The sequence below is a fragment of the Schistocerca piceifrons genome, chromosome 3 (assembly GCF_021461385.2).
Source record: "Schistocerca piceifrons isolate TAMUIC-IGC-003096 chromosome 3, iqSchPice1.1, whole genome shotgun sequence".
In the NCBI taxonomy this organism is placed as follows: Eukaryota; Metazoa; Arthropoda; class Insecta; order Orthoptera; family Acrididae; genus Schistocerca; species Schistocerca piceifrons.
Genome location: NC_060140.1, coordinates 430,189,155 through 430,261,243, shown reverse-complemented (window position 1 = coordinate 430,261,243; position 72,089 = coordinate 430,189,155).

The window sequence follows — 72,089 nt, the reverse complement described above, 5'->3', positions numbered from 1 at the left end:
TGATTTTTGTTTCATTTTTTTAAAAATATTAAACTTATGTAAGAGGATAGCTACATGAGAAATAAGACTTATTGTTTCATAAGAGAAATTGGTAAGAGACTTCGTTTCTTTAGTAAAACAAAACAAACAAGAAACACCGATTAAGACATTGGACGGTTAAACTGTTGGTCCATGTTCGGTTCTTGGTAGCGACTTTTTTTTCATTCGATATTTCTTTTGCCGGCCGGAGTGACCGAGCGGTTAAAGGCGCTACAGTCTGGAACCGCACGACAGCTACGGTCGCAGGTTCGAATCCTGCCTCGGGCATGGATGTGTGTGATGTCCTTAGGTTAGTTAGGTTTAAGTAGTTCTAAGTTCTAGGGGACTTATAACCACAGCAGTTGAGTCCCATAGTGCTCAGAGCCATTTGAACCATTTGATATTTCTTTTCGGTGCACCTGATAATATTCTCATAATCAGAACGATTTTTTTTTACTTTCTGTTTAACGTCAGGAGGGGTGATTATTAATTCTATAAGTATATATAATATAGTGACAGTTATTTTTATCGTCACATATAGTACAAAAAAGCACTTGAAGTGTGTTGTTGCGTGATCCTCACAGATCGTCTATCCGTGAACGTTCGTGCATTCAGTTGAGTGAAACATATTATTAGAAACAGGGAAAACATAAATTCTACGGTATTCACAAGAGTGAGAAGGCGACGCGATTCCACCTATTTAATTTAACCTCATCTTAGAAAGGATCGATAGAGAATAAAATAATAAATAAAGAAGTAACAAGTTGTAAGCGTTGAACCTTCTAAATCGGGATATCACGGGTTCGATTCCGGCCAGACGTAGAGATTTTATTCGCCCAGGGACTGGTCTGGCGTCCTCCAGATATAGTGAAATGAAAACACTAGCAATTAAGTTAAAGTAATCGAAAAATTTTCGCTGTTAGAAAATATATAAGAATGTTGATAATTACAAACACTGTGTCATTTACTTATTTTCAGTGGCATATAATCAAACACAGGCCAAGTTTATTGCAGATACAATTGGTCACATAACAATCTGTAGAGGCTGCGAGTTCATCTATGGAAATTTACCCATTAGTTTTCGCAGGTACTTGGTTGAATAATAAACCAAACTGTACACGGCATTTATAAATAATCTTTCAACAGAATACTCACTAACAATGGTACAGGTCAGGTTCCTAGCTATAAATGAGTAATGCCTGCTATTTTTAATGACTCCTTTCCATTGATACTCTATGCGATAACTGTTTACATAAGTGACTGTGTTCTTGACCAAGGAGAAAATTAAATAAGCTTTTAATTTCTCGTAAATTGCAGAGCAATGACTAATAACGTGTTGGTCACTCATATGCCTACACCGGTAAGAGTGGAGACAGAAGGGAAACAATCTGCAAATCACGTGAAACATTAAAAGATCGAGATTAAAGCAGAAATAAGATAAACCGGCTCTGTCTCGCCTCCGAACTTCGAAGATACGTATGATATAGAAACTGTATGAATATTTCGCAAAATTAATAGTCGATTGATATATGGTAATATACTGGTTGTTTGTGTTGTCCTAATCATTTCATCTGAGTCTCATCATAAAGACTCGTGAGTCGCCGATGTGGCGTCAATTGAAAAGACTTGCACCAGGCAGCCTAACAACCCCAGACGGGATCCCCAGTCTTTAGTGCCATACGGTAATTTTTTTAAAATAATATTCATCTTCTAAAGTTATTTTAATGAGTGTAGCTGTGAACAGCAGTTCTACCAAAGTCCTGACTACACTGGCTGTCACTAAAGCGTGCTTTTGAGGGTAACATCGATATATGCCTCACTGAAGACAGTACTGTTCTTCAATATGAATTACTAGGCTGTACTTGTCTCACATTCATCTAGAAATATGCTTAGTAGCGTAGCGAAATGAATAGTATTTTTTTTAGGTGCAACCTTAATTATTTTCGTACTCTCAAGATGTATAATCGCTAATACATAATACAGATAGTTCCAACTGACGAAACCCACGAAAGACATGAGAGATAATAACATATTTGACATCTTAAATAAATAACTAAGCGTTCATGCAGGTACTATACGAGTGATTACGATTATCGTAAAAACTGTCCTTAAATTTACATATTAATGTTTGAAACCACTTAAATTTTTAAAATTATGATTCATCAATAAATTCTGTTTCGAAAGTTCGAGGAGAGCTTAGGATATGTATGAATTTCATGGCACAGCTTTTATATATATATAGAACATTGATTGCATAAATAAGTGTGAGAATAACTAGAAATGTTTGCAGAAGAGTGAATTTCACTTACTAATAAGCACACCTCCTGTTTATGCTTAACAGTAAAAATAATTACCATTCTACTGTTGTTTAGAATCCTGAAAGCCCCAAATTTGTTTGTGGAATTTAGACTACGTCGTATTGTAAAGCGTACAACCAACGTTTCCACCTCTATTACAAGCTTCTTTCAACACAGTTTGTAATACCTACAAGTTCCAGCATTACCATTACAGAATGAGTTGATAGAATATCCAGCACTTGAAGAGTTATATTTGATATTAAAAAATCGATTTCAAAAATTTTCCCTTATATGACAGCTTCCACAATATTTCCTACTTAATGAGATGCAGCAAAGAACTTTCTCATTGCTTTCTCTTCATCACATTTTGCTATAAGCACTAATTCTGGAACGCAGAAACAAAGCATGATGTCAGAATCGGATAGCAGTGGTTTAAGATCAGTAATAACAAAAATATCACTAACTACCGAAATATTAGTGCCGTTACTCTAAGTGCAGCTCTCCCACTCAACTTAGTGCGTAGATTTTTGATAAAAAGTAGCTGTTGGTGAACCATATGAGCAATTAATTTCGGCTGTTCTTTAGTTATCAAGCTATATGGTTGTCTTGCAATCCTAGGAAAGTATTGTGATTAGCAATTTATCACACGCGTTTTATTCCCACCTTCCGTGTGGTTTCCAAGGAAGGCGTCTCTTTTTCCTGATTTAGACATAAATATAGTCAATTTGAATTACCTTAAATCTGAAACAATGAAGCACCGTTTATCTTCAGATTGTAGACTAAGACCATTTTCAATTTACTGATTTTATGCTGATTCACCTAAAAAAGGAGTCTGAAATTTTTGTTCCCACCTCACGTCATATGAGGGTGCGTTACGCACTCAGGAACATTGTCTAACATGATCTGTGTGGTGGTCCTGGTTTCACAGTGTGGGGAGACGTAACATTCCATGGGTGTACTGATCCCTCAGTTCTTTGAACACTGTACACTCGCAGGTAAAAATCATTGTGACACTGCATACCTTTCTAATTTGTGTCCTCTGAGGGGTACATTCGGCCCTGACTTCGTTTTCGTGGATAATAATGCCTTATCCCATTGAAAAACGCAGGAGGTGCAGCTCTTGGAACTAGAGTATATTCGGTGACTAACCTACCTTTTCCCCTGACATTAGTCCCATTGAGCACGTGTGGGATGCGTTGTAGAGACGTATTACAGCACATCCACATGCACCAACTACCATTCAGCGGTAGCCAACCGCGCTGGTCGAGGAAGGAACGCCGCCCTACTACAAGAACTCATTACTAGTCCTCTGCCGGCCGCGGTGATCTAGCGGTTCCAGGCGCTCAGTCCGGAACCGCGCGACTGCTACGGTCGCAGGTTCGAATCCTACCTCGGGCATGGACATGTGTAAGGTCCTTAGGTTAGTTAGGTTTAAGTAGTTCTAAGTTCTATGGGACTGATGACCACAGATGTTAAGTGCTCAGAGCCATTTGAACCATTTGAACCAGTCCTCTAGCAGTATGAGAGCGCGTCCCAGAGCGTGCACTGTCGTCCGTGGTGCTCACACATCCTGTTAAGAACCATGTCCCGCCTTTTGTTACGTCCAAAAGAATCATCGTAAATCACCCAAACTTCATTGTAATTATTATATTTGAATAAAAGTGTCATTTCTGTTCACCTCACTGCATATTTCTTTCAGTTACTTTCTGTACTATACTGAAGCAGTTCTTTAAGAATGAGCCCAGTTCCATAGAGCTACACTATGTGATGAAAGGTATCCGGACACCTGGCTGAAAATGACTTACAAGGTCGTGGCACCCTCCATCGGTAATGCTGGAATTCAGTATGGTGTTGGCCCACTGTGTTGTTGACAGCTTCCACTCTCGCAGGCATACGGTCAATCACGTGCTGGAAGGTTGCTTGGGGGATGGCAGCCCAATCTTCACGGGGTGCTGCACTGAGGAGCCCTTGCACAAATTCGGCGTTCCAAAACATCCAAAAGGTGTTCTATAGGACTCAGATGAAGACTCTGTGCAGGACCGCCATTTACAGGGATGTTATTGTTGTGTACCCACTCCGCCACAGGCCGTGCATTATCAACAGGTGCTCGATCGAGTTGAAAGATGCTATCGCCATCCCCGAATTGCTTTTCAACAGTGGGAATCAAGAATGTACTTAAAACATCAATGTAGGCCTGTGATGTGATAATTCCACGCAAAACAACAAGGGGTGCAAGCCACCTCCATGAAATACACGACCACACCATAACACCACCGCCTCCGAATTTCACTGTTGGCACTACACACGCTGGCAGATGACGTTCACCGGGCATTAGCCATACTCAAACCCTTCCATCGGATCGTCACACTGTGTACCGTGATTCGTCATTCAACACAACGTTTTTCCATTGTTCGATCGTCAAATGTTTACACTACATACACCAAGCGAGGCGTCGTTTGGCATTTACCGGCGTGATTGTGTAGCTAACGAGCAGCCGCTCGACGATGAAATCCAAGTGTTCTTACCTCCCACCTAACTGTCATAGTACCTGCTCTGATTCCTGATGCATCCTGTGTGATGGTCTGGATAGATGTCTGCCTACTACACATTACGACTCTCTTCAAGGGTCGGCGGTCTTTGTCAGTCAACGGACGAGGTAAGGCTGTACGCTTTTGTGCTGTACCTGTCCCTTGACATTTCCACTTCACTATCACATCGGAAATAGTGGACCTAGGGATGCTTAGCAGTGTGGAAATCTCGTATACAGACGTATGACACAAATGACACCCAATCAACTGACCACGTTCGAAGTCCGTGAGTTCCATGGAGCACCCCATTCTGCTCTCTTACGATGTCTAATGACTAGAGAGGTGTTTCAATAAGAGCGTGCAAAGATTTAACAGGACGTACAGGACGCTCCACTGAACAATTTGAGGTAGGGAACCTGGGGTGGGAGATGCCAGCTTCAGGAGATAATAGGAATAAAATCACAGTACTTTTTTATTTACATTCGTTACAGTTAACCGCAAATACTGTCATTGACACAATGAACGTACCTTTGTACTGCATCTTCCAAATGTGTTGAAACTGAATCAGCCTCAATGCAAGCATGACATCTGTGAACAAGATTCTAGCGCACCCTTACAAATATCCCAGTTGTGTTTCGAATCACGTCAAAGACAGGTACAGTTCTGGCAACTAATTCCATCTTCGTATCCACTGGGGTCTCCTATACAAGTTACGTTAGATACCCCCTCGGGAAATAATCTAGAGGATTTAGGTCAGGTGACATTGCAGGCCATGCAATAGCACCTCCCAATTCAGCGACCAGGAAAAATTTCCAAGTAATTAGGCTCGTCCTCCTCGTTTTCTTGCAGGAAAGAAAGAATCTACATGTAACTAACAGCATAGTACCTGTAAACTCGTACGCACGTTAGTTACAAAGAAATTGATAAACAGTAACGCTAGAGAAAGGGATAGACAAGTTTACATCCATATCTCCTTAAGCTATCTACTCCAACACCCACACCTCAAGTTGTTCAGTGGAGCATTCTCTATGCCCTGTTATATTTTTGCACTCTCTTACGGAAACACCCACTATAACTCCATGACACTGATTTCACTGCATGTATGGGCTCCGTTTAAATCCAATGAAATGCATCTGATGGAAGCCAACCCCTCCCTGTGGTGCCACATAACTAGAATTTGGTGACTTTTCTAATATTTGAGTCAGTACACTGCCATCTAGTGTCACAGAAGAAACTAGAGACCGCAGAAAATGTCACTACGCTTCAGAGAGTGCTGCCACACTGGTTACCTGCCACCCTCCGTCGGTACCATGGCCATTGGCCCATTGCTGTCGTAGATTAGCTTCTGAATGGATGAAACTGCTTATAGGATTATATTATGGTTAGATTTTAGCTTGTAGTTATCTGCCCTATTCTTATGTACTTGTGTATATTTTATCTAAATTGTTACCCTTATAACACTACATTTGTATATGCCATTTGCGGCTTGCCTCTTGATGGTTGGTTAATACTTTGAAATTAAATACTTAATGAGGGATAGCTGCTCTATCAAAAGACAAAATGTGTAGAAAATACTTGTACGATCAGTATGTGATTTTGCTGTAGTGTGTGGTAAATATACTACTTTACCAGGTGTCACAAAAAATGCTAAGAATTCCGAAACACACGTCTAACTTTTTTACTTGAGTTGAAACGTCCCACCAATACACAGAAATCTCAACTAGCAAACACGACTTCCACATCGCTGGCAACGGGTTATACACAATGCTGGTGGCTACTTTGAAGGTCAGTAAACCATTGAAGTATCTATTTTGTACGAGCTGTAAATAAATAGTTGCCACTATTAAACTTCCAACCCTCGTATATGGATAGTCCCTCAGGCATGCAGTGTAAAGTATTCTGTACTAAAAATAGCTTCTAGTTCTCTATAACTTTTCGATAATCTTTGTATCCATGCTCTTTGTGTCTCATAAATTAGAAAATGGATGTATTTAAAAACTTAAAAGCGTTCGTAGTGAGCAAATTACAACTCCTTTTATGGACAGTTCTGCGCGGATGCTGTGAAGGGTAGTGCTGTTCCAAGCAAGTGCTTAGTACTCCTGGCCTACTTTAGCCACGCAGTCGTTAAATGACAGTCAGTGAGACTTTGTTAGGTAATAAAAGATATTTCTGAAGAATGTTTTATGTATACGGTTATGGTACAAATGTAGCAACCCCAAGTGAAGACTCATCGCTGTTCTCTTTCTCTGGTACTGTATTTGTTGATTAAAAATAGCCATTTTTTCGATTTGTTTCTTTGTTTTCCTTCACGGATACATGTTTCTTCAACTACTTCCATGATATTGCTCACAACTCGATATCAGTGCCGTTGCGGAAACGGTCGCTATAGCCACTTTAGTCGTCATTTTCACCTCATTGACATTATCCTTTTCTTGTTTCTTTCCAGGTACGTTTTCACCCAGTTCCATATAAGTTCCACAGAACTGTTATGATAGTGGAACTAAGGACGTCTAATCACACATTGTACCTTCGTCATAGACAGTTCGCTGACCTGGTGGCTTGGGCTTATTGCCTTGTACAGCTTTACAAGTTCCATTAATTCCGTCTTACTGACGCGAGATCCAATTTTCTCCTATGGAATATTTCTCTGTACCAGGAGAAAAATATTCACTTTACTCCACTGCACTGTCCGAGGTTTGTCTACAACGGAGAGCCGTGGAGGTTTGTTCGTAACTGTCGTTAAATTCAGGGGCAGGTTTTGTAGCATTCCGAAAAATTTTGGCATTCGTTTCCTAATAATAGGCACTTTCCTTTCTGGAAAGAGAGAGCAATAAACTGTTTGCAATGATGTCACGACTGAGACAGCGTGAAGGGCGATTATCCTGCTATGTTTTCCCATTGGCGCATTTATTGTCCTTTGGCTGTGCGGTCCTTGCAACTGACAGCTTCTACATCTACATCTACATTTATACTCCGCAAGCCACCCAACGGTGTGTGGCGGAGGGCACTTTACGTGCCACTGTCATTCCCTCCCTTTCCTGTTCCGTGGTTCACGGGAAGAACGACTGCCGGAAAGCCTCCGTGCGCGCTCGAATCTCTCTAATTTTACATTCGTGATCTCCTCGAGAGATATAAGTAGGGGGAAGCAATATATTCGATACCTCATCCTGAAACGCACCCTCTCGAAACCTGGCGAGCAAGCTACACCGCGATGCAGAGCGCCTCTCTTGCAGAGTCTGCCACTTGAGTTTGCTAAACATCTCCGTAACGCTATCACGGTTACCAAATAACCCTGTGACGAAACGCGCCGCTCTTCTTTGGATCTTCTCTATTTCCTCCGTCAACCCGATCTGGTATGGATCCCACACTGATGAGCAATACTCAAGTATAGGTCGAATGAGTGTTTTGTAAGCCACCTCCTTTGTTGATGGACTACATTTTTTCTAAGGACTCTCCCAATGAATCTCAACCTGGTACCCGCCTTACCAACAATTAATTTTATATGATCATTCCACTTCATTCCATACTCCCAGATATTTTACAGAAGTAACTGCTACCAGTGGTTGTTCCGCTATCATAAACTCATACAATAAAGGATCCTTCTTTCTATGTATTCGCAATACATTACATTTGTCTATGTTAAGGGTCAGTTCCCACTCCCTGCACCAAGTGCCTATCAGCTGCAGATCTTCCTGCATTTCGCAACAATTTTCTAATGCTGCAACTTCTCTGTATACTACAGCATCATCTGCGAAAAGCCGCATGGAACTTCCGACACTATCTACTAGGTCATTTATATATATTGTGAAAAGCAATGGTCCCTTAACACTCCCCTGTGGCACGCCAGAGGTTACTTTAACGTCTGTAGACGTCTCTCCATTGATAACAACACGCTGTGTTCTGTTTGCTAAAAACTCTTCAATCCAGCCACACAGCTGGTCTGATATTCCTAGGCTCTTACTTTGTTTATCAGGCGACAGTGTGGAACTGTATCGAACGCCTTCCGGAAGTCAAGGAAAATAGTATCTACCTGGGAGCCTATATCTAATATTTTCTGGGTCTTATGAACAAATAAAGCGAGTTAGGTCTCACACGATCGCTGTTTCCGGAATCCATGTTGATTCCTACAGAGTAGATTCTGGGTTTCCAGAAACGACATGATACGCGACCTAAAAATATGTTCTAAAATTCTACAACAGATCGACGTCAGAGATATAGGTCTATAGTTTTGCACATCTGCTCGACGACCCTTCTTGAAGACTGGGACTACCTGTGCTCTTTTCCAATCATTTGGAACCTTCCCTTCCTCTAGAGACGTGCGGTACACGGCTGTTAAAAGGGGGGCAAGTTCTTTCGCGTACTCTGTTCTTTCCGAAGAACCATACGATGTCGTTGAATGAAATGCTCATCACGGCGCACAGATACCATGACAGAATGCCAGTTCTCTCTAGGAAAAATTGTGCACACATTCGTCGCCATGTATGTGGGCTGGAATTCCCCTTCCAACCCACGATACCTTCGAAGACTGTGAAGGCGTCGGCAGACGACAAGCTATAAGCCAAACCTAATCTTGAGACATCTCACACCGCTACTGAAACAATGATAGTACAAAAACGTTAGTCTAAGGCAACAGCAGGAGAGCTCAGAACACTACATTGCTCTAAGCACTCTCATTGTGGTCTTCGACGACTGTTTTTATGCAACTTTTCACACTACAATATCATGTGCAAGCTTCTTATCTCCGAATAACTGCTTCACCCTACACCCATTTGAACCTGTTTACTCTACTGGTCTCTTGCTGTCCATCTACAACTGTCCTCACACTTACCCCCAACAGTAAAATGGAGATCCCAAGACGTCTCACAGTGTTTCCTGCCAAGCGATCCCTTCTTTTAGTCAATTTATGTCATAAATTTCTTTCCTCCCCAATGTCGTTTCAGTATTTCTTCTTTAGTTATGTGATCTACCCATATAATGTTCAGCGTTTCCCTGGGTTATGTTCTGTGCTTGCCTGAATGACCTATCGTCCACATTTCACCTACATGCAAAGCTACACTCCATACACATACTATCAGAAAAGCTTTCTAAAATTTACGCTTCCCTTGCCAATGACAGGCTACGTTTTATACTCGTATCGTCTCTAGGTCGGCCATTATCAGTTACCAGAGTAGCAAAAATAGTCTTGTACTTTTAGTGTCTTAGACCCTAATCTAATTCCTTCAGCATATCCTGATTTAATTCGAATGGATTCCATTACCATTACACTCCATGATGGCCGGCCGAAGTGGCCGTGCGGTTAAAGGCGCTTCAGTCTCGAACCGCAAGACCGCTACGGTCGCAGGTTCGAATCCTGCCTCGGACATGGATGTTTGTCCTTAGGTTAGTTAGGTTTAACTAGTTCTAAGTTCTAGGGGACTAATGACCTCAGCAGTTGAGTCCCATAGTGCTCAGAGCCATTTGAACCATTTGAACACTCCATGATGAAAGTAATGGAACACAGAAGTAACGGAACACAGGGGTTACTGTTTACTAACAGGGCGGCAACATGGTGCACTATACCGGTTTACCTGTCGGTGACACAGGAAGGGAGGCAGGTTTGTCACTGGTGTCACCTGTGCAACGGTGTCACATCCCATCCGAGAAGACTATCAGAAGTCGCAGGTTTTTTCAAACGAAACTACATGGTTCCAGAGACTTTCTCAAGTCTCAAATATCTATGATCTAAAACTTTGAACATAGTTGGTAAAGTTCAGTGACCGTGGCAGAATTATATTGGAACAAATAAGCCCTCGGTCACAAATATTAAGTCAAAATTGACCTGGTTTCCACGCTACTATGATCGTCGTCTTCAGAATTAGACTAACTGTTCTAATACATATTAGGTATATAGCACATTAATAAAATTAAAGTTTGTACTGACTCGAAAAGATGCAGTACCTACAAGTCACATATTAAAAAAGAACTGAGCCGGAAAGGCGACGTCATGAACAGTTGTGAGATGGCGAGCCGCTAAGGGCTGCTCGTACTGTGAACAAGGGTTGCAACAAGGCTTGTCTAATTCTGAGGACGACGCTCATTGTACCGTCGAAACCAGGTCAATTATGACTTAATATTTGTGTCCGAGAGGCTATTTGTTCCAATTTAATCTATGATGTATATAACATACAGACCGCCCGAAGCAACGAATAAAATGATTTAGCAAGGTCGGGATTCGAACCCAGGTTTCCTGTCGACTAGGCAGATGCGCTAACTACTACACCATCATGCTGGCACAGAGGCTTTGCGCAACTGCACGCTTTATCCTAGTACACCTTCCCCCTCTATCCTTAAACGCACAATGGCAATACGTTATATTTCTTATGGCGCGGAGGGAGGGGGGTGGAGGCGGGTGGGGGGTTGGGCGAGAGAGCTTGTTGACCACCATGACCTTCACCACCCACATGGATCTGCGCCTGTCCTGAAACGACACGGCTGCCGTTCCGCTGTGTATGTGCGAGGCTCGCCGTGGAAAGTTTCCAGGTCCGCATAGCCAGCTGGAGCGATGTCGCAAAGTGTCTGCATGTAGCGGTGCGCCCCGCCATGAGCAAACAGGCAGGGCGTCCTCTGGGGACCCACCCCGCTGGGCAAGCGTTGCCATCCGGGGTCGCACGGTGCCGTGTGGCGAGACGGCCACGGCCTCCAGCACTGTGCCTCCATCAGCTGGCTACCGGGACACACTAAAGACATTAATATGGGGTGTATCCACCGTTCGTCTTTACGACAGCCATAGTTGGAGACGGTCCCAATGTGGTCTCTAATTGTTTGTGGAGGAAAGGCAAGCCATTCTGGAGCTATGTCGGCATTCTGACTCATCTTAAACGTATTACATTGCGTTCAGGTCGAGACTCTGGGCAAGACAGTCCGTTTAACGAATGTTATTGTCCACAAACGGTTACCTCACATATGCCTCTTCATGACAGGGTGCACTGTCATACTGACACTGTTGTGGACTGGCGCGCATCCACTTTGAGGAAACTCTCGCAGCAGCAGAGGAAGTCTGCTGAAGGTGCAGTGGTAAGATGGATGCATTGTTTTTAGGAAAGCACACACACGCAATGACATTAACACAATTGGTGACGCTGGTTGAACAGTTGTGGAATGCACGTTTAGTCAAATGTTCAAATGTGTGTGAAATCTTATGGGACTTAACTGCTAAGGTCATCAGTCCCTAAGCTTACACATTACTTAGCCTAAATTATCCTAAGGACAAACACACACACTCATATCCAAGGGAGGACTCGAATCTCCGCCGGTACCAGCCGCACAGTCCATGCCTGCAGCGCCTCAGACCGCTCGCCTAATCCCGCGCGGCAACGTTTAGTCTGTCTGTCCTGCGTTGACTACAGTTCTATAAATACAAAGTACATAATGTTCTCTGGACTAATGTTGGAAGAAAACTAATCGTCGTTTTGATATACTATTCGAAAAACAATTCCAAACTAACGCTACTTAGTTAACTCTCTAGGTAGGCGGTCTCTGTACATACATGGTAAATTCTTGTCACTGTTCCGTTTCCACTGAAAATTAACCACTTTCTATCTATCGGCCACTGTTTCTATCTCACTCGACGACTTGAACACTTGAAGTCATGACGAACGTTCTGTAGGAACTCACTAGTAAGACTCGGACTGACATACAACTTCCAACAGACGACCGCTGAACGTGTACGGTTCCCGGACTGACTTACAACTGATGACTTGTCGGACTGACTTACAACTTACAAGTGATCATTTCTGCTCATGCTTAATCCCGCGTCTCTCTTCGTGATGACGCTGCCGTTCCAGGTGATGTGATTCTCGTGGGGCAGCGTGACTAGTTTGCACGCAGCGACGTTGCTGCTGCGGGCAGACGTCCGCTGTAATTCTGGTACCAAACCCCGCAGGTTTATATGAAATTCAAACTCACGGATTTTGACTTGCTTTACGCTGGCACGCGACAAACACCCGCCTAAGGGTTGCATATCATCGTGTTACATAAGAAATTCTTATTTGTAAGTAAATTATAACATCATTTGACGGTAATACCAAATGCAATTCATACTTTTACGTTTTTTCTGTGAAGCGTGCTAAATATCGATGCTTATGTAGGTTGTTCCCGTTACCATCACATTCACAAATTACCTTTTTTAGAGATAACATTACATGGCAGTTCCTCCACACCGAAGTGTGGAAGATTATTGGGATGAAGATGTTAAAATTTTTTAAGTATGTATCTGACTTTATTGTTCTATTCTTGAAGATGCTTTAGCTTTTGTCATTTCTTTCACTACCAGGCAGTTAGAAAATAGCCGAGGAGGAGAAATCAGCTAATAGCGGAAAAGTGTGAATAGAGTATTTACTTCACAAATAAAAGTAGCCTACGCAAGACAATGACTTCCTTAAAGACATTTGCAGCGGTTATGGACCCATACAAGCAAAAGACTATTTATGCACTACCTATCGAATTACTGAGTAGCAGAGAACAAAAGTTAAAATGATCCAGCTGACAGAGAACATTCGTTTTAATAATATCTGTTTGAAGGACAAAATTGTTCCTAACTAAATCGTGGTTAAGATAAATACCATGCAAAAGACCTTTAACTCTCGGCCACCCAGCACTGCTGTCAATGCTACTGGCATCTGGAAAAACAAAATCCTTATTGAACGGTCACCTTGTAACACGGATCTGCAATAAATACAGACATCTTCCAGTTGCGCGTCACTTTTAATCGTTCCTGACAATCACGCCTTCCATTCCGCCTGTATCCCACTCGCACCGTCCTGTGTAGTATTTTGAGCTATTTACCAATTAATATCGCCTACATTATCTCGCTTTACACAAACAACACAGAGAATTCGGAAATGCACCAGAAAAGGAATGTCATTACGCAAGCTGAAATGCCACGGAACTATTCTCTCAACTAATTTACACAGGAAAGCGCCCGTTCAGTTCTCACAACGAACAGAAACATTGCAGCTAGGATCAAAGACATCCTCTCTCAAGGCGACTTTCTTGCCTGCTGCAGGGGCAGAGTGAGTTAATACAATATTGTTCAGCTAGCTGCAAAGCTAAATGAACAATTAGCGTTTGAGAAACGTCTGGCACTTGGAAATGAAATACCCTGAAGCAAATTCTCTCCTACGTATACATCTCGCAAACTGCTCTAAATTACGTAAATTGTGGGCGTGTTTACGTAGGAGTACAATTATGCTGTACAGAGACGTACCGAGTTGTTTCAGTAGAGTCTTATTAGGATTTCTTGGGCGAAAGTTTCTTAAGTTCCTCATCACTCATTACATCAAATTTAAGAACTTCTCCTGTTTCATGCACGGTCATGGCACGGAATATGGCTGCTTATACATCTCTGTCATTTGTTTGAACTCATCTTCAGAAACTCTACACGTACGGCGTTTGCTACGTTGCTACTTTGAAGGTCAGTTAAACTTTCAAACGCGTATCTATTTTGTACAAGCTGTAGATAAATAGTTGCCACTATTAAAGTGACACAAGATCGACTGCAATAAACATTCCAGGGAGGTAAATGCGTTCACGTATTCTTCTGAACTACAGTTTTTTGAGTTAATGCTAAAGTGATGTACGAAGATCTAATATAGACAAATTAACGTCGTCATTATTATACTAAAACCACTTACGTTTATTTTCATGATTAAAATGCTAAGCATCGGTTGCACATTGAAAGTGAAGGTGATATCAATCTATATTGGGAGGGGGTGTGTTTAGGATAAAAGAGCCACAACTTGTCACCCTCTCGACACCACATCATCCTATCCCAGAACCCAATTGCCAAACCGTGGCTGGGAAGGAGCAGATGGAGTCGGTGACAACTTTTCACCCCCTTCAAATCTGAACCGTGGACCAGCGCCTGATGGATCTGATCGTGGAAAAGGAAGCTTCGATAAGATTCATTGGCAACAGTAGAAGTAACTTTAGGCATTCTCCAGGCAAGAGTATTGAGATCCTCTCCCTCCTCTTTCTCCTTTTTTTTCTACTTTCTGCATGTCTTGGGCATTTATGCATTATGCCCTCTCCGTCCAGATTATTAATCTTTTTACCTTTACCTCGATCTTCACAACAATCTTCCACCCATGGCTAATAATTCATTCGTAAGTTGGTATTGTGTCGTCTTTGATTCTTGTGACATGGTCCTTCCAGTTCTTTAATCTGCTCATTTAAGGCTTTCATATTTTTAGGCTTTCTCTTCCAGTTCTCTGATGTCAGCATTCCTTCTCCTGTCGCACAGTGTCAACCAAGATTCCTTTCCTAGGAATCACATCTCCAATGTATTGGAACTGAGAATATGTTCAAATAATTCTAGAGCAAGCCCAAGTTAGGGATACTGGTCTTTAATTTTGAGGATCCGTTCTTTTGCTCTTTTTATACACAAGTCGGTTGGGACTTCGCGCTGAGCGAAAGATTCGCGATAAATGAGGTGATCCGACAGGATGCCTACGTATATGTCACCTGTCAAAGCCGTATCTAGACGTATCAGGGGCCCCATATTACTCCAGCTACACACGCCCCACTCCATTACAGTGCCTCCACCAGCTTGAACAGTCCTCTGATGACATACAGCGTCCATGGATTCATGACGTTCTTTCCATACCAGTACACGTCCATCCGCTCGATATAATTTGAAACGAGACTCGTCCGACCAGGCAATATGTTTCCAGTCATCAATAGTCCAATGTCGGTGTTGACAGACCCAGGCGTAAAACTTCGTGTCGCGCATTCATCGAAAAATGGTTCGCACGCTGACACTTGTTGATGACCTAGCATTGAAATCTGCTGCAATTTACGGAAACACTTCTGTCACGTTGAACGGTTCTCTTCAGTCGTCGTTGATCCCTTTCTTGCAGGATATTTCTCCGGGTGCAGCGATATCGGATATTTGATGTTTTATCGTATACCGATATCCACGGTACACTCGCGAATTGGTCGTACGGGAAAATGCCCACTTCATCGCTATCTCGGGGATGCTGTGTCCCATCGTTCGTGCGCCGACTATAACACTACTTTCAAACTCACTTAAATCTTGATAACCAGTCATGGTAGCAGCAGCAACCGATAAAAAAACTGCGTCAGACACTTGTTGTCTTATTTATGCGTTGCCGACCGCAGCACCGTCTTCTGTCTGTTTACATATCTCTGTATTTGAATACGCATGCCTTTACCAGATTCTTTGGCGCTTCAGTGTATATAGCAGCTAAACTGCTATGAGATTGGATAGTAGGAAAACGAAGAGGAGGAAGAATAGCAAAATAATCTTGATTGAGGGAAAGCAGTTGAAGAGATTCTCTCGGCTGATCTTCTCTCTTTCTCAGGCGTTCTTCATTTTGACTGCAATGCCCGTTCATTTCTGCGATCTGAGTATCCATTCCTTCGGAACACTACTCATTCGTGTCGAAGTTCTTGGGTGATGCTCTGCTAATCTGAAAGTGTTCGAGCTCTATCCACCAGACTGTTTAGCACCGAATTTTTTGTCTGACGGATTATGATGGCTCGAGCAGTGGAGACTCAGGTTAGTGTGTGTAGAATGGAACAGGCCGCCCAACTTAACATCCCCATCCGACGGACGGAGCAATCTCAGAACTGTCACATTCCCTCACTTCATGGGACGCAGCACAGTTTGGAATTTAATTCGGGACACTGGCGCAAAGACTGGATATCACGAACTTTACGCCTATACCTCTCCTCCTCTTATTGGCCGTATACGAGATACGAAGTTTCTCCGCCACTACAATTCAAACGAGATTACCTCCAAGTCAAGCACCACCGCATAGGCGTGTTTTGTCACCTCAGCGTATTTTTCCCTCATGACTGACATAACCCGCCTCCGTGGGAAAGCGATACGCACACACAGATATGGGGGTAGTATGGCTTACACAAGGTATAAAAGGACAGCACATTGTCTTTGCTGTCACATGTACTCAAGTGATTCATGACAAAAAGTTTCCGACATGATCATGGCAGCCCGACGGGAATTAACAGATTTTCAGTGAAGAATGGCAGTTGGAGCTAGAAGCATGGGAAATTGCATTTCGGAAATCGTTAGGGAATTCTGTATTCCGAGATCCACAGTGTCAAGTGTGTGACGAAAATACCAAATCTCAGATATCACCTCTCACCACGGACAAAGCTCTGGCCAACGGCCTTCACTTAACGACCGAGACCAGCGTTTCTGTAGAGTTGTCACTGCCAACAGACGAGCAGCACTATGTGAACTAACCGCAGAGATCAATGTGGGACGTACGAAGGACGTATCCGTTAGGACAGTGCGGCGAAATTTGCCGTTAATGGGCAATTGCAGCAGACGACGGACTCGAATGCCTTTACTAGCAGCATGACATCACCTGCTGCACTTCTCCTGGGCACGTAACCATATGGGTAACCATATCGAAAAACCTTGGCCAGGTTAGATCAATTTCTGTTGATAAGAGCTGATGGTGGGGTTAGAATGTGGCGCAGACCCCACGTAGCTTTGGATTTAAGTCATCAGTAAGGCACTGTGCAAGCCGGTGATGGCTCTATAACAATATGGAATGGACTGGATCCTCTGGTCCCATTGAACCGATCATTGACTGTAAATTGTTGTATTCGGCTACTTGGAGAACATTTACAGCCATTCAAGGCCATCATGTTCCCATAGATGGAGTTTTTGTGGACGACAATGCGCCATGTCACCGCGTCAAAATTGTTCGCGATTAGTTTGAAGAAAATTCCGGACAGTTCGAGTGAATGATTTGGCCGCCCGCTTCGCCGGACATGAATCCCATTGGACATTTATGGACATAATCGAGAGGTCACTTCGTACACAAAATCCTGCAGGGGCGACACTTTCGGAATAATGGACGGCTGTGGAGGCAACGTGCCTCAGTATTTCTGCAGGGGACTATCAACGATTTTTGTAGTGCATGCCACGTCGAGTCGCTGCACCACTCCTGGAAAAAGGAGGTTCGACACGATACTGAGAAGTTTCCCATAACTTTTGTCACCTCAGTTTACTTGCTTGCCTGCTACTACTATTTGCCGAAAATCACATTTCTGTCTCTTGAACCGATAAGAAAATGGTAGGGGTGTGATGATGTAACCTTCTCACGCTGTGTGTAAAACTACTTGCAACGGAAGTATTTCGCTTCAGAAACATCCCAATCATTAAGTAAAGTCAGAACAATTGTATAATTAATTTAGGATCACCTTTGGGTTCATCATCATAGAACCGCTACGCTTGATCACTGTTCCTATGAAACATTGAAGTGCTCTCAATTGTTCGCTGGGCGACAGTAAAATAGTGTAAAATTCCCTCCTTAAATGGCTGTAGTATTGCAGATACGATATTCGCCATAAAATGGTTTAATACCTTTGACGATATCCAGTCTGGGAGTTGTCTGAGAGTTGAGAGGACCGAATGGTTGTCGGAAATGCGTACCCTCCGGAAGTGTTAGAGCTAGAGCATCTTGGGAGCGCGGCTGTGGCTTACGGCCGGCTATTGCAGGCTGCAGGGACGTCGCGGACACGCGGGACAGCTCAGCGCGCGTATTGTTCGACGCAGCTTTTGTAGCCGCGAATCCAGGCTGCAGCTTTTCACGGCCGGAGGCATTGTGCTCGCTCACCGACGTGTGTGAAGTACCGCTAACAAAGCTTTTACTTAATGGAAGATTGCAGAGCGCAGATCAACAAAACCTCGGGAATGCTTCTTTTCAGAAAGGAAGAGGAAGATAACTGCGAGGACTTTGAGATTCATCGCGTTACATGAACGTTTATGAAAATTGCTAATGTGAAGACGCAATGAGTGAGATATATCTTAACTCGTACCATGTGTGTAACAGCGCTCTATCAACAAGTGACAGCTATGAGGTGGCGTTGATGTAGCCGTACGTCCGACTTGTGGGAGCTGAGGGTCCACTTTAACATCAAGCTGATTCCAATTAAGAGGTGTCAAATGAAGTACAAATGTCGAAGTATGAACAAAGGAATCGTCAACCTTGCACTGAATCTCAAGTGGTAGAAAATTTCGACTATTACCAAATGACAGTTTCAAATACAATTGTAACGGTTAACGATAAAGGATATATGGATAGGTCACATAAATTTTTTGTATTTTGTGGTTGTTGACGGCTTTGTCTGGATAGGACCAGTTAGTGGATTAGATACACCTTGTTAGGCATAATACGATTTTTCGTCTGTATCTAATTATTCTGCAGAACGTTGCATACATAATTATGAAGCTTCAATGACATCATATGATCCACGGATACTATGTGTAATGTCGATGCGCATAGTTAGTTTCTGACATTCACTCAAGTTAGATAATAGTTCTAATTTGATATTTGTTTTATGACAGTAATAGATATATGGATGATTTCAGACATATATGTTGTTCACCCTGAATAGTACCTTTTGGTATCTGTCCATATATTCTTTACATGTTATCACACAGGTGGTTTTCTACATTTGGTCTTTGACAAGTTCTGGACGCTTAACTCAGGCATATGACGTGGGTATGCCCCACTATGGCCTACACCTCAGCAGTTTGTAACTTTGATGCGACGTATTGATATATTCATATTGTCATTTTGACAGTTTTACCTATACTGACACTTAGATTTCATTGATGCTGTAGTTTTGCAAGGGATACTTGTTGTTGTTCAACGTTAACATTATCTTGGTTTTATACATTCTGTGTCTGATATGACAGAATGATATGACATAGGTGGTTTTCTAAATTTGGTCTTTTGACACGTTCTTGGTCATTCATTTTATGCACATGACATAAATGTGACCTTACACGGTTTTCACCTCAGCATTGTATAATTTCGATGTCACATATTGATACATCTGTGCTGACATCTTGATATCTTTGCGTATATCGGCACTCAGACATTGCTGATGCTGTGCTTTTGCTATTACTGTTTGCACACAGATGCATATTTCCTTGGTTCACTTATTTCTGATGTTATTGTAGTTTCTTTCAAACATCTGTCAATTTCTACAACTATTAATTTAGTTTGGGAGGTTACTTCAAGATTTGGCAGTTAAGTGTATCGTGTAACTAAATAGTTTTTAATCATTTCATATGTAATTAATGATTTCATTAATAATTCGTACATTTGTACTCTGTATAGAGTTGAAATTCTTTATGGTGTACTATATATAATTGTGTTTCAGATATGTGACAGTGGATGTATCTGTTGGTTTTTATCAAGTTATTCCTATAAATTCAACTACGTATAGCAATGTTGCTGACTTTTATTCTGTTTTTAATCTGTCTTCTTATTTGCATACTTGGTGAGTTGATGATGCTCTCGTTACTGTTTATGCATACAGGCCTGAAGCTGGTGTACCGAGTCACCAAACCTGGTGGCAATATAATAAAATAACATCCAAACGACGGCAGTAGGTGTTTCATATTCCTAAGAAAATTGTAAATTTTCTTCTATATTGTAAATCTGGATGTTTTTAACTTTTCACCATATTGAGCGCAGAGGATATTTACTCAAATTCTTGGTACACGCTACGGTGGCAACTCTCGGTACTCAGGCAACTATTTTTAAGTGATTCACGTGTGAAAATTGACCTTTTTAGTAAGTAATCTCTTTTTAGGATGACAAAGCTTTCATTTCTTCATGCACATTAGGGGCTGGTTCACTTTGAGGTGGGTACCTTCCAGTATTTGGACATTTTGCAAAATTATGTAAGTAATAACGTTTTTTCGCTTCGATTACAATCTCACATATATGTTTCATAACGAATTTATGCTGTTTATCCATGAACCATCGATCATTCACTACCTCACTTAGACTGAATCATCGCCGTTGACAAATATTAATCCGTCCCGGTGGTCACACAAAGCTATTCTGCGATGTTCTTTCGGTGATATTTACTCGTAATTCAAATTGTCAATACTTATTCGCTCTAACGTATCCTATTTCTTTTTTCACGTACACAGTATAATACACATCGCAGTGCTGGAATTTCTTTTGTAATTCAAACACTTACTCTGCCTGTAAACTACAAACAGATAATCTGTCTAGTACTGTCAATACCAGCAAAAGGTCCCACAATCGAGTTCCGGTCTGGCACACAGTTTCAATCTACCAGGAAGTTTGAGATCAGTGCAGGCTCCGCTGCAGAGTCATAATTCATTCTAGAAAACATGTGCATTTTACAACAGAATAATGTACTCTGAATACTGTACAGAGAACAGAATACTTTATTCTGGAAGGGAGAAAAGGTGTATACTGCCTCGTTTCATGTTATAGAAAAGGTCTTTTCAGCAACTTCTGTCCCACTGAAGAATTTTAAAATATAAATTTGTAGACTAGAGTATCAATGAATGTCTTTTTCCTTTCTTCTCTGTGGTCTGACCTGTGAATCGTCAGCACACAGTGAGCACAAATTTTATAACTTCCAAATGATTCTAGGAAAACGTAAGTATTATAAGAATGTATGTGATTTGTGTGGTGTGTGTGTGTGTGTGTGTGTGTGTGTGTGTGTGTGTGTGTGTTTGTGTGTGTGTGTGTGCGCGCGCGCGTGCGTGCACACATGACTATTGCTGCTAAATCACCGGACCGACTTCAATCAAACTTGGTATACGTATCCCTCACTGTCAGGCAATAATTGCTATTGCGATAAGAACCACCGGCCTATCACAAATCAGGGTATATGGTGTCATCAACACCTGCTGCATCACGCATGACGCTTAAATGTTTTGCTTCTTTGCTACTAACTCCATTCACAACGTATATAGATATATGGAAGTGAATGTACCTACACTAATACATCATTGTACGACACACAGTTCAAGAGATATGGCTTCACAAACTCTGAGATGCGTGAAAAAAAATGCCGCAAGAAGTTTTAATACATTTCTTCTTTACTTCTAAGAGGCTCCTACAGTCGAGGCCACTTAAGGAAAACACTGACACCTAGCAGCGCGGCTAAAGATTTCAACTGCGAAGCGCAAATGCCTGTAGGTGATAACAATAGCCGTCTATATACCTATGATAAGGGGTTGCTATATGTAGAGACGTTTACAAATTCGCATTGAACACATGTGAAACAGTTGTACTAATACATTTGTACATTATGCTTAGGAATGTTTCATAACTCCTAAGACTGTTTCATAATTTCTACGACTGTTTCATAATTTAAAACATATTTTGTCGAATACATGGGAATGAAATACTTCTGCTATTACATTAAAGAAGCAGTTCATTAATTGTTTCCGTTTCTAATAGAAAGCTCGAAAAATGAATACCCACCAATGTCCGGTTTGTCAGCTAGTAATAGCGAAAGATTGGAACTCAGACATAACATAGGAATCAAAAATAAGTTTTCAGCTACCCTTACCATATAAGACACACAGGCAGACCATTTGATGTAAAATTTAGGGAACGTTAGTGACCATAAACAGGATCTCACTTGGTATGCATTTGTCTGAGAGTGGACAAAAACTGGGGAGTACACATATAGTGTCCACAGCGTGGCAAAGGACCGCACTTTGTATCTCCTGGAGACGTTAGAGATATAGAAATGTAATAAGAATCAGCCCGACAGAGCGCTTAATGAGCAGGTAGATTTTGCACCTATACCTAAACAATCTTTGACAGTAAAACATCACATTAATCAGGAACGGTGCTACACCCCATCTAATCACTCTTTTTTGCCAGATACTGTCAACCATACCTTGTGTTATTAATAGAACCGAAGGAGGACTTACACATGAAGTGCGTAGAGACTTCGTTTGCACAAGTGGGCGAAGAAGATAGAAAAAGTTCTTGAAACTACGACGTTCTGACATAACGTTTGTGTGGTGTAGGCTGTCGGGGAAAAGGTTTCGTGCTATGGTAACGACAAATGACGTGGGCAGGGCATAAAGGTACGAATTACATGTGTCAATGGAACAAGTAATAACGCGGCAGCACAAGCTAAGCGTTGGGTGAAACACGTCCTCTAAAACTGCGTCTCCAGCCTCCGGATCTCTGTGACGTCCACCGTAGGAGCGGTGGGTCGGGGGGCGAAGGGAAGGGGTTACGTTGTCTCTTTTCACGGGGCTGCAGCCGGTGGCCCGTCCTGAAGGGCCGTGGCTTCAATAGGGCGCGTAATAGCCGCTGTCGCCGCGCACCGCCATACTAATGAGAATATCCCACCGAGATACGGATCTGGCTACAAAGTTTCTAGCAGGAGCGCGCCGTCGACAAAAACCTTCACAACCACACGCTCGCCCTAACTAAGAAGCAGTCTCTTGTACCTTATAAATAGACCTGGTCTCGAGATTATCTCATTTCCATCTGAAACGTTTACCTGGAATTTTTCATCTTGGGTGCGTGTTGTAATGACTGGTTTAGATCTGAGTGTTACGTTCCTAGTCAACAGACAATAGACGACCTCATTTTATCATTTTTAATTACACATTGTCTTCGTCTGGAAAGGAATACCGTACCTTAAATGTCTCTTCAGCTGTACAGTATGACATGAGAAAGAAATAATAATGTGTGCCTTAATGAGAGCAAAAAAAAAAAGGTTCAAATGGCTCTGAGCACTATGGGACCTAACATCTGAGGTCATCAGTCCCCTAGAACTTAGAACTACTTAAACCTAACTAACCTAAGGACATGACACACATCAATGCCCGAGACAGGATTCGAACCTGCTACCTTAGCGGTCGCGCGGTTTAATGTTAACAGTTATCATGTATACATATGCTGTAAACTGACTCATATCAAATCATTAAGATAAAAGAATCGTGGAACATTTAACCAACTAACTAACTTTACAATTCGTCTCCGTATCTGTGGCTGTGCTCGACTAGGAAGATCCCTAATCGTAATAGCCGGCCGGAGTGGCCGTGCGGTTCTAGGCGCTACAGTCTGGCGTCGAGCGACCGCTACGGTCGCAGGTTCGAATCCTGCCTCGGCCATGGATGTGTGTGATGTCCTTAGGTTAGTTAGGTTCAATTAGTTCTAAGTTCTAGGCGACTGATGACCTCAGAAGTTAAGTCGCATAGTGCTTAGAGCCATTTGAACCTAATCGTAATACAGGGGGGAGGAAATTTTCGGCAACAGGATTCGGCCGGTAAGCAGGAAAGAGGTGTTCTGCAGGTGTCTTGAATTAAATTCTATATCTCTCCGGAGTGCCTCATGGAGTGAAATTATTTGACAGAGCTGGTAGTGATTCGCCCGTCCGATAGCGATGGCCGTGTCAGCGGTGTAGGCTACGTGCCCGCAACGGGTTTAACCTCCTCCCTTCTCTTATCACTGTGCAACACAAACATGACACTGCATTATTAAACACCCATTACCGTCACCTACGCTGAACAGATACTCACACAGGGTGAGGTAAGGAGACCTCGAGTGTGGAGGGAAAAACTGTTCGCGATCAGCCGGAGACTCCCAGCCGGCAAAACCCTTCTTTATTTGCTTTATTTAATTTTTATTTATTTATTTTTGTGAGTCATCAGTCTTCTTGCTGGTTTGATGCAGTTCGACACGAATTCCTCTCTTGTGCTAACCTCTTCATCTCAAAGAAGCACTTACACGTACACAGCAACTTGATATATATATATATATATATATATATATATATATATATATATATATATATATATATATATATATCCGTCTTCCCCTACATTTTGGCTTCCTGCACCTCCCTCTAGTACAATGGAAGTTAATTTCTAACGTCTTGTTGCATGTCCTATCATTCTGTGTCTTATTTTTGACAGTGTCTTCCAATACGTTCGTTTTTGTGCATTTCTGCGGAGAACTTCATTCCTTACCACACAATCTAATTTTTAACATATTTCAACAACATCACATCTCAATCGCTTTGATTCTCTTCTTTTCTGAATCTCCCACAGCCCAACATTTATTTCCGTAGAACACTGTGTTCTAAATGAAAATTGTCAGTAATTTATGTCTAAACTTAAAATCAATGCTTGATATTCGTTGACTTCTTTTGGTCAGAAATAACATCTTTGCCTGTGGTAATCTGGTTTTTATGCCCTTACGCTATCCGTCACGTATTATTTTGCTTCCAAGGCAGTAGAATTCTTTTGCACACTTCGTGGTCACGAGTTTGTTGTTACGTTTTTGTTAATCTCACTTCTGCTACTCTTTTTTATCGACTTTTACTATCAATCCATAGAGTGTACTTATTAGGAAGCACATTCCATTCACCAGGATCTGGCACTTTTCATCACTTTCGTGGGAGATATTAGTGTCATAAGTGCATGATATCATTGTTATCCTTTCAAAATGAATTTTACTTCCACTTCTGAACCTTTTTATATTTCCGTCATTGATTCTTCGATTTATAGATTGAGCAATTGTGGTGAAAGACTGCATGCCTGTCTTACAGTGTTCTCAATACGAGCAATTCGGTCTTGCTCTTCCTTTGTTATTGTTATTTCTGGGCTCTTTAACGTATTCTATATTACCAGCTTTTCCCTACAGCTTACTAGTAATATTCTTACAATTTGGAACATCTTGTACAATTGTACGTCGCCGAACGTTTTTTCTAGGACAACAAATCCTGTTAACGTGTTTTTCTACTATTATTTTGTCAAAGTCAACGTTAGGGCTGCTTCGAAGGAACTCTTACTCTTTATTGCCGCTAACCTGAGGAGAATATACACAGGACCACAATAATCTGAATTTGAATGTGCTGCTAGTGGCAACGATTGCCTATGCTATTCTTTGCATGCACTTTACAATTTATGGGTATTTTCCTTACGTTCGTCGTATCTAACGAGTTCTCATTCATATGTCGGACGTCCCCAGTTCTTGATGGAAAATTGATGCCAAGTTCAGTAATACGTATTTTCTGTTTCCGCTTTCCTGACACGGAACATGCACAATTTGTTTCCTGTTAACTTTTTTTTTTTTGGAGGGGGGGCGGTGGTTGGGGAAGGGGAGGTAGAAATATGTCACTCGACTTAACCGTAATCGTTTCAACAATCCTGACATCACAAATCCATTAGCTGTTGGTAACGGTATAGATAATGGTTGAAGGTGAATGTTTTGTAGCGTATGGACTAATAGGAAAAAAGAAACAATCTTCTTAAACACATTGCCGAGGAAATCAAAGCGAAACGCACGAAACCCGGTTGTAAATCGAATTCTGCATCATTCTGTTTCTGAAGCACAAAAGGGAACATCGCGCTTGGATTGGAAAGTTTGATTTCTCTTTTAAAACGTCAACGTTTAGAGATTCAGACCTGGATTAACGAAAAGGTGTCAACAGAGTAATAGATATCATGGCCGAGTACTTTACGGCGTCACTTCATTCGATACATTTTTTATTAGGATATACCAATCATTAAAAAAGTATATGTGAGTGATTTAAGATGGTGATGGCCTCAAATCCGGAAAAATCGATGTGAAATAAATATTAGGTTAACACAGACAATTTTTTGTGTTTTTCACTTTTATCACTCATTAATATGCCCACATATTGTGAATTACAATCAGGGTTAATTCATATTTTTTGTTGTAGTGGGGGGCGCAAATTCACTAAAAAATAAAGCATATTAATGAAATGTAATTCTGTATGCTATTCGCCATGAAAACACAGTGCATTTCTTTACACAGTGATTATCAAACCATTTAAAAAACTGTATGATATTCCATACAGGTAAGAAAATTAACGTACAAAATCATTGAGATACTCTTACAGAAAAATACAGATTTTTTCCTGAAAATACTAACGTAGTGTCATTAATACGTCGAACTAAAGTTCACCAGTGAATTCGAAATTGAAAACTGAAATCAACAAACAGAAGCAGCATTTATCCAGGGGGAACTGGTACTTTGTGTTATTGTATGACTGTCGTTGAAAGATTACTCTCTCGGCAACAAATGAGGTGTAAAGATACCGGCAGCGTCTTTAAGGATTCGGATTTGACCCTAGGATCTCGGTTCTGGCATGGACGTCACTGTACACTCAAGATAAGCACTATCGTTACGTGAATGGAACTCTTTCCTGCAGCATAAGCCACTGTGGTGACGAGCTGATGAGGTACTATCCGATGAGGCTCATCTCGCGATGATGTACGTATGTCCGTTCCTACCACTGCTGAGTATTTACCCCTGATGTACGGTATTTGCCATGAACGGCATTCTCCAGTCGATGATTTATCGTCCTCCAATGGCCTAAACTGGAAAGAAAAAAAGACCAGTGAGCTGCCCTTCTCCTTACACGGCTCCTCACGTAAGCACGGCATCCACAAAATTTGCTGCTACTGTAACACGCAAACAAAAGGTGTGAGGTTGCTATGTACATAGTGACTGTCAGTCTCTTCAGTTTTCGGTCCACTTCGTATACAAGTGGGGTGCAGCTTATCGCGATCACTCAGACCTTCAGCAAGCTCAAATCACTGACACAAGGACGTGGGAATATCATACCACACTAACCTTTGTTATTTCTGAAATCATGGTAGAACGAGTGATGACGAGATAGATCAAAGCAATAGAGTCGCGAGAAGAATAGGATCGTTCTAGGAGAACTACACAACGAAAAGCTAACTAGACTGCTCCATTTGTTTGACAAATACACGAATGATAGAAACTGAAATCCGGAAAGAGGTTGCATTTATTGCCCACACGAATTGTCAGAAACTGATTACTGCGAGCTGGGTTCAGATCCAGGGCTTCAGTACACCATTTACCTCTGACGCAACACCATAAACAATTGGGATATTATATAGCACTCTCTGGTTTTCAGCCCTCAGTCTCACTGCTGTTTGTGGCGGTCATTATTGACGATGACGTGTCCGTTACTTGACCTTCTGGAAGGCTACGACAAGCAGCGGCCCTCGAGGCACTCACCTCTACAACTGCTGGAATCCACATATGGCGAACTAATCGATATGACAACAGGACTGATTTGGTCACAGGTGAAGGGACTATGAGAACTTGTCACTATGTAGCAAGAGTTGTAAACTCTTTTCTCATACCCTTAATACAAAGGGTTCCCAAATGGAACTGGCATGTTCGAGTAGGACAGTGAAAGCCAGCACGCTGCAGGTCAGAGCGCAAACGTTTTGAGGAATGTACGGAGCCTTGACCGGCGTGCTCGGTTCCCTGATTTGTCACCAACATTGTCTGGATACGACGTATACTTTCACATCAGTCCCCAGCCAGTAGCTTCGAATGGAATGAAAATTTAATTATTTCATTTACCTCATTTGTTGAGCATCTCCACAAAGTTTAATATCTATCAAGTTGGTGCTTCATGTCGTAAAACTTTCCGATCCAGAAGTCTAATTGCTTTTCCAGTTCAATAACTCGTCGGGATGTACGAAGGTTGCCCAGAAAGCAATGCACCGCATTTCTTTGCTTCGACAATTCTTTATTGAACATAATGAGAGTTACAGACACGAAACAATGGTGTTTTATCTACACACTTTATTTTTCCACTGAATCTCCAGCTCGTTCTATAACCTTCATCCAGCGCGAAACAAGGGCGTGTATTTCTTATCGGTACCAATCCTTGCCTTGGTGGCGGAGCCAGTGCTTCACAGTGTGAATCTCCTCCTCACCATCCTCAAAATGTCTTCCACGAATGGCATCCTTTAATGGCCCAAACAAGTGGAAGTCCGAGGCGACTAGGTCAGGTCTGTAGGGTGGAGGGGGTAACATTGTTCAACCCTGTTTTGCGATGTGTTCAGCAGTCCTCAGACTTGTGTGGGGCCGAGCGTTATCGTGCTGCAGCAAAACATCTCATGGGTTGCTGTGGCGCTGAAGTCACCGGAAGCGCGTCTTGAGTTTTGTTAATGTGTTCACTTATGCTTCTGAATTAATTGTACCGCCTCTTTGGATCACACCAATGAGAATCACACCTGCACAGTCCCGGAACACGGTGATCACCACGTTACCGGCGGAGGCAGTTGCTTTGAATTTTTTCTTCTGTGGGGAGTGGGGATGGCGCCATTCCATCGACTGTAGTTTTGTTTCGGGCTGAAAATGGTGAATCCAGGTTTCATCACCTGTCACAATCTGAGACAAGAAGACCTCCCCCTCAGCTTCAGAACGTTGCAACAAACTAAGACAAATGTTATTCCCGTGCAGTTTGTGATCCACCGTTGGACGCCGTGGGACCCGTTTTGCACACACTTTTGAAGAGCCAAGTGTGTGGATAATTGCATCCACACTCTCTTTGATGATTGACAGACGCAGGAACAACTGCCGAGTCGTAGTGCGTCCGTGCTCACGAATGACAACATCAGCTCGCTGCAACATGTCAGGTGTGACGGCCGTGGATGGTCTCTCTCACCACTGCAAATCATGGTGCTGCGCCGAACCTTCTGATGATTTCAACCTCCGTACCCATCGCCTAACTATACTTCTGTCGACAACAGATGCTCCATAGACTTTACGTAAGCGTTTGTGAATATTCCCCACACGTTCTTTCTCTCTAATGAGAAATTCAATGACGGCACGTTGCTTGTAACGTGCATCACCTACAGACGCAATTTTGAAACTGTCCTGCAGCTACGCTATTTGTCGGAAGCTCACTCAGGAGACTTCAAATAATACACTACTGGCAATAAAAATTGCTACACCACGAAGATGACGTGCTTCAGACACGAAATTTAACCGACACGAAGAAAATGCTGTGATATGCAAATGATTAGCTTTTCAGATCATTCACACAATGTTGGCGCCGGTGGCGACACCTACAACGTGCTGACATGAGGAAAGTTTCCAACCCATTTCTCATACACAAACAGCATTTGACCGGCGTTGCCTGGTGAAACGTTGTTGTGATGCCTCGTGTATGGAGGAGAAATGCGTACCATCACGTTTCCGACTTTGATAAAGGTCGAATTGTACCCTATCGCGATTGCGGTTTATCGTATCGCATATTCTGGATACAGAAAATATTCGACTCCTACCCTGGCCAGCACATTCTCCAGATGCCTCACCAATTGAAAACTTGTGGTCAATGGTGGCCGAGCTACTGGCTCGTCACAATACGCCAGTCACTACTCTTGATGAACTGTGGTCTCGTGTTGAAGCTGCATGGGCAGCTGTACCCGTACACGCCAAATAAGCTCCGTTTGACTCAATGCCCAGGCTTGTCAAGGCCGTTATTACGGCCAAAGGTAGTTGTTCTGGGTACTGATGTCTCAGGATCTATGCACCCAAATTGCGTGAAAATGTAATCACATGTCCGTTCTAGTATAATATATTTGTCCAATGAATACCCGTTTATCATCTGCATTTCTCCTTGGTGTAGCAATTTTAATGGCCAGTAGTGTACATACGTAACGTTTCGCATTCCTAGCACTTATTTCGGCTGAGAAAAAAATGCGCTGCCTTACCCCCGTATTGCAGTAGTTCCGCGGCTAATTAGTATTCGTTTTGCTGCTGTGTTATGTTTGAGTTGGGTAACTTAACACTTGTTTTCGTGTTAGTCGACAGCATGAAATCTGAGTGCCTGGGTATGGACTCCCCGGTCTTGACGGAATTTCTGTCATAATCATACATTCCCAAACTAGTCTGCAAGGATGTTAAAGTACTCTCGGGTCGCCATTGTATGGCCTTTTTGTTGAAATCTTACAACCGGCTGCTTGTAGCCCAAAATTTCCTGTTGAAAATTCTGCAGAACTATCTGATTTCAGTTCTCTTCAAATAGCATTCATCATTTCAGTAAGGGACACCTCGTTTATTGATTCGGGTCACTGTACCCTTATAAGGCATTACTGGGTGACGAATCAGTATCTAATAAGATTGGGTAATATTGTTTGCATGTGTGAAGTTTTTCATTAATATTATTATCGTTATTATTAATGATCTTTATAATATTGTACCTATTATTTTCAGTACTTGATCCAAGTGTACTACAAATGTACAAACTCTTCTTTTATGGGTAGATGTTACAATCATGTATCACGGACAAATTTAAAAATACTTTCACATTCATTATGTGATCCTTTTTTTTTTTTAATCGATCCATGAAACTCAGTTTGAACTTAGGGCCAACTGCCCTAACAGTTTCCAAATTATAGACGCCGGTTATACACGATTTTGTTTAGTGTGCTGTATACATGAAAATAACGCCCTTCCTTATGGCTACAGTTATCTTAGACATGGAAGTACACCTTCCAATATCTGGGGACTTTGCAAAATTAAATGAGTTAGGCTTCAGTTATATTTGCTATTTCGTTTATAATCCCTCTCACATGTTTCACAATTACTCTATATTGTGTGCATCTGAACCATCGGCCTTTGATAACACTACTTACAATGAATTAGCGCCATCGTATTGCATATTAATTGTCACGCCGTGTTGTTTTGCGATATTCTTTAAAGACAGAGCAACGTAACTTTCAACCGTCGTGGTCTACACGAACGTTGGTCGCCAGAGAGGAATAAATCGTAGACCAACGTTACGTTAAGTATTGTGGAAGCTGACGGTGTTGATAGAGTGCCTACAGCGAATATCAATTTACTGTAAGGAGGTCCAAAGCATACAAGGGTCGGAGGCCCCTCCAAACGGGCGCTTCGACGTACAGCACCGCCCATACGAAGACCACGACACTGCACCGCCAAGACTTTGCTTTTGTAGTTGACCGATAGCCAAACCGCTGTCGCACGCTGCGAGCTGGCCATTCACAAAGTGCACAGCATCGATCTCTCAGAGCCAACAACAGCGTGGCGTCACGGTCGGCGTCAATATTGAGTAATGGTTTTGTAAAGGTGTTCTCTCATCTCTTTAGCACCCAGTTACTGCCTATTCCAATATGAAAGCTACGTTATTAACTGTGTAGGGAGCGCCAGGCAGACCCCTCCCACTCAGTAACTGGTTTATGCAAATCTCTGCATGCCTGAGTGTATTTCATACTGATGTTTCTTTCATTGATTAATCTCGGCTTTACTGTGCTTAGGCTGTTTTAACAATCTGACAAAACGACTATGATATATGATGCTCCCAGGTTTACTCATGCTTTTATTCCACTTTACACTTCTATAGCTGACATTAGGCATTTTCATTACCGTTCGCGCAACAGAACTCAGTAATATTGAGCAAATGCAACTACAGAATAGAATGAATCTGTGCAGTACTCCAGTCAGTATCCCGGTGACAAATCTGCATCGTAGTTACTATTTGCTTGAACAGAAAAACCCACCGAATAGCCTCTTGATTTGTCTAGGTGTGTAATACTGTTAGTACGTTCGTGTGAATGAGTGGACATGAGTGAGAGGGAGAGGAGAGAGAGAGAGAGAGAGAGAGAGAGAGAGAGAGAGAGAGAGAGAGAGAGAGAAAGAGAGAGAGAGAGAGAAAAAGAGAGAGAAACAACAATAACCGATCTATTCGTTCATGTACTAACTAAGGAACGAATGAGAATTTTATGATCAGAGGTATACCATTTCTTTTGACCAAATTATTTTCGTATGTCATAATTTTCCTCCCTTTCACTCTTTCAGTCATTTAATCACTATGAAGGCGCCGGATCTGACAGCCTGGATAATAAAAGATACCCTACTACTTACATTTGCTGCTTCTCCCAGTGCCATATTACCCAATGTTTACTGTTGTTCTAATATCTTACCTTCCATAAGGACATTCTATTGACATATACATTCCCCTATATAGCTAGCTATTCTTTCTCCACTCAATAAATTTTCAAAGATTTTCTGTACCAACTCATTCCTGAAGTCTCCAGTTATCTCTGCCTGGTTCTCAGAGGCCTGCACCAAATACGAGTCTTGCAAATACTGGCATCTGTCAAAATTTCTACTGGAAAAAGGTTTCTTCGGCTGTGGCATTTTCTTTTCTTTTGCTTCATCTTTCTTTCATTCATTCTATAGAAGCTTATATCATTCTAATGTTTTGTATTTAGCTTTCTATTGCTATTCTGTACATCCATAGACAGCAGTCCTATGTTAATAAATCATGTTTATGGTATTTAAAACACCCTACTTTCTCACGTTGGCCAAGATATTTATTGATATTCTTTCTAACTTCCGTCAGACTACAAGGCTGACAAGGAAGATGTTACGTTATAGGAGTCCGCCAAACACTCTGTATCTACGATCAGTCTTGATTTGTGATGAAATCTTTTGGCTGTTAGGCCGTATTATGTTTACACATGATGATCAACGTTCCGATCCCTCTGCTGAGATCTTCTTTACGATCTTCGCTGCAAAATATTCGTCACGTTTCCTACTCCGCGAGCTTGTTTTTCGTCTTTACTAACCTCGACGTTTATGGTCATGAGATCATAACGTCCTTTCATTTCACGTGACGGAAATGAAAGTAGTGTAACACGTACAAATCCTTTCTTAAGAATTACGTCATTGAGTGTCGGTGTCAAATATTTAGGTGGGCCACTGTGTCAATAGATGCGGCAACACGTAGATGTACTTGCCCAGACAGCAAATGTTAGATGATATTCACGGAAAGAGTTACTACAATGAATAACCCAGTTACGAAAGACCAATCTTGCAGGACCCTAATGCAACCAAACGCTTAACCGAAGTGGTAGTGAAGGTCCGAATGTAGCTGCACCATTTTTATATTTATGCGCATGGTTTTGTAGGTTATTACAAGTATCGAGCAAATATTCAACTTTGTTCTTGAACACATATAATTAAATATTCAAACATGCAGTAGCTCTGTATATTTCTATGAGTATCTGAGACGTATTCCCCCGTAAATGTGTTTGAGAACGTATCCAATCCTTGGTGGGGTTTTCGAGAGGTTTCATTGGTTTTGTAAGCAAATTTCACAATCGTGTGAACTCTTCTATCTCATTCGCAGATCGCATGGAATTTTGGCTCATAGTGGCTGGGAATTACATGGACTGGAGCAGCAACAGCCCTCTCGACCCTATAGAGTAGAGAATTAAATGAATTAAAGATAATGGGCTAGAAACATCGGGGCATGAAGCACGAAATTAAAAAAAATCATTGTACTGTTCAAAGTATTACACCGAGTGCGTTGCTTTCAGTGTATTGGGGCTAAGCTTAGGCGTATGTTCTTCTCTACGACAATTACGTACTGTTTTGATTTGGTGCTACTGTGGACATTATCGTCGCAGAAGACGAACTTGGGATCCTCCCAAATGTTGCCAATTTTCAATTACCGTTCCTCGGTGCTCTAAAAATTGGAAGATGACACCTCATGTACCGATATGAGGAATATACTACTAGCTCCTAACTTGTTCACCCTTCAGAAATTGGTAAGGGCGGTCATTCTTCCCAAAGCACAGCAGGTAACATAACAGAGTTTTCTCGTAAACTTTCTCACGCACAGCAGGTATTCATTATAGAAATACGGGTATGGACTAGCATCGCTCGCGTCAGTCGGACACGATATTGTCTGTCTCATCTCATTGCTCAGTGTACCGTCATTAGTTACAATTACGTTTCTCAAAATAACTGAGGCGCTGAGAACGATAATAGCCCAAAGCACAAAATTTTGAGAAAAAACAGATATTTGCGAAGATCAAATCTGTGGGCAAATCACCAATCTTACAGGTTTGGCTTGTTTTTTTAAATAATTCATAACATCACATATTTCCTATTAAGAACAATGTACCCACTTTATGTTATTTGATGTTACTATTTATGATTGTTATTATTGGTGTTAATTGACAAAATTTTCGTATGTAGGCTAGTGTCAATAACTGTGGGGAAATGACAAACTGCAGTCTCCCTGGATGAGACTTGAAGAAAATGATGGCGAGTGCAATATGCTACTTTAAACAAAAGTTAATTGCAGCGTATTGAAAACTTCATCATCATATTATGTCTGAAATGTACTTTGTTGCCTCGAACACGAAATTTTGGTTTGTTAGTGAGGTCGCTTACACTCTTAAAGTATTCTGAAATCCTCAGTGTCCGTTTTACCAAAGTGAATGCTGAAACCATGAATGCGAAGTTGCAGTGGGGCATTCCTCCAAGAGCTTCCAGCTTTTGTGAAGAAATGGCTGTCTGTGTAATCATTGAGTAATCCTATAGCAATGAAAATATGTGCCTTGGGCCCATATGGAAATGAATACCAGAGATGATGAGACAGCAGCTTTTGGCAACTATTCATATATACCAGTACAGGTGCACAACACAGATAAAGTTGATTCCCCGTAATATTCACATGCTACAAACTCTAAATAGACAACGATGAGCTTTAGGCCTTTAAGATTCTCAGCGCCTCAATTCTTTACATCTTAAGTACCGCAGTACATTTATATTTTTCCTCTAACATCTTTGAATTCGAAATTTAATAACGAAAAAAGAAGAACCTAAATACCCGTTGGAAAAGCTGCTTACATCGTTATTTGGTTACCGACTTCCCAGTCTGGTAGCACGCGCCACGTGTAGGTGGCGTGGGAGGCGTCAGACGGGTCGCTAATGATGCCAGACAGCACCGCGGACGCCTAAAGCGGGAGCAGCGCTTTGGAAATACCTTGTCGATGTGATTTAAAAGCGGCGAGCAAATTGGTTTAGGTACCGGCGACGCCGCCCGCAGCTGTTACCCGGTAATAGCCGACCGCCAGCGTTCCGCCTCCCGCTCTGCTCGCAGTTACGACGTCCTCGTGTCCTGCACTTCTCCAGCCGCTACACAATTAGAGCACCTGATTCGCGGATTACGCAGCACCATGACATTATGGAGGTGCCGGTGTGGGAGAACAGCGTTGCTTTAGATATCACTCCTTGCTGAATCAAGATCTGCATGAACACTAGATGTGGCACTGCTTTACTTCACTTAAAATTTTTCTGATTATGTGTAATAATATACTGCAAGTACTTTTCAATTGTGGAACAGTGCAGCTAGCGAAGCGTTGGGAGCTGTAATTCTCTGATTGCATAATCAAATAACATCCGTGCCAGGAAAGACATTTATTTATTAACCCTATATACGTACTGTGTTCTTTAATATCTCAAGTATGAGACATTCGAGACACACTATTAAACAGATAAAAAAAATTCCAGTTTTAAAATGTATAATTTACCTTCAGCTAATTTTAAGCTCCTCAGTGGCTCTGTTTTCACAAGTATTGCACAAGCACATATGAACTGAAACAAAAAGGAAAACATCTTCATTAGCAAAAGTACCTAATAATAAATACGAATGGATATGTGTTCAGGGGATCAGATCAAACAGTGAGCCACAATTAGGAACACCATAAGTACAATAAGTTCGGCTGGGCTGTTTTGGGGGAGGAAACCAAACAGCGAGGTCGTCGGTCTCATCGGATTAGAGAAGGATGCGGAAGGGAGTCAGCGTGCCCTTTTCAAAGGAACCATCCCGGCATTTGCCTGAAGACACTGAGGGAGATCACGGGAAACCTAAATGAGGATGGCCGGACGCGGAATTGAACTCTCGTCCTCCTGAATGCGAGTCCAATGTGCTAACCACTGCGCCACCTCACTCATTATAAGTACAAAGAACATTGGTAAATATTTACACGTAAAATTCACGTCATAGCGTCCAGCTGATTTGAGTAACAAGTCATGGGCACTAACAATTAATTTAAAAGAGAAATCTCACATTGTAAGAGAGGTGTTACGAATGAAAATAGTAATATTCTATACTGTACAATATCACACCAGTTTCGTGTGTTTTCATTCACAACATATAAAATATTCTTCTAAGAAAATCGACGGAACTGTCAATGGATGATATACGAGAATTGGCGCAGTGATAGAAGTATGTAAAACTGGCTCTAATAATTAACGAGCACCAGAACGCCCATACTAAAGCGAAGCTGATCTCAATGTTAATGAAAATTAACTTGAAGGAGAACTCAACACATTTACATTAAGAGAGGACTTTATTAAATAAACGGGCAGCGATGAAAGATACGTGTGTAATAGAAACCTCCATAGCTGGCTTCCACTAACAGAATACTTGTTACATGTACAGACATGTACTTTTCTCGATTTAATATGTATGTATATACAGTTAGCCAACGGCCGTGCCGCAGTGGATACACCGGTTCCCGTGAGATCAGGCGTGGTCGGCACTTGGATGGGTGACCATTCAGACCGCCATACGCTGTTGCTATTTTTCGGGGTACACTCAGACTCGTGATGGCAATTGAGGAGCTACTCGACCGAATAGTAGCGGCTTCGGTCAAGAATACCATCATAACGACCGGGAGAGCGGTGTACTGACCCCATGCCACTCCTATCGGCATCCTCCGCTGAGGATGACACGGCTGTCGGATGGTCCTGGTAGGCCGCTCGTGGCTTGAAGACGGAGTGCTTTTTTATGTATATACAGTTAACACCAGAACGCTCTATTAGGCTCCTCGCTGAGTAAATGTTACAGGCACAGTTCTCACTATTCGTGGATTATCGAAAATGCATAAAGCGCAAAGGCCACAGACGCACGTAAGCATACGGTAAAATCCAATTCACGAAAGTAGAAACCGGGAAACACACCTTGGCAAGTGGGTCAACTGAAGCACAGAGTACAAGCACCCCACAGCACACAATAAGATTTCATCAAACAGGTCTACATGCTTCCACCACATTACTATGCATTTCGACGAAACTCATAAACGGAAAAGGAGTATGAGGGTTTTTAGTAACGCTGATGTCGTCATTGGAGACTAGTTCATACTTGGTTTCGACAGCGGAAAGAAAGTCCAACATGTCTTTTTCAAAACACCAACTCCGAAATTCATGTAAATAAGAACAAAGAGGTACAACACCAGGAAGCTTGCCCTTTCACAGATTTGTAGAATAGGCGAAGAAATTGTTCTCACGCCACCAGGGTTAGCGTGTGAGACTATCCCGTGGAAAATATCTTGTTCAAGTGCGATCACCAGTGAGAAAAATTACATTAGGAGCTTGGTTAGCTGAATCCGAATAAATATTATTTCAACATATGGGGATGAGTGCGTTCTGCCAAAAATCAAGGTCTTTTCTGTAAAACCCTATATTTGCGTGCATTCGATGATGAAATACTACGCATCTAGAGACTAGAGAAGCGCAAATCGCTGAAGAATCATACAGACTATTATAACCGAAAGATCACACGATTCATAAATATATTATCTGACGAAAAGCTAAACAATTGCCCGAAGCAATACACAGAAACGCAACCACTACTTTTTGTCGTGGTGGTGGTGGTGACAAATTCCTATGCGACCAAACTGTTGAAATCATTGATCCGTAGGCTTACACACTAATTTATCTAACTTAACCCTGCTGTTCTGTTCGGGTCTATATGACCCGAAACGAATATGAACGTTATTTTACATTATGTAAATACCAATATATATTTATGAAACTTTGTGACTTTGTCTGAAAATGGATGAGCAGCATGTGTTTTAAAAGGTTTTAAAAAAGTTTAAGAAGTTTGGGCTTCAACTGTAATAGTTGCATATGTAATGTTCGGGTCATAATGACCCGACACAAATATGTTTAGTGTAACTCGTATTTATTTCTAAAATCTGGAAATGGCGAAAATTATTTTTGTTGTGTTGTGTGGGAATAGTGACTGCATCATTCCAACTTACTCTCAACAATCACCTAAAGCTCCATGCGTTCACAACAATGGGCTTGTTTGTTGCTTTCCCCAGGAAATAATAATTGGCAGTTCTCAATAATTGGAATGCTTTGTTTCTGCCCAGTTTGACTTGTGACACCATGGCGATGAGACCATTGAATGATCGTGAGTTGGAAGAAATAGTAAATGCCTCACCAGATGAAGGATCACTTTCTGAGTTTGAAGATCACATCAGCAATGCATCTGAAAGCGAGTGTTCCGATGACAGTTACGACAGTCCACAGCCCATACAAAATAGTGTAGAGACTTTTCTTTCTAAAAATGGGAATATAGAATGGCAGTTGCATCCACCAGCACAACATGGTCGCCTACCAGCTTCGAACATCATCAAGAGTACCCCAGGAGTTACCAGGTATGCAGTCAGCAGAATATCTGATGTAAAATGTTCATTTGAAGCAGTATTTCACACAGCGCTTCAAAATGAAATAATAGAGATGACAAATATTGAAGGGCAGCGAGTTTATGGTGAACAGTGGACAGATATTGATGGTTCTGTTTTCCATGCATACTTAGGACTCTTACTCCTAGCGGGTGTATATCGATCTCATGGGGAGTCTACAAAAAGTTTGTGGGATAAAGATACTGGGCGAAACATATTTCGAGCAACCATGTCTCATGAAACATTCTGTAAGATATCACGTGTCCTGCGATTTGACAAGAAATCTACTAGAGAGGAAAGACGACGTACTGACAAACTTGCCGCAATTCGTAGTATTTGGGAGAAGTGGGTAGAGGTCCTTCCTAAACTGTATAATCCAGGAGAAAATGTTACTGTTGACGAGCAGTTAGTAGCATTTAGAGGTCGCTGTCCATTCAAGCAGTATATCCCAAGTAAACCGGCAAAATATGGGATCAAAATATGGACCATGTGTGACAGCAAAACTTCATACGTACTGAAAGCCCAAATTTATACAGGAAAGGTGAGTGGAGCGGCACCAGAAAGAAATCAGGGAATGAGGGTGGTATCTGATCTCACTTCTGAGTTACGTGGTCAGAATATCACGTGTGACAACTTTTTTACGTCGTACAATTTGGGGCAGCTGCTTCTGAAAAGGAAATTGACTATGTTGGGAACTATACGGAAAAATAAGCCGGAGCTTCCACACAAAATGACCAACAAGGAGGTACACAGCTCTTCATTTTACTTCACAAATGACACTACTGTGGTTAATTATATTCCTAAGAGACACAAGAATGTTGTACTTATGAGCACTCTCCACCATGATGCGGAAATCAGTGACAGGGCTGATAAGAAGCCAAAAATGATTTTGGACTATAATTCAACCAAAGGTGCTGTAGACACGCTTGATCAGTTATTAGGTACATATACATGCAAACGAAAAAGTAATAGGTGGCCAATGATAGTTTTCTACAATATTCTTGATGTTTCTGCTTATAATGCATACGTTTTGTGGATTTCGGTTGACCCTAATTGGAATGCAAGCAAATTGACTAGAAGGAGAATATTCTTGGAGGAACTTGGAAAGTCACTGATAAAAGAACATATTGCATCAAGAACGCATTTCCCAAGAACAGAAGATTCTTTGAGAATGGTCACAAGCATCCAAAACCCGAATGATGTGGGTGGTGTGTCAGAATCGGTAACAACAAGAAAATCTACAAAACGTGCACGCTGTAAGTTCTGTCCATCAAGTAATGACAATAAAACAAACATGGTGTGTGGAAAATGTAGTAAACATATTTGCAAGAAACATGTAACCTACTTGTGTCCACAGTGCAAGCAGTAAGAAAAGAACTGTAGTATTTTATAAGATGATTGTATTGAAAATTCTGTTGTTTCAAATTTATGTGAATACTTGTGCCTAAACTACAATCAGTAAGAAGAGAGGATTCTAAAGTTGTAGTGCTTTCTATGTTGGAATGTAATAAAAAAACTGTAGTGTGTTCTGTACTGTAGTGTGCTCTAAGATGAATATCTGTAATGACAACTGTCTGTTGTTAGAAAATGTCAATACTTACGTCTAAACTGTCAACAATAAGAATAGAAGTATGGAAAAACTGTAGTGCTTTCTAAGTTGAATGCCTGTAATGGAAACTGTCTGTTGTTTCAAATTTATGTGCATATTTAAATGAAAAATATCCCTCAATAAAGTTGTATGCATTGTTATTATTATTATTATTACCATTATTATTATTATTATTATTATTATTATTATTACTAACAAGGTACTGGAATAGAACAACAATGTCGATAGCTAAAACTGTACCAAAATTTATGTTTCTAAAGCATTTTGATATGTCGGGTCATATTGACCCGAACAGTATATATGTCAAGTAAAAGTGAACAGAACAGCAGGGTTAAACTAACTTACGCTAAGGACAACACACACACCCACGCCCTAGCGAGGACTCGAACCTCCAACGGGAGGAGCAGCGCGAACCGCGGAAAGGCGCCCTTAGACCACGTGGCTACACGGCGCGGCTTCTGTCGTGGTCTTCAGATTGGTTGGGTGTTGTTCTCCATGCTAGTCTGTCTTCTGAAGTCTCTTGATCTCTGCGTAGCTACCGCACCCTCCATCCATGTTAACGATCATACCGCTTTCTAGCCTGTGTCTCCTTCGACGGCTTTTAGCTTCCATTTCGAAACTGATTACCCCTTGATATGTCAGATTTTGTCTTAGCAACTGATTCTTTAGAAGAGTTATGCCATAAATTTCTTGTCCCCAATTCGTACCAGTATATCTTCATTATCTGATCTTCAGCATTGTTCTGTGACACAAAATTTCGAAAGCGTCTATTTTTCGTGTCTGTACATTTTACTGTTCATGTTTCGCTTTCAATAATGCTGCCCTCCAGAAAAATCTTTCAGAAAGATCTTTTCATAGTGAAGTTTGTATTAGACGTTAACATATCACTCATTTTCTGGAATACTCATTTTCTGAAACGCTCTTTTCTCCCATTGGAAATCTGTATATACACGGGCTAGTCACATTAATGTGACCACCACCTGCGTTCGACGTCAACGTGCAATAACGAATAACAGACGGCAGGTGGCAGCATCACCAGTGGAGGGTATATGAAGCCTGTTGGTGGTGGGGGAGTGGGGGACACGGATTAGAAAGCAATCATTGTCGTAATGCGGAAACACATTTCCTGGTCAACACAACGAACTTCATCAATATCGCCTTCTACAAGTCATTCTGTACAAGTCCTTCCGTAATGAAAGCAGGTTAGAACTTAGGAAAAATTATTTATTAAACAAATAGCTCAATAACATCATATTCTGTAGGCACATACCCCCTTTGGAAATGGATTTCTCTCTCACATACTTATTACTGCCTTTACTTATGTAGTGATATTTTCCCAAATAGAAAATGCTGTGTTGCAGCATAAAGACATGTACCATCATTTTAGATGTACCAGTGGTCCGGTGTTCCTGTATCGAAGGCCACAGTGTTCACATGGCCATATGAGGCAAAAGTCATATTTAATACGTAACCAGATCTTTGCCACACGTATAACACAGTTATATGTCCGTGCAAATTATTGGTTGTCGATAACAGAGTGAAGACGGGTGATGAAATACATATTATGGGAAGTGACTGGTGATTTTTCAACGGAAAGGCATACAAAAAGAACGAGACTTTTGCAATAGAGACTTTACTGTCTAAGAAAAGTTTAATTGTATGTAAGAGTTAGATTCATTAACATTAAAATATCAATTTTACTTAGAAGTGGAGTTTTACAGATTAATCTCCGTATTTTAAAATCCTCTGAATTCATTTTTAACCGTAGAGTTAAGTACATCTCTTATTAGCGCAGCGCATGAAATTCAGTTGTATCCGTTGTCTTAGTATATGTACGATGTTTTACTACAGTCAGAATTTTACTGAAACTTGTTCTACTTTTTAAAATTTCTTTCATGTTTAGCATTTTTGCTGCAGTGGAAAAATTAGAGCAGATGAAGCCCGACTGGAACAAAGCGAAACAGGTACTGTGTTTTGTTTTTTGTTTGAGAAATGAGGGATGACGGAACCCTCAGGAGCTGACAGCGTTCTGTGGTGGTCAGCCTGATTGGCACGCCGTGAGTCCACTACAACTGTGGACAGCGAATTACGCTAATGGGCCGTCAATCACGGATACGGACGACCGTACGTAGGCATCCGTAGTCTTAATGGTGACGGCGAACCGCAATCTCGCGAACTCGTGAAATTTAATATTCCCCAATAATATTGGGCAGGTATCAGTTACCGGTTTCACCTAACCACTGAAGCTTATAATTATCAGATTCTTTCTACCAACAATTTCAACACTTGGCAAAACTAATCTCACATTCTTAAGAAAATAAAAGTATTAATTATTATTCACCTTCAGGCTAATAAGAAGGAGAGGACATAGGTGGATTAAACTAGTCACATATCGTGTAATATTCATTTTTAAATACTTAATTTCGAAAAAAATCCGTGTTAGTAGTGTGTATCAAACAGCCAGGATGTTTCCAAAAACGATTTTCTACTTGATAAAGTAATTTACAAACGCCAGTTTTCCGTTCGAAAGATAACTTTAGCAATGTTATAAAACAGTTTTTATTGATTATCTGACGGATAACGTTAGAGGCTCTGTGAGACTAATCACGGTCGGAGCTGTTGTCTGTAGGGACATTGCAACACGAGAAGGCCGTAGTGAGGTGCAGGAGGACCTGCAGAATTGGAATTAACCTCTAAACTAGTTCTATGTAAAGCAGATGACAGTTTATGATTCATTGGGAGAATATTAGGGAAGCGTAATTCCTTCACGGAATCAGTGGCTTACAAAACACTTGTTCTGCCAGTTATGTAAAATTCCTCCTCTATTAAGTTTCCTTTCATTTACGTCTATGGTCACAAACTTTTTGTTAACAGATTACCGGTTTCGGTCCTTAATGACCATCATCAGAACTGTTTCATAAAAACAAAGTCCTAATGTACTGCAGCCATAGTGACATCGTCAAATGTTAAATACTATTTATGTTCTTACCACGTGCTAATATCCAACAAAAAGCACCATTTATGGTCACTGGCTTGTTTAGACGGTGCGATAAAGTCAACAAACTCCAGAAGTGTCTGCATGACTTAAGGTTTCCTGTTAATATTACAAGAGCGTACATTCCAAGAAGAAGAAAAATGTTGTTGTAAATGTTAAATTTTTTTTTAAGTTCCACCCCGTGAGATCAGATCAGACAGAGTTAGCAGTGTGCCGGTGTTCCATTCAGGATGGCAACAAGGTATACCGCCAATGCAACAGACCTCAGCGTGAGGAAGGCAGAAACTTAAGCGTTGCTGTGCCACATAACAAGGAACTGTGATATAATGCTAAATAACTTCACCGCATTAGCGCTACTACAAAATCAAACGTATGCAGGAATAACCGGGCTTGGCGACCAAGAATAATTACTGAATTACTATACTGAGGCCAAGATCGCAGATCGGTCCGATAAACGAGGCCAAATACGGTCATACACTCAAAGCCACCTTGCAATAGGGACGGGCGACGCTTTAGAAGCTCCAGAATATATTCTGTCATTCTGTCCGTATCATTAAAATCAGAGAGTCTATTAAGTTTCAGCGAGGCCATTAAAAGCTGATAGATAACAGCCCTACTGCTACCTGCTTGCTGACTTCGACACTGAGACGCAGCCAACCTGACGATACCATAGCTGTGTTCTGTCGTTTGCTGCCTACTGGGTCATCGCTGATAAGAGGACCGGAATGTGGCCAGCCCTCTCGAGTATTGGATCATCACAGATGATCTGCTGATCGCAACGATGTGCACACTGCCGAGGCGAGGTCCCTCCACGCATCGTCCTCGCCAACTTGTGAGCATCAGCTGTTCTCTTGGCCGATGTACGGTAGATAATCAGGACCTACTTCACAGCAGCTGACATCCTGGATCACAGACGGCATTCTCTACCCTAGCGCATGACGGGTTGACATCGACAGCACTGGGATGGAAGCCGTACTATCTCCTCGGGGAATGTCTGTGCAGGTAGCGGATTCCTTGTCCCGCCACCATAGTTAGTACAGCTCAGGTCCATGGCACATATCTGCGGCAGCTGTGTCATGATTCAGCCGGCCGGTGTGGCCGAGCGCTTCTAGGCGCTACGGTCGCAGGTTCGAATCCTGCCTCAGGAATGGATGTGTGTGATGTCCGTGCTGTACAGCGCCTGTCTTATATCGTCGGCCACTCCGATAAACAATTGATAGGGACAGGAAAAAATCATTTTATTTATTGCCATCTTTGGTGTTATTTTTTGCCAAAATGGTTGTTATTCTTCGACAGATTCGCTATCGTTTTCTGTATCTTAGTTACAACTTTTTCCAAGTTCGTTATTATTTTCCAACATATTAGTTATATTTTAAAATCTGAGAGTTTTTTGTCAAATTCAGCGTCTTTTTTGCAATATTTAGTATCATTTCCTACCAAATTTGGTGTGCTGTACAGCGCCTGTCTTATATCGTCGGCCACTCCGATAAACAATTGATAGGGACAGGAAAAAATCATTTTATTTATTGCCATCTTTGGTGTTATTTTTTGCCAAAATGGTTGTTATTCTTCGACAGATTCGCTATCGTTTTCTGTATCTTAGTTACAACTTTTTCCAAGTTCGTTATTATTTTCCAACATATTAGTTATGTTTTAAAATCTGAGAGTTTTTTGTCAAATTCAGCGTCTTTTTTGCAATATTTAGTATCATTTCCTACCAAATTTGGTGTTGATTTTGCCAACTATGGTGTATTTTTTGTCAAATATGGTGACACTATTGCCGTGGCCGAGCGCTTCTAGGCGCTACGGTCGCAGGTTCGAATCCTGCCTCAGGAATGGATGTGTGTGATGTCCGTAGGTTAGTTAGGTTTAATTAGTCCTAAGTTCTAGGGGACTGATGACCTTAGAAGTTAAGTCGCATAGTGCTCAGAACCATTTGAACCATTCTTTTTTTTTGGTGTGGGTAAATACCGTGGAATAAAATTGCAGTGGGTAACAGCGACAAGGCAAAAGTGATTTGGGATAATATTGGGTTTGATAGGTTTGCAAAGACCACAAAATAAAGAGAAGAAATGAAACAATATCAGTGTTTACTGTCGGTCAATTTAGAGATCATTAGTGTGAAATTTTTGAAATCATATGTGTGGAGTGTGGCATGATATGGGTGTGAAACATGGACTCTCGGGACAGAGGAACAGCAGAAGCCAAATTCTTTTGAAATATGGTGCTATAAACGCATGCTCAAAATAAAATGGATCGACAAGGTCACAAACGAAGTGGTTCTGGAAAGAGCAGGTGAGAAGAGAAGCTTCTGGAGTTTCATTGTTAAAAGAAGAGTGCAATTTACAGGCCATCTATTAAGACGTAAAGGACTCCTGAACACAATCATAGAGGGATATGTCGAGGGAAAAAGACCAAGAGGAAGACCACGACTGAGGTACATGGATCAAATCGTAACGATACTGCGCACGATACTTATTAAAGCCTGTACTACGGTAAGTTGATGGGCTTCACCTTATAAGAAAGGATTTTGGTATATATGTTGATCGCATGTACCAGAATGGAGGCAAATTCAGACTTTCACCCACTCAGTAACAACAATGATACGTCAAGCAATTCTGAAGTGCAACTACACGTTAGGACGGACAAGAAACAACACAGCAGATGCTACCAATTTGTTAATAAAACGGTCGCCAGCCTAATTAGGCATTAATTGAGTTTCTTCCCTGTACAAGTTGAAGTACGTGTATGCAAAACAACACGTAATAACACTGCATAATATGGTAAATTTTAGAACCAGAAAATCTACTGAACTAATAATTTCACTTTCTGTACTAATATGAACAAGACATAAATACACAACAATACACTATAATGTTTACTACAAACTTCGTACAGTCTATTGATCTGATTAAAATCGGGCATAGGTTACCCTAGAAATAGCACTTTCGAAACACACATACAATGTCAATTTTGAAAAAGGTAAAACATTAATAACTTTTGGTTTTATCTTGACTTTAACTTTGCTGGTCAAATCAGTTCAGTACATTTCAGAATTTACATGAATACATGAATAGAAAAGGAAAATGGGGGGGGAGGGGACCCTGAAACTGTTATGATCACTGTACTGAAATTTTTGATTATCGAAATCGTTACGCACTCAAGATTTCCAATATATGAGTTACTACTCTTTTTGTCTTATTTCTTTCTCATTTAACACCATTATTTTTGTCTCAAATTAATTAGCCTTCATTACTAAACCAATTTCAACATTATCTTCCAACTCTGTCAGACCTATATTATTTACCTATATATTCATTAACAACAAAGTTCTTTAAACATCATTCTAACATAGATAGGTCTGCAGGTAATTATTATTAACATAAACTTTAAATCTTCATCTCGGGACACTCGGATTGCACAACATGTGGAAAGGATCCTGTCTAGGTTAGTGATGAGGATAATTAAATGATAGGACAGTTCTGGTAAAAGTTAAGTTGTTATTGAACAGTAAGGATCAAAAGTAACACTGGTCCACACGAATACAGTACTAAAAGTTTCAACCTGTTCGTATCGATGCGGCGGTTGGCGGGCGGCGAGATGGCGAGGCACAGAGCACACATACAACCACAGCAATGGCTCTTGATGTATCGGCACTTTACTTCTTCATAGCGTCGCAATATTTTTCCATTTAGTGCTTATGGAATTTTGCCATGTTGTATAGTCGTCGGAAACGGCACATCCGAGGCTCAATGAAACTACGTCTTCCAGGAGAGCCTCCTCGATCCAGAGCGTGTTTCTCAGACCGATGCCCAACTCCGACTACTACTGCTGAGCCCGTTATGCCGTACAGTGCCCGTGTGCATTTTCCCGCGCTCGCCTACCATCCACCTTTTACCGCTCCCCTACAGACAGGGTATTCACCCGAGGTTTTGCATTCTACATATCCTATTACACTGCCTACGTATGGGCCAGGCGCACAATTACAACTTTAACATCTTACAACAGTTTCAACATTTCTTACATTTCAATTTTGTTATAATATTGCTTGCAATTTGACATAAACATTAATATTTACATCGAAAATTGTTTACAGTTTCTTTAACATAATGACATGAAAAGAAAAGAAATGAATTCAAAACATTGATTACACTAATTTATCGAAAATCAGAAGAAAAAATTATTATATGTACAATAGTACAGCGTTGTTGTTGTTACAGTAACACCTATAAAGAAATGAAGAGAAAAGCTGAAAGACGCACAGAATGGAGACAAGCTGCCATTGTAGCTGTTGCAAACCAATCCTTGGATTGACCACTACAGAAGAAGAAAAAGAAGTGTCAGAGCACTTGATGGATAACGACGCGAGCCGAAACTGTGGCCTTGTAGAAAGGACTCTACTAACACTCGCCTCGATTAAAGGAAACAACGTAAAACCAAAATCACGAAGGCAGGATGGGAACTGGAATACCTCCCCACAACCTTAAGAGTTCTTTGTCTTAAACAGTATTCTACCTCATTTTGGGACAGAGCAAAGATCAAACAAAATCAAGAAGAGATGAGGACATAACAAACCTATCAGAGGATTAAAAAAAATATTACAAATATTAAAATCAAGTCTGATACTGGAAGTTGCGATCTCTATTTTGAACCTGGAGAATTACGTGCTACGAGAAAAGAGACCTCACTATCTTCAGAATCATAAAATAATTGTAACCTTTTTACACTGTTAGGATCTAGGACTGAGAGATTTATTAGTGGAACACGAGGACAACAATGCATCCACTGTCTAAGAAAAAACTACCGAAAGGATTCGGAGATCTGAGAGATCTGTTGCTAGAATAGGAAGACATCAACGTGTTATCCGTAGAGAAAAAATTTCCTAATAGCTGCGTAGATCTCGATTGAAACACTGGATTCAGGGGGCTCGAATTCAAACCAGCCTCGCAATCAAGATTTTTACTGTCCATTAATTTCACAAATCTCACCCAGCGAGTGCCTCTACAGTTCCATCAACAAGCTAAAAGTAAGCTCGTATTTGCGTTCATGTTAATAACTTCGACGAGTCCGTTAACGGTAACCGAGGAATAAATGCCATTGGTGTTTTGGGCTTTCGTCTGATGGACAGATATGTTCTGCCCTGTCGATCCTTCGGTTGACAGTGCGCTTCGGCCTAGGAAATCCTGGTGACATGGCGGTCCAATTAGCTCATCAGCATATATTTGGAAGCATGTTAGGCAAATGCGGTGCTGGCGCCATGAGCATCGGTAATACGCGCTAAGTGCGGCTGAATTAATACTGGGCTTGCGGAACGAATGCAGCTAGCCAAGTATCTCTCACTACTACACACAGCTGCTCTTTGCAGCTGCAGCATGCGTGAGACTGTCGTGCACTAATTAGTTCAGTGGGGATAACTGTTCGCCAATATATTTTCCATACAGCACGACTCATATCATTACAGCACAATACGAGCGGAATTCCACCTGTACTGATCGGGGCAGAATCGCAGTCCTTCACATATTTTAATCCGACCGCAATTTCGCTTTAGTGAACACTCAGCTGCAGACTGAATTATTGATCCTCAAAACAATGCACAGGTTTTGAGTAAGCTTATACTAAGCCGATCTATTATGAAGTTCCTAGAGGAAACCATTTTTACTCAAAGAATCAGCAGAGATTCAAGAAAAGCCATTCATGTGAAAATCTCCTGGCTTTGACAGCTTGCAAATTATGTATATAGCTGAATAGGTAAATTCCATAATGTAAATTCTGTCATTCAATATTCCTGACAGGCGTTCGGCACTATACGAGATGTCGACTACCAGTGGAGCTATGATCATACGATATCAGCAAGTATGTGGTTAGTACAAGGAATATTAGACCAGTAAAATTAAGTACTTGAAAAATGTCACGTTACCACTCACAAAATTCTTTACTTGCACAACCAATTTCGGTCGACGGACCATCATATGGTACATAAAAATATTTTAGGCGAAACATAAAATCATTAACGTCAGATGATAAAACAATGAATTACACATTTTTATTATACCGTAAGATAAATTACATCCTGAATCTGTAACAGTCTCTATTTCATGGGTTCATCATCTGACGTTAATAACTTTGTATTTCGTCTAACCTGAAATTTTTATGAAACTGATGGTGGTCAGTCGACCAAAAGTGGTTGTGTAAACAAAGAATTTTATCAGCAGCTGAAGGAGGTAACGTCACGTTTTTCAGATACTTACGAGCACTACCTTCTGATAATACGTCAGACTTAAGTAGGTTACTCTGGGTGATCTACCAAACGAAAGTAACATCGACTGTTCCCAAGGAATCGTAACCAAAGTCTTCTCAATACTCAAACAACTGATGAGACAGAATCACCAAGCCGATAAAGTCTTTAACTGATGCTGCTGCTGTGTCCGGTGTTGTTTTAAAACAATAGTAAGGAATTGCAGGATGACGTGGACTAAATTTCACCTTCGTTTAGTGAATCACAGCTCTCTTGAATCGTTGATAAATGTAAGATAATTTATCTAACAAAGAACATCTTGATCATGTAACATACGTGTTTCGCAGTAATACTGCGATGTGATTAAAGCATTACGGAATGCTAAGCATTGTTGGATGTCTCTGGGGGAATGAAATATATCTTTGCAGAATATCCAACAAAAGGCGCTAATACGACCCATTCAAGAGTACGACACATTATTTTTCGGGCGTGTAACCGCTGAAACTCTATTTCTTTACCTGATACAGTGGTGTATAAAACATGAGGACGAAAGTAACATTTGTTTGACGTGTGACTGCCACAGCTCAATGAAACGTCCACCATATATAGAACTGGTACAATATAGTACAGGAGATAACTGGAAGAAAAACGCAGTAAGACAAACAGAAATGACACTTTCAGTCAAATGGTTCAAATGGCTCTAAGCACTGTGGGACTTAACATATGAGGTCATCAGTCCCCTAGACTTAGAACTACTGAAAAATAACTAACCTAAGGACATCACACACGTCCATGCCCGAGGCAGGATTCGAACCTGCGACTGTAGCAGCAGCGCAGTTCCGGACTGAAGCGCCTAGAACCGCTCGGTCACATCGTTCGGCAGACTTTCAGTCAAGGACAATAATTACACTGAAGTCACATCAATTTATGACGGTCCCCTGGACATTACAAAACACGGGACATGATTCTTTCTTCGGGTGTATAATGATCAAGCACAGCAGTGCTTGCTCTGCAAAGTGCTCCTTTGTTAATCACACGGTTGGTAAGAAATTCTTGTGGTAGGGCGTTCAATTCCTCCACCAACGTGGTTGACAACAGCTGCATCGTCGCTGTTGCATGTGGTCGTGTTGAAATATTGCCCCCCGAAGCATGCCATAAGCGCTCGATGAAATTTAAGTCTGGGCCAGTCCATCCAGTCCATTCGCCGAATTTCGTCCACCTGCGCGGTCCGATGCGGTCGCATATTGGACAAAAATGCGATAGAGCCTAATATACCCCTGAGAAAACGTACTTGAAGAAGGCGTATGGCGTCATTGTACTGTTGGCTGGCGAGTGTACCGTGATCAACGATTTGGAGGTGAGTAAGCCAATGCCACATTATGCCTTTTCGCACGGTAACAGTTGGACCAACGAAACGATTTTCGACAATAGTGCTGGGTGTATTCCCACTTAGCGCTGTATTACTACTTGGATTCATTCTGCTCTCATCCATTAAGAGCAAGCAAGTCCACTCCTAGCTGGCCCTGGCTCCACGTTCTTGCTACCATTGCAACCTCATTATCTTACTTGTCTAGCCATGCAAAAATGTCTTCGGACCATGATCCTGCATCACTTGCACTGTCCTTTTAACCCCACTGACCGCGTCACTGCGTATGCGGCCACAGATACAACAGCGCCAGGGACGTCGTTTGCCAGCAAAGAACTGTGCATTATCTGTGGTTGGCTAATCGAGCCTTGTTGAGGTGAAAATGTATCAGTAGGATCTGCACTGAGGCGACGTCTCTGTAAGTTTATTAATGGCAGTGCGAGATTCCATACTCTGAAGCCGCTATATATATTAATTAAATTCAGCGAGAAACGAATTTCTACTGCCTCATGCACTCCTGAGTCCAAAAAAGATGAAGTCAGTGCTATAGGTTCGACATTCGCGTGGGGTGACACGTGTTTGTGAAGCGATACACACAGCTGATTTTTTGGGATATAGTGGCTGCGTGCAGATTCACTGTTCCGTGTATGGACCGTATGCATCGTCTGCCGTTGTGTGAAAGGACATTCCGTCAGGGAATCTTCTAAATTCCCGCCTTAAGGAAGCTACTGTTTCACAGAACCAAAGTCGCTGCTATCCTCGGTGAGGGTGGAAATGCTCTTTACATATGCGTTTGGTGAGGTTCCCAGTTACTTTTATGATAAGCTTCCCATGTACGCTAGAGAAAGCCATCTCTCTATGTAATCTTGATCATTCCCTAATCTTAACTTCTATTTCATACTAGTACCGTACGTATCTGTTGTGGAGAATACCCACTTGCTTCAAAGTATGGAAGTTCATCCTGCAGACTGCTCTGTGAAGTTTGGTGTTTAGAAAACAGAATGCTTGGGTTTGATCCTCGTACGTCAGAAGATGTCCGAATCCGATATTTACAAATTTTAGTGATTTCTATATTTCCTCACGTATATAGAGCTACTAAAAGGATGCCAAGGTTTTCAAAAAGTATAGTTTCATAGCGTGTCTTTATTTCATCCTTAGAAACAGTAATATATTGTACGACAATAAACAGTTAGTCTTCAGTAATTTACTGTAATTGGATGATTTGTTTCACTATGTTACTACTGGTGTTAAGTTCACACGATCGATTTCTAAATTACACTGTCGAATCTTCAGACGTGCTTGTAACTGTCTAACTCAGTCGAAACACTGAAGTACATAAAAGATCCAAAATCTAAACACATCGAAAATCAGTATTGCTGTAGTAAGCATGAAACATGCAAGCTCTTGTATTGTCTCAACATGTAGCCCAAACATATTGTAAAATACACTAAAGTTATATTTCACTGTTTACTTCTACCATCTCTCGTCGGTAAAATAAGAGATTCTTCAGATTCATTTATAAGTATACTCTAAATTTTCCAGTATTCCTAAAACTTCGCCACTTACAATTATACAGGGTGATTCAAAAAGAATACCACAACTTTAAAAATGTGTATTTAATGAAAGAAACATAACATAACCTTCTGTTACACATCATTACAAAGAGTATTTAAAAAGGTTTTTTTTCACTCAAAAACAAGTTCAGAGATGTTCAATATGGCCCCCTCCAGACACTCGAGCAATATCAACCCGATACTCCAACTCGTTCCACACTCTCTGTAGCATATCAGGCGTAACAGTTTGGATAGCTGCTGTTATTCCTCGTTTCAAATCATCAATGGTGGCTGGGAGAGGTGGCCGAAACACCATATCCTTAACATACCCCCATAAGAAAAAATCGCAGGGGGTAAGATCAGGGCTTCTTGGAGGCCAGTGATGAAGTGCTCTGTCACGGGCTGCCTGGCGGCCGATCCATCGCCTCGGGTAGTTGACGTTCAGGTAGTTACGGACAGATAAGTGCCAATGTGGTGGCGCTCCATCCTGCTGAAATATGAATTGTTGTGCTTCTTGTTCGAGCTGAGGGAACAGCCAATTCTCTAACATCTCCAGATACTGTAGTCCAGTTACAGCAGCACCTTCGAAGAAAAAGGGACCAAAAACTTTATTGGCTGAAATGGCACAGAAAACGTTCACCTTAGGCGAGTCACGTTCATACTGAGTTGTTTCCCGCGGATTCTCAGTGCCCCATATACAGACATTGTGACGGTTGACTTTCCCGTTAGTGTGGAAAGTTGCTTCATCACTAAACACAATCTTTGAAACGAAAGATTCATCTGTTTCCATTTGAGCAAGGATAAAATCACAGAAATCGATTCTTTTAATCTTATCAGCTGCAGACAGTGCTTGAACCAATTTCAGATGATAAGGTTTCATAACTAACCTTTTTTGTAGGACTCTCCATACAGTTGATTGTGGAATTTGCAGCTCTCTGCTAGCTCTGACAGTCGATTTTCCTGGGCTGCGAACAAATGCTTGCTGGATGCGTGCTACATTTTCATCACTCGTTCTCGGCCGTCCAGAACTTTTCCCTTTGCACAAACACCCATTCTCTGTAAACTGTTTATACTAACGTTTAATACACCACCTGTCAGGAGGTTTAACACCGTACTTCGTTCGAAATGCACGCTGAACAAATGCACGCTGAACAACTGTCGTCGATTCACTTCTGCCATACTCAATAACACAAAAAGCTTTCTGTTGAGCGGTCGCCATCTTAGCATCAACTGACGCTGACGCCTAGTCAACAGCGCCTCAAGCGAACATAATATACAACTAAATGAAACTTTATAGCTCCCTTAATTCGCCGACAGATAGTGCTTAGCTCTGCCTTTTGTCGTTGCAGAGTTTTAAATTCCTAAAGTTGTGGTATTCTTTTTGAATCACCCTGTAAGTCACAAGACGTTCGCTATTTTAGTTCCTGATATTGCTCACTGCTGATGTTACAGTTAACATTGGCGGATTTGACTGGAACTGATCTGGTTGTAGCCCATCATCGGATTGCTAGTGTAGACGATTTTTAGCCCAGATCGTTTTCCGAAAAGAATGTATGCAGCAAACTGACATATTCACATCAACTTACTTAAAAATTGTCCATTCAAAACTGCTTTAGATAGTTTCCTTACAAGATAGAACCTGACACACTACTTCAGCTACCGAAAATCCAGTGGTTTTTGACTCCGAATTAGTCTTGGTTGTCTTTGTTCTTGGTTCCTGCAGCACGAAACTCCATAACGTGCTGCTTAAATGGAGCTCCGAAACCATACTTCTGCCAGTGTGTGCAGCAGTTATTTTGTGTTCAGCCACATTGTAAATTGGATGGAGGATGGGGGGAGGGGGTGGAGCATAAATAAACATTCTGCTTAACGACGGAGAAGGGGGGCTAGCCTCGGATAATACCCATGCGCTGCGGGCTGCGCGCTTTTCGGGGGCCATTGTGGGTGATTCCAACTTCCCATTGTCACTGTAGGAAACTGCGAAAGGTACAAAATTGCCGATGCTTTGCCCATATCTCTAGCAACTACACAGTTTGATAGCACTACATTGTCGTCTTCTGTACACGCTAATCGTGAGGAAGTATCTCTGCAGAAAGTTGGCTCTTTTTAACCGTTCATTATTAACATTTTCTGCTGAGAACAGTCAAATTGCTTTCATTGTTATCGCATGTGAGGAAGGGTCATTGTATAGAGACCTCTGGAAGAAAGTCGATTTTCCTTTTTCAAGGCAGTCAAGAAAAATAGCAGCTGTAGTCAACGACAGCGGCAGTTCGGATTTTTAACGAAGTCGATACTATTTCGAAGCGGTGTAATGCCGCTGTGTTCATGGTTTATCTTCGACACATGGAAACCAATCCACTTGAGAACGAAACCAACCTATCGTAAACTAAAGAAAACCATGCACATTAAAGAACGACAGTTCTGGGCCGGTAAAGAAAATTTTTGAGCATCAATTCCGTTTCGTCAAAACTCAGTTTTCTCTTTCATTACTTCTGGCTGCTACATAATTTTCTAGAGGTAATGCACATTTCAATCAAAGAGTAATTTTTCTGCTATCTTACGTTCCTACTCAACTTTGGTCTAATGAAATATCATATTCACTTATTTCAATCCACTTCATCAGCCAGAAGCTTATTTTCAAAAATTGGGAATTTATCACTCGAAAACTAAAGGTTTTACGTAGTAAATTTTCCAACTACTACAGATTAGTAAGCTGTGTATGTAGTATATACTACAGAGCATGAAATCGTGTGGTTAAGAATTTTGTATCTGGACAAGTACAAATATACCGCTTTTAGCATAACATGGAGAAAATTAGGGTTCTAAAACCTTCCGGGGCACGACAGATTTCGTTGAATTATTACTTCATGAGAGCTGCTTCAAATAATAGGTTGGGTTCGTAATTACCCTATCCACTGCTGAAAGAAAAGAAGTATATTGAAGAAACGGGAAAAAGTGAGTCACAATCATATAATTATTTTATAGAGTTCTCAATGAGAATTGTGCTGCTTATTTCCATAGCCTTACAAGCCATTACCATTTTTAAAAAAATGGATATTGTGACTCGTACGTAGCGTATAATAACTAATGACGACTCAGTTAGACGGAAAACCTCTTTTCACATGAAGTGACGTTTATGGTGCTCAGAAGGTTTTTGCAAGATTACTGACAACCTGACTTCTCGTGCGACACCTGTGGTAAGTACGTCATTTCTTTGTACAGCGTTACGTTCTCAGTAGTTGTGCAATACGAAAAAGAATGCCAGTTACTTCTTATCCGGAATGGCTGTGCAAATGCCAAGAAGGTATGTTGATGGTTAAATATCGGACGTGACAAATTATCTATTTGTTACAAAGAGCCCGGTAATAGAAAGAAAACTTATATCTGATCCAAATGTCCAATTTAGAACAGTAAAACCACGCGGCTACCTAAATTTTGAATGCAGACATTTTCTTGATAAAATGAAGCGGATTGGGAACTCTTCAGTCTCCTTTATAGGGAAGAACTAAAAGCTGGGATTTGCCTTGAGATAAGAAACGTTAGTGCCCCGGGGAAGTGTGATAGCAGCTTTATTACTCTCTATACACATAAATGATATGGCGGACATGGTGAACAGCAATCTGTTGTTGTTATCTGATGATGCTGTGGTGTACGGTAAGGTGTCGAACTTGAGTGGCTGTAGGACGAGACAACATGGTTTAGACGAAATTTTCAGTTCGGTATGATGAATGGCAGATACAGGATGACAGTTATTGAGCTATATGGATTAAATCGTCATAACGTCTGAACGGTTTGCTTTAGGACATTCAAACTATACAGTTGGCCGAGGGGCGTGATGGGAATTAGTGTGCGCTGTGTGGTTTTGCTTAACGGCGAAGCCCACTTTCACTTGGATGAGTTCATCAGTAAGCAAAATTGGCGCGTTTGGGGACTGAGAATCCACATTTCGCAATATAGAAGTCTTTTCACTCTCAACGGGTGACTGTGTGGTTTGCAATTTCCAGTCACAGAATAATCAGTGCGATATTCCTTGATGGCACGGTGACTACCGAACGGTATGTGGAGGTTTTAGAAGATAATTTCATCCACATTATCCAAAGTGACCTTGATTTCGACAAGATGTGGTTCAAGCAAGACGGACCTCGATCCTATTGAAGCAGGAGAGTGTTTTATGTCCTAGGGGAGCACTTTGGGGACGCATTCCGGCTCTGGGGTACCCAGATGCCACTGGTATGGGCCTCAGTTGGCCACCATATTCTCCGGATCGGAACACATCCGACTCCTTTTTGTGGGCTATATTAAATACAAGGTGTTCAGCAATAGCCCCAAAGCCATTGCTGAACTGGAAAGAGCCATTCAGAAGGTCATCGAAAGCATCGATGTTCCGACACTTCAGCAGATCACGCAATTTTCGCTCCGAATATCTTTCGTAACGTTTACGTGTTGAATGAAGTGTACTCACGCTGTAGTTTGTAATTAGTTTACGTTTTATTTCATATAGAGTCCTAATTTCTCTACTCTTATTTATCTTCACGCACAGTGTATGTTGGAAGCAAAAGAACCGTTCTGCAGTCGGCTTCAAATTCCGATTCTCTAAATAATCTCAATAGAATATATCGAAAAGAATGTCGCCTTCCCTCCAGGGATTCCCATTTGAGTTCCAGAGGCATCTCCGTAACAATCACGTGATGTTCGATCCTACAAGTAAAAAATCTAGCAGCCAGCCTCTGATTTTCTTTGAAGCCAGCCTCAGCCTTTAATCCGACCTGGTACGGACCCCAACCACTCGAGCAGTACTCAAGAGTAAGTCGCATTATCGTCCTCTATACGGTCTTCTTTAAAGATGAAACGTACTTTCCTAGAATTCTCCCAATAAACCGAAGCCTACCATTCGCCTTTCCTACTACAATCCCCTCATGTCCGTTACGTTTCATATCGCTTAGCAACGATACGCCCAGATATTTAAAGCACAGCTAGGTTTCAGGGCAATATTGCCATTTCAGGTCCAAAGCATAGCCATCGATATAACTGAAAGGGAATACTGTAGCGAGATTATGGCACATTGCATTTAAGCAGAAAATTCGTCTCATATATTCCATGGTCCCATGGAAAATTTCTCAAAGAACTGGGCCTTGATCCCGACTTAAGCTTGTCATTAACATGGGACCGCATAAAGCGAAGTAAACAGACTTTCGCAAATAACAGCGCCTACACAACAGTCGAGTACCGTACCAGCCGCACACTGCTTTATGCGACTGCACGCAGCACTGAACAGAGTATGCAAACAGTACCTAGCACTTAGCCACTCATATATGCATTGTGGCCAGCGTACACAAATTATGGTGTTATGGTACGACTTACGTGGATCGTCATTTAAATAGAAACAGACGTAATTATGAGTAGATCTGTCGTTAAGCTGGCTAGGTCGCATAAAAGTCACACAGCTGATGAAGAATGATTATATTGATCACATAGTGACGCGTTTAGTAATTATTCCCATCTTCAGAGATCCAGATGTAAAGGTAGCATAAGGACAATCGAAAGGAAACGTGTCACTTTTGTATCAATAAAGTCATTCTTCTCTTGCTGTATGACTTTTTATGCGACCAAGCACGGTTAACGACAGAATTACGCATAATTATTAAACTGGTCGCTAGCCTCTTATATGACCTTATGTCACATCTTTACTTATTGTAAACAAACTTATGTGTAAATCTGACGGTTTTGTAATTTCATGAAGTCACAGTAAGTTGCTGGCTATGCCCATCCAACACGCTGCAGATGTGTCATTAGCAATATTCGAAGCAGCGTCGTCACGATTACTGTGCTTCAATGCAACACGTTCAGTACTCAATACCTATGTTTTTACCCATTTTTGTACTCATAGGGCGTCGAAGACTTTCAATCTTCTAAGGAAATTTATTTGATTTTAATCATAACGTGTAGGCTGCCACGGCCGGCGTCTTCATTAGTTAAAACTTCCGGGCCTAGAGGCCGTGGTCGATCTGTAAAAGTTCTTTTTCCTGGCGTTTCGTTGCCAACTGCGGCCAAAATCATCCGAGAAACTGTCGACTAGGACATACCGATAAATAGCTGTAGCGGAACATGTTTTTAAAGACGGTGAATCATGAAATGTATTTTAGTGAGACGAGCGTGCTACCCAGAACATTGCATTGCTATGCAGGTATTTACAGGGAAGCTATAGAGATTCCGAAAACCACAATAATTTTAATAGAAAAGAGGAAGGCTAAAAGACAGACAAGAAACGGCAGTCGACTTTGCACTAACAATGTGACAATCAATTACCTTCAATCGAGAATAATGACGTTAGTCAGAGATAGACTTACGGTCGGCCCCACATGGCGTATGGTGGTGACCTCTATGCGCTCTTTATAAACGGGACCTTCATGGTCTGTTTTACAGATCAACCACGGCCTCTCAGCCCGGAAGTTTTAACTAATGTTGTCTGAGTTTTTTTTTGAGAACTTTTTCCTACTATCTGCCTCCGTAGATGAGTACTCGGAGCTGATGACTGTCATGCGGGAGGCCCATGTTGGGTTCCTAGTACTGCCAAGGATTTTTCCTTGGTGGGAGGGCAGGAACTGTGCGAACTCAGTCTATTGAGTCCAACTGAGAAGCTGCTTGACCGGTTAATAGCGGCTCCATGTCACGAAAATTTTCAAGGACCGGGAGAGCGGTGTCCTGAACCCACACCACTCGATACGCATCAATGACATCATTGGCGGGGGATGACACGACGGTAGGTCGGTACGGATCGGCTTGTGAACGGAGTTTGCGTCTGCGTCTTAGGATACTGATGTTCGTATGCCGACCTTCAAATGCTACATGTGTGAATTAGAAGGTTTCAATCCATCACATTCAAGCTTTGAACATTTTAACCACACTCGTGTTCGAACGGTATAGTAAGGACGCCGATAGCTGAGATGTATACCTTAAACAAAACGTTATCATCGTCTTCGTCAACAGTATTAATAACAAGAAGAAATAATGTAAGTGCTCCGCTTAGCTGTCAGTCCTCATATTAATGCAGCTTGTTCCTTCCACAGCAGCTGCTTAAGAGGCTGCAACGGCAGGCAACAAATGGTCCAAGTTTGACAGCGAATGTGGTGGGTGGCTGCAGCCTTGTGCAGGCTTAGCGTTAATCTGTTAATGGAGGCAGAAACGCCGTGTCGCTGGTCCCGGGTGACGTGGGCGGCTTTTCCGATCACTGAAGGCCGACAGGAGCGCACGCGTCTTCTCGTCCAAAAGTTGACTGTATCAGATTTTCTTCCACAGTCTCGGAGAAATCTTCACTATTGTTTACTCATACACTATTTTAGGGTGAAGATTGAGTGGATAAATTGTAAAACTAAATATAAATGTCAGACATGAAAACAGAGTATGAACGAAAATTGTAAGTTTCTAAATATGAAACAAAATTTGAAATTATAGTAAAACTGGCGATAGCCTAACTGCTGCAATATTTATGGCGGAACAATGTTTGTCCATGTGATATCATATTTAGAGAAAACGTTGAATGGCAACGACATCCAACAAAGTTTAAACATAATGTCATACATTTTGCAAGCCAGCGTCAGAAATTTTATACATGAGGGACGTTCAGTACATCGTGCAACACATTGTTTATTCTTAGACATTTTCGGTTGAAAAAATGCGGAATATCTTGTGGGACATTAGAATATATTTCCACTTCAGTCCCATAAGCTCATGAGGTTCAGACAAGTGGTGCCGCTAAATGTAGCCTTCAAAATGGCGTCTGTAACGGAGAAGTGTTCCAAGCGGAGAGCTGTCATTGAGTTTCCTTTGGCCGAAAACCTGAGCACCTCAGATATTCCTACATGTTTGCAGAATGTATTTGGATACCTGTCACTGAGCAAATGGACGGTAAGTCGTTGAGCTATGCTTCTGTTACCATCACAGCAAGGTCACACAAACTTGTCCGATCTCCCGTCTCATGATGCAACGAACAACTATGAAGTGTACTGTGATATCCTCAGGAAACTGAAGAAACGACTTCAGCGTGTTCGTCGCCACAAAAATGCAAACGAACTTCTCCTTTTCCGTGGCAACGTATGACGTCTCACAAATCTGCGCACACGACAGGAGCTCACAAAACTACTTGGGACTGATCTTCCTCATCCGCCCTACAGTCCTATCTCGCGTCTTCCGACTTCCATCTCTTTGGCGCAATGAAGGATGCTCTCCGCGGGAAGCAATACGTGGGTGATGAAGAGGTTGCTGATGTAGCAAGACGATGGCTTCGACATCGGCCAGTAGAGTGGTATTATGCAAGGATACACACCCTCTCAGTAAGGTGCCATAAGGCTGTCGCACTGAATGGAGATTATTTGAAAAAAATCAGGAAAAAAATCTGTTGTATTACTTATCGAACACCCCTCATATATCCAAAAGCTTGAAGCTGTTTTACACATGAGAGTTCGGTTCTTTAAAGATTCGGGGTTCACTGGAATAGCCTAGTTCGTGTCGAATTACGCATTTTCAATCAGCAAAGGTGCTAATTCGGGCGAGAGTTGTGATTAGTCCTACTAGCCCGTGATGCTTGTTGGCCTATGCGCCATCCACTGCCATGAGGTGTCATTTGGATGTGTGTGCTCACCACAACGTACTCCCAGCCGTTGTCACCTTTCCTGACCCTGCAGCCGATACTTCTCATTGAAATAGCTCCTCAGTTGGCCTCACGAGCCTATGCACAACCCCTTATCAGTTCCCACATCAAGGAAACATCTATGACAGTAACGAATATTGAATCCGTGGCCTCGGCAGGGCAGTCGGACGAACTGATCTGACAGATGTGGATGCAGATTGATTAATCGCCTATTACAGGGTACTATCAACTTAATGCGATCAGCTGCCTAACACCTGAATACCACCTTTTGCAGTGCAGACGTGCAGGAAGACATCAGTACGGTTCTGCAAGATACCGATAGGATTGTGGTGCTATGCCTGCTCCAGGGTTATGCCCAGCTGCGCTAGGTTTCTCAGCTGAGGATTCATAGCGCGAACAGCCCGAACGATGTAGTCCCACAGATTCTCGATTGGTTGTAAATTCGGAGAGTTTGGTGGCAGGAGAGTACGGTAAACTCAACCTGGTGCTCTTCGAACCGAGCACGTTCACTGCTAGCGGGGTAACACATTGCTTTGTCGTGCTGGTAGATACCCACTATCCCCTCCAATCGCTCTTTCTTTCAATCGTATTATGATGCTCTTAAGTATTTCCTTCATGTAAAATTTGCGGCTTCTAGTTGATACTTGTGATCATACTTGGGGCGTTCCGTTAGTAATGGAACCTATTTCTCTTCTCGGCCAATTTCGATTGAAAAAATGCTGAACTCGTTGCGAGACATCGAGAAAAACTCCCGCTTCAGCCACTAAAGTTTCATAAAGGTCTGATAGTTTGCGGTGCAATATACAGTCTTCAGAATAGCGTCTGTAATGGATCTGCGTTCCAAGCAGAGAGCTGGCATTGAGTTTCTCGTAGCAGAAAACCAGAGCTTTACAGATGTTCACAGATGCTTCCGGAACGTCTGCGGAGACCTGGCAGTGAATAAAAGCACGGTGAATCGTTGGACGAGGCCTCTGTCATCGTCACATCGCCAACAGCTCTGACTCCTCCGATGTTGGAACGTGCGGACACTCTCATTCAACGTGATCGACGAATCACAATCAGACGCCTCGCTTCTCAACTGGACGTCTCTGTTAGTAGTACTGACACACTCGTCCACCAGTTGCATCACTCGACGATGTGTACCCGCTGGGTTCCACGCCGCCTAAGCGAAAACTAAAAACAGCAACAGAGGACCATCTGTACGAAATTGCTTGAGCTTTACGAGGCTGATTGTGACAATTTTTTGCCCAAGATAGTCAAAGGCGTCCAAACATGAGTTCAAAACGAAAACAAACTGGCAGTCCTTTGAGTGGCATTACCTAACTCCAAAACAAAGTGGAAAGCCACATTATCAGCCAGTGAAGTATTGGTGACTGTTTTCTGGGACTCTGAAGGGGCTATTCTGTTTTATGTCCTCCATCATGGTGCAGTGATCAACTTTGAAGTGCCACACTCAAGAAATTGAAAAACGACTTCAGCTTGTTTGTCGCCATAAAAATGCAAATGAACTTCTCCTTCTTCATGACAAGGCAAGGCCTCACACAAGGTTGCGCACCCGAGAGGAACTCATGAAATATCATTGGACTGTTCTTCCTCATCCGTCCTACAGCCAGGATCTCGCATCTTCCATCTGTTTGGCTCAATGAAGGATGCACTTCGCGGGAAGCAGGACGTACGTGATGTCGAAGTTATTGATGCAGCAGCGCGTTGGCTCCGACGTCGACCAGGGGATTGGTACCATGGGAGCATACAGGCCCTTCAAGTATGAGGTCGTGGCATTAGACAGACATTATGTCGACAAATAGCGGTTTTTAACCAAAAGTATACTGCTTTCCGGGAAAAAGTTGCAAAAATTCAAAATGGTTCAGATGGTTCTGAGCACTATGGGACTTAAATACTGAAGTCATCAGTCCCCAAGAACTTAGAACTATTTAAACCTAACTAACCTAAGGACATCACGTACATCCTTTCCCGAAGCAGGATTCGAATCTGCGACCGTAGCGGTAGCGCAGTTTCAGACTGAAGAGCCTAGAATCGCTCTGACACACCGGCCGACCGGAAAAAGTTGCATTAATTATTGCATACTTCTCGAATATTAACCAGATTATTAATACGAGTACAAATTTAGCTCTGTTACCGATCTCTAAACTTACTCTTATTCTTCATATTGTTCTACTAATTGAAGCTTGTTGTTGTTGTTGTGGTCTTCAGTCCTGAGACTGGTTTGATGCAGCTCTCCATGCTACTCTATCCTGTGCAAGCTTCTTCATCTCCCAGTACCTACTGCAACCTACATCTTTCTGAATCTGTTTAGTGTATTCATCTCTTGGTCTCCCTATACGATTTTTACCCTCCACGCTTCCCTCCAATACTAAATTGGTGATCCCTTGATGCCTCAGAACATGTCCTACCGACCGATCCCTACTTCTAGTGAAGTAGTGCCACAAACTTCTCTTCTCCCCAATCCTATTCAATACCTCCTCAATAGTTATATGATCTACCCATCTAATCTTCAGCATTCTTCTGTAGCACCACATTTCGAAAGATTCTATTCTCTTCTTGTCCAAACTATTTTTCGTCCATGTTTCACTTCCGTACATGGCTACGCTCCATACAAGTACTTTCAGAAACGACTTCCTGACAGTTAAATTTATACTCGATATTAACAAATTTCTCTTCTTCAGAAACGCTTTCCTTTCCATTGCCAGTCTGCATTTTATAGCCTTTCTACTTCGACCATCATCAGTAATTTTGCTCCCAAAATAGCAAAACTCCTTTACTACTTTAAGTGTCTCATTTCCTAATTTAATTCCCTCAGCATCACCCGACTTAATTCGACTACATTCCATTATCCTCGTTTTGCTTTTGTTGATGATTATCTTATATCCACCTTTCAAGACACTATCCATTCCGTTCAACTGCTCTTCCAAGTCCTTTGCTGTCTCTGACAGAATTACAATGTCATCGGCGAACCTCAAAGTTTTTAATTCTTCTCCATGGATTTTAATATCTACTCCACTTATGTGATAAAAAACTGTAGCGTTTTCCTTTGATTTCCACACTTTCTACCCCTCTTCTTACTCCTTAAAAACTTCTAATCCGGGATAACCTCAGTTTCTCACTTTTGCTTTATTTATTTTCCCCGTTTCTGTGGAATATATAGGTTTATTACCTGAATTTGGATGCAGCTACGGACTGTAAAAGTCTAATCGCCTTTCTGTGGTTCAAATGGCTCTGAGCACTATGGGACTTAACATCTGAGGTCATCAGTCCCCTAGAACTTAGAACTACTTAAACCTAACTAACCTAAGGACATCACACACATCCATGCCCGAGGCAGTATTCGAACCTGCGACCGTAGCGGTCGCGCGGTTCCAGACTGAAGCGCCTTTCTGTGCTTTCTCAGTGAAATATCTCTATGTGCCACTACATTATGTACACTAATTTACCGGATAATACGTAATCAACCAGTAGAATATTCTAAATAATGGTATAGCTGTATATACGATTGACAATCGAAAACTTTTTACCAACTGGTGTAAAGCTCATATTTCCTCCTATACTGAGCTATCTTCATATAGCGTTCATAAATTAGACAAAAGAGCTGTCTGATATGTTTGATAGACATACCAGACTTTTCTCTTTTTCATTTCCTGCAGCTCGCTCCTTTTGACAGTTACATTCATGGAAAAGGAAATTTAACGTTTGACATGTTGCCGATATCGATTTCATTAGAGAAAAGAACACTCGAGGACGGAGAACTAATGTGTTCGTTGATTTATTGCAAAAGTTATCCTCAAGCGGTATAAGAAAAATTTAACAGTAGAACCTTCCACATTCGGAAAACGAGGTCATCGTCATAGACAAGCACTCTTTCACGTTGAAATAATATATACTGTGATTAAGTATTCATCCATGTCACATTATTTGTTACATTTTTTCAGTTCGTTTCCTTGCCTCATTTTATCCATGCGAGCTACTTCTTCAAATATGTGTAATGGTTTAGGAAACAGTTTATCTTAAATGCTCTATCTTCTCTGTTAAAACTGGTAAAATTCTCGTCGCGCTGTTTCCTATGTATCTTGGTTCTCCTCGAGAGATTAATATAATACGCTTCTAACGCTTTTAACAACATCCAATTTGTTTCACATGTCGGCTAATCAAGTTATTCTAAGTGAATATTTCACATGTGCTAGAACAAGGATCACGGTGACATAGTTTCTGCAGACAATGAAGTCCGTTTATTGTGGATATTCGAACTGAGTTCGTATGAAGGAAGCGACAGAACAACAAGCTCTTGGGTTTAAGGAATAGCGGGAAGGCAAGTCTGACGTGATGAGTTGGATGGAACTGTCATTGGCCATCGCTTGTTTGGTTTCTCTTGGGTCGCTCTCTGCTTGCACCATCCTTGAGATAACATCTATTCTGCGAAAGGCAATTTTGCTAAGTGCTGTAAAGGCAGGCGCATTCGGGCTGAAATAATAACGACAGTGAGCAGCAACTGAAGGAGAAAGAAAATTTTTGTGTTACTAATAGACGTTCGACACGTCGGAACATTCTGTCCGCTACATAAACGAACAAAAGAAGTGAAAAAATAACAAACGTAATGGTGGCAGAATACGTTTTCGGAATGGTACAGTCATAAGGTAGTATAATATTGTACGTTTCCAATCTTAACCCTGTCATCCTGTTGTATTTCCTCAGTCGTTAATTACGTCATGGGAATCCCGAGATAAATCCTTTAAGTGGTACACGACTGATCCTTCAACGGAACTGACTGACCAGCCGTAGGGATCCATGTGAGATACGGATCCTCAAATGACCTATTGGGATTAGTGCAATGAAAGCAGCCCAGATAATAAATTCCTAAGTTTATTCAAAAAATGGTTCAAATGGCTCTTAGCACCATGGGACTTAACTTCTGAGGTCATCAGTCCCCTAGAACTTAGAACTACTTAAACCGAACAAACCTAAGGACATCAAACACATCCATGCCTGAGGCAGGATTCGGACCTGCGACCATAGCGGTCGCGCGGTTCCACACTATAGCGCCTAGAACCGCTCGGTCACTCCGGCCGGCTCAAGTTTATTCATTCATGTATAAAAATGTATTGCTTTTTTATTGTTACCTATACTGTACACCTCTAAGTTAATGAAACATTTTCGTTTGTTATCAGCGAGGTTCGTCTAGTGCGTTAGCGATGTGGTACAAATCATTGCCGCGCGAGATTAGCCGAGCGGTCTCAGGCGCTGCAGTCATGGACTGTGCGGCTGGTCCCGGCGGAGGTTCAAGTCCTCCCTCGGGCATGGGTGTGTGTGTTTGTCCTTAGGATACTTTAGGTTAAGTAGTGTGTAAGCTTAGGGACTGATGACCTTAGCACTTAAGTCCCATAAGATTTCACACACATTTGGACATTTTTTTACAAATCATTCTGTTTGTGATAGCATGGTAGGTACGAGACTTACTGAAGTATCTCATCTAGGTGGCCTGCACGCCGAACTTCAATGATTGGTTTGTACTACTTCATGACGACAGGAGGAAGAGCGTGAGAACAAGGGTCGGCATATAGCCTACACAGATTCCATCCGAAGACCAGATCTCCATCCATTGTCATATGCCCAAGTTTCATAAGACAGGCCGGAAAGGTTTTAAATGTATAGAAGGGATTCGATCCAAAGTCCGATGCTACCACATCCTCTCCTTTACATTACTACTGGCGAGGCTGTATCACCACACATATGACATGTAAAAATGTGCTTTATCTACAGCAGCTATTGGAGATGATAGCGTAGTATATAACCGTTGCGGTGTACTACATCTAGGAAGTCATAGCCAGGTTTCCAAAAGATGCAAGTAAATAAAAAAATGTAGCTATCGGCATATAACGGAAGCCTACACTTTGTATACAGTAGCATTGATTGTCTAATTGTTTGCTGCTTTCGAAGAAAAGTTAAATAACTTAAAATTCCTTGAAATAGACTTTGTCAGTGTTTGTCTTTCGTTGCTTATAAGATTACATACAATGAGTAAAGTTGCTGAAATCTCATTTTTATGATTTTAGTTATTTTGACTATCTGCGAATGATTTTCAGTAACAGGTATGGTGTTTGTGCATTCATTTCCGTATATTACAATTTAGCTATAGTAAGAGGTACAGCCTGGCACATTTTATGATTAGCCAGTGAATTCGTTCAACCAAACTGCCTCTTTCTCTTACAGGACCGTTTTTCCTGATGTCTGTGTTGACGGGATGTTGTATTATTGCCTTCGCTTATTTATGTGAAAATAAATTAACTGAATGAGCAAAACAAAGTAACACTTAAAAACGATCACAGTACACATCAATACTCAAAGTGGGGTGGCAGCTCCACAATAAGGTAGAAGACGACACGCCATTCACCGAGTTATAAAAAACTTTCTGCATCTTAACGAGTTGCCCACACACATCATTGTTGTAGCCTCAAGTCGCTTGAAGTGACATGAAAGTCGTCACGGTCAAAAGGGGTCTGAGTATCAGTTTTACCATGTGTAATCCGACGTATATAAACGGTGTCATTTAGCAACACCCGGTTGTTGAAGGGTTTTACTGTCCCGAACTTTTTTCTTGAAATTCTCTCTAGTACTGCTACCGTCTATCGATATTCATCGGCACACTTCACACACTGCACTTCATTAGACGGATCTAGATTTATCTTTCATTCAGTCACTAGTTTCATAATTCAATCAGGTGAAGTAGTTACCAAGGACGACTCCAATGTTTCCTCATAGCTGTCCCTTCCGTTACACGACAACTTCTTGCATTGAAATATCAGTGCTCCATTGAAGATTTCCGTCAGTCCTTGAGGCGCATTCCGATGGCGCTGTTAGTTGCAGACTAGGACCGAATGGGAAGGATTCGGGTCTGAGTGTCGGTGCAGTAGATAGATATCATATGACACGAATAACCGCTCCAACATATAATCCGCGAAACACCAAAAATATTTAACTCTATGCAACAAACTTTTAGGACTCATCATAGATTTAATACCTACGTTAATACTGATTCTTAATTACATGGTTCAGTTTGTAGAACGTAAGCAGCCGAAGACAGCATTCGATAGATTTGGGTCGTAATAGTACCAAAGTAACGTCAATTACGATGCAGTGAAGTTGTCAGAAGTGCATCTACAAAATGAAGACCAATTATAAGAGATGTTTTATGTATACTACCGCAAGTCACTGTAAAATATTTTAAGCCCCTTGTGATAGTATAGGTGAATCTGGTTCACAGCCTGAAGTGTGACATATAATAAAGATTGAGGTGTGTGTTGTATGGCATGTGAACAGTGGAGCTGTATGATTTTTATGCCCGTTTTACTTGGATGTATGTTTCACATTGAACAAAAAATTAAGAACATCATAAAATGTGTTATTTAGTGAATATTACACAGAACAGCACCATTAGTTTTTTTTTTAAATATTAAAAGTCATTCCAAGAAAATCAACTAACGTACTTATTTTCTGCAGCGGTAGTGGAAGACGCATAGAGCTGATAATCGACAGCAAATTCCACAGTAATGTGGGATTTTAGTACGAAGGATGAAAATTAACGTACGGTTCTTCAGCGATAGTGTTTGTATGTGATAAAAGAATTGAAAAAAATATATAGAATTTGCCAAGAACAACAACGCATTTGTTCTTAACTCATTCTTCCGGACCAAATGAATAGAAACTGGACTTCAGAAGAACAAAATGAAACTAAAGTCAGTCTGGATTCGTTTTCTAAAACAGAAAAGAAACCGTATATAATTTGCATATCACAACAGTTTAAGAATTTTATGTACCGACTGAATAGTGAGATTCAGAGTAACAGAACAGATATACATACCTCCAAAGAAGCAAATTCATCTTGCACTATAACATAACGAACATTATGAATATTCCTTTTTTAATTACAAAAAGGGATACTATATTAATGTAAGCAACAAGATTGCTTACTGGAAATTGTAGATTATGCAGACGTAAACGATACAATCACTTAGCCGGCCGCTGTAGCTGAGCCGACCTCAGATGTTAAGTCCCATAGTGCTCAGAGCCATTTGAACCATTTTGAACGCTCACTTATTTAATCAATAAGCTTTGGCACAAAGCACAAGCGGTATCAGATATGAAGTACCGAAAAGAAAACCAAATCTGTAATGGAACAAGCTAACAATAATAAAATACTGAACTACGTGGAAATCTTTTCGAGAGGATGTGAGACGGAACACGTAAATAAGACAAGACAAGCTATTGCTGTTATTAAAAGTATGAACTCACATTTCATCAGTTAAGAAGACTGTACAACCAGTAGATGGACTTTTTAGTTTCAGAGATTAATAAATGTGAATATTTAATTATGAAAAAAATGAAGTTTTGTACTTGGTATTTGATGAGGTGTTTAAGCATTCAAGGTATAAAAATAATTTGGAAATTTTGATTTTAAAAAAATTGATGGGAAAGTATATTATCTGCCAGAAAAGTGAAGCACCTGAAAGGGGAGATCGACACCACATGAAACTTCCCTGGTTGAGATGGTATGTGATGTTATTTCAGTGATTACAAAATGGAGTTTATTTTACATTTGGCATTTTGATCCCAATTTCGAGTTTGGTCCCAGTTTTCAGTATGGCGTCTTGCCTCCTCTGGTATGGGAGCATTCACCGATTCGGATAGTAAGGATCTCATAAAGCCATTGAATTCCTGTCCTGAGGTAAGCTGACAACTGTTGTTAAATGGTACGTGATCTTTTGGATATTGTATTGGGCTGTAGTTGACTTCCCAGCTGGTCTGACACATGTTCTAGCGGGGACAGATCTGCAGATCTTGCTGGCCACGGCAATACGTAAACATCACGCAGACGATTCATAGAAACACCTGCCACGTAAGGACGAGCACTGTCCTGTTGAAAACCACGTAACACATGGATGCAGGATACTCATGACGGACAGTTTTCCTGTCAAACTTCCCTCAGTCACTACCAATAGTGCCGTGATGTTGTGATGTTAATTTCCTACGCCGACTGCTTCTAGTCTCCAACTAATGGTGCCGGATGTCACAGAATGTTGCATGTAGTACTTTACTTGTTCTCGGATGGCAGAAGTGAAGGGGTTACGAAGGGTTGGGTGCACAATAGGGCGATCGTCCCTTGTTGTCATCAGACTTGGTCGACCACAAGTGACGAGGAGTATCTCTCCTTCACTTTTCTGTGCAGTCAGACTCAGCGGCATTGTGACATCTGAATGCCCCAAAAATCTGGATGTCGTACAATTTGATCAGCGGGCGAAATGGAGACCCACAATGTGGCTCATTTGAAACTCTGTCAGTGCTGATAACGCTGTCTCACACGAGTACGCGACCCGTCCATGTCCTTCGGACTGGAAACTCAGTATCTTAAGCTTTCACCAGGCCGATTAATAGCACTAAACATGAAGAACACTAATGCACTCTGGCGGCCTGTCACAGATAATTGTAACTAATCGTGTAATACCGGCCGATCTGTATGGTTACGAAGTTACACTTACATCTGATCACGTCTTCTGGGTGCTTGACAGTGTACGTAACATGATATGAACTTCAAATTTCGTGCAGTGTTTTTAGGTTTCAATTGCAGCATCTCGAGACAAAAATAGAAGTAAATGCTGTTACCCCAGTAATCGATAACAATCCATAACGATTTTTCTCATGATTTAAAGAAACTGAATTTAAAGCTATTCTGAATGTTTCTTTTTCATTAGTTTCACCACTGATATACGAGATAAGAATACTTACGAATCTAAAATTGGAAGAAATATAATGTTCTTCATTCTTCCCTTCGATTCCTGTTACTGATTCGCAGCGGTTGTTATCTCCCATGCAGGTGTTGAATCTGATTCGTGGGAACATGTCATGAAGTTTCGTAATCGTCCGACGTTCGAGATCCCTCTCCTCTGATTGGCTCAGCCCGCTCGAGTGTAGCCAGTGGCAAGTGCATGACTTACGCAATCCCGAGGGCAGCACGAGAGGTCCGTCGCGGCCGTCCCGAAGCTGTAGTTGGCGTGCGGCTCTGATACTGCTGCCACGCACGCTCACGTTACACACGCACGTACACTGCTGGGAGACACGTGTTTTTCATCCACTGAGAGCCCGAACCAGCGTACGGCAGTGAATACCTGCATTCAGCGCGATGAACGAAGGCTGTTAATCTTTATTTGTTATGAAAACTTTCTTGAAAGCATACACATTGTGGCACAGGAATCTCTTAGGCTCAAGTTACAGCGCTCGATGACGATTTCCGGATTTTGTTGACAATTTTACTACGACCGAATGCTGGATGCATATCCAGTGGAATGATACGTTGTGTGATCGTCATGAAATTAATGTTACAACTGTGTTAACGAAGAATGCTAAATAACTCGATTTCCATGAAGAACAATCAATGAGAGAGCTAAAAATGATAGACAACCTGCCTTTGCCTCAGTCGTCAATAATAACATAATACAGGAAGACTGCCATTAAGATGTCTCACAAACGCATTTCTAGTTGCTGGAAATGATTAAGAAAAGTTTGTACTAACCATATGTCGCAACAGTACAGCAATTCGCCGTGTGATGCACACGGCACTACGGAGTGTTACGCTGTTGAAACGAACGTGTATTTATATTTTCAACAAAATACTTCGAGAAGGTTGAGCAGTCAGCAAAGTGATGATACCGACATAGCATGTTTAGCGCAGCGACAAGGGAATCGAAATGAACTGTTGTAACGGTTCAGGTAACGCGCTCGACAAGATTTGTTACGTAGGTAGCATTTGGTAGCAGTCTCACAACGTTCTTTATGTTTTACGTTGGTACGCTTTTATCTGTACAGCATTATGTGTCTACGGATTACGCCACAAC